This window comes from Camellia sinensis, chromosome 4 (assembly GCF_055761805.1).
Source record: "Camellia sinensis isolate YWXY chromosome 4, ASM5576180v1, whole genome shotgun sequence".
Lineage (NCBI taxonomy): Eukaryota > Viridiplantae > Streptophyta > Magnoliopsida > Ericales > Theaceae > Camellia > Camellia sinensis.
In genome coordinates, this window is record NC_138964.1 from 154448112 (window position 1) to 154520200 (window position 72089).

At 34.0% G+C, this 72089-nt stretch overlaps 2 protein-coding genes and 1 long non-coding RNA gene across 3 annotated transcripts; 2 read left to right on the plus strand and 1 right to left on the minus strand.

Annotated features, from left to right (window-relative positions):
- The first annotated feature begins 13501 nt into the window (after positions 1-13501).
- LOC114315075 (GDSL-like Lipase/Acylhydrolase superfamily protein) lies at positions 13502-18585 on the plus strand. The gene is made up of 5 exons (XM_028261645.2): positions 13502-14138; positions 14778-14908; positions 15747-15986; positions 17651-17900; positions 18208-18585. The coding sequence occupies exons 1-5, from the start codon at positions 13907-13909 to the stop codon at positions 18444-18446; spliced, it is 1092 nt and encodes a 363-aa protein (XP_028117446.2). The 5' UTR covers positions 13502-13906; the 3' UTR covers positions 18447-18585.
- A 17271-nt stretch (positions 18586-35856) lies between these two features.
- Positions 35857-37740, plus strand: LOC114315090 (uncharacterized). The gene is made up of 4 exons (XM_028261657.2): positions 35857-35972; positions 36366-36726; positions 36830-36985; positions 37177-37740. The coding sequence occupies exons 1-4, from the start codon at positions 35857-35859 to the stop codon at positions 37738-37740; spliced, it is 1197 nt and encodes a 398-aa protein (XP_028117458.2).
- A 2598-nt stretch (positions 37741-40338) lies between these two features.
- LOC145789605 (uncharacterized) lies at positions 40339-43098 on the minus strand. Its single transcript, XR_014327703.1, has 3 exons — positions 42734-43098; positions 42578-42636; positions 40339-40837 (listed from the first exon to the last, which is right to left on the minus strand). It is a non-coding gene; the product is annotated as an uncharacterized LOC145789605 (long non-coding RNA).
- Between the last annotated feature and the right edge of the window lie 28991 nt (positions 43099-72089).

Genomic DNA, 72089 nt, shown 5'->3' on the forward strand with positions numbered 1-72089 from the left:
CGATGTTTAACACATGCCTAAGAGTGTTTACAAGTGAAAGAGAACAGAAAACGAAACACAGAACGCATGAACGAAATTTCAGAAAACAGGGTCCTCGCTCGAGCGGACCATTAAGGCCTGCAAAAGTACTGGTTGCATGAAAAATACGCTCGAGCGTGGAATAGAGCGCTTGAGCGGAAGGCCTGTCTACAAAAACTCCCCGCTCGAGCGCGAGACATCCCGCTCGAGCGGACGTCCAACTCTGCAAAAAGTGCTGGGAGCACGATTTATCCGCTCGAGCGGCCATTCCCCCGCTCGAGCGGAAGTCAAAATTCTGGAAAACCCAGAATGGTGTTCTTGAGCTCGACTTCGACATTTTAACCACATTACTTGCATGCAATGGCTCAAATTACACATTTACACATGTTAACATGCTACCAATACGAAATCACAACCTTAGGAGGCCCAATTTCTTACATCATTTACATGCATGCCTCGAATTAATCCAAATTCATTACTAACATATCAAATTCAAACATTCAAGATTTATACTCCCATGTTTTGTACATGCATGCCCATTTTGACTTCATATTAATTCCAAATAATGCAATTAGTGCTCATTGCTATACGACTCAACAAAAACATGCTTGCATGTGGGATTACACTACCAATCTTTCACAATTTCACAAATTACATGCTAGATTTTGTGATTCCATAGGAGTTCTTTACATGCATGCACATATCAAGCCTCAATTTCAATAAAACCAGCTCAAATCATGCTCTTGATCACCACAACCCTTGAACACACAAGATTACACATTAACTCATGAATTCAAGAATCAATGCTTACCTAGAGGCTCAATTCTTCCAATTTATGGTCAAGTCTAGAGTTGTCTTCAAGACTTCCAAAATTCAAGAGCAAAACTTTGATTTCCTCCCCTCTCTCTCTCTAATTCGGGTCTCTCCTCCTCTAGAGAGTTTAATCAGCCCAGAATGAAATAAAAGGAGGGAGTTGAATACATAGGGGTCCCATATAACCCCACTAAGCCCCATTAATCTAATATCACATATTTGAGCACCAATTCATTAATTAATCAATTTAATCTGGCCTGAATCAATTTTTCAATTAAATTTCACCGTAGGCTCTAAACATTATGCCAATCACAATGGCGTAATCAATTTCGGGTTCTGTGGCCGATGAGGCCCTCAATTAAATTTCCAAAGCTGATTATTCAAACAGATATTCCTACGGTGAACAAATAAAGCTTCAAAATCACATACATTCACATAATGGCACATAAAATCATGGTAAACACATAATCATACTCAATTTAAGGACCAATTAGCATATTACGGAACAGGGGTATCACATGAACCATGCAAGAATCAACTTGAATTCATAAACTAAAGGATAAATATCCTACCTTAGGTCCTCAATTTCAAGTCTAGAAGCTCAATTATGCAATCTACTCTTCAATTCTTCTAATTCTCCAAGCAATTCTTGGTGAACTCAACTTTTCTCCTATCTCTCTCTTTCTTGCTCACGGTTTTGGTCTCAAATGAGATGAGGAAATGATATAAAGTACAACCATTAAGTCCAAACAAAATGTGTAGGGAATGGCCACTCAATGGCGATTTGGTAATAAAGCCAAACTAATGTACTTTAACATTATTTAATCTAATTTAATCATTCCCAAATCAAATTTAAATTAAACCTACCATAAAATTACATAAATTCTAATTAGCATAAAACACTAATTAATTTCTGATTCGCCCGCCGATAAGGCCTTCAATTTGCATTCAAAACTTAAAATATGAATAGATCAATCAATTGATAGATAGAAATGCAATCAAACAATATACTCATGCAATCAGTTTAGGATTTCATCCTAATCAGTCACTTATCATGTTCAGTCACAGTTTAGCAGTAATCAGAGATAAGGGTTGTCACAGTCTCCCTTCCTTACAAAGAGTTTGGTCCTCCAAACTTGAATTACCTTCATTTTGGAAGAACACTGGATCTAGAGGAAACAATTCAGGATACTGTTTTATCATATCGTCTTCCCTTTCCCAAGTGGTATATACGCCACCATGGTTTTGCCAATCAACTTTCACTAACGGAATCTCTTTATTTCTCAACTTCTTGATTCGTTGGTTTATAATCTGAATAGGCCGTTTTTCATAAGTATAGTCATCACTTAGCACTATATGGGTAGGCTCAATCACATGGAAGGGATCCCGAAGATAATCCCTCAACATTGAAATATGGAAGACATTGTGCATATGCTCAATTTCAGGAGGAAGCGCTACTTGATACGCCACCGGATTAATCTTTTCAATGGTTTCATACGTTCCGACATATCCCGGCGCTGGCTTACCCTTGACTCCAAAACGAGTCTGCCCTTTCATTGGTGTCATTTTAACAAAAACATGATCACCTACTTTATATTCCCTGACTTGCCTTCGGACATTCGCATAACTTTTCTGTCGGCTTTGTGCGGTTTTCAATCTCTGTTGAATCAGTTTCACTTTTTCGGTAGTCTCATATACAATTTCGGGCCCACGCAAAGGCCCATCACCAACTTCTGCCCAACAAATAGGAGATCGACATTTTCTGCCATACAAAGCCTCGAAAGGCGCCATATCAATACTCAAGTGAAAACTATTGTTGTAAGCAAACTCAGCCAAAGGTAAATGGCTTTCCCAATTTCCTTGGAAATCAAGAACACATATCCGCAGTAAATCTTCCAGAGTCTAGATGGTTCTTTCTGATTGGCCATCTATCTGAGGATGGTATGCACTACTCAGTCTCAGTTCAGTACCCAATGCAGTTTGCAGACTTTGGCAAAATCTCGATGTGAACTTTGAGTCCCTGTCAGAAACAATAGATACAGGCACTCCATGTAATCAAACAATCTCGTCAATATAAATTATAGCCATTTTGTCCGCATTATAGATTGTTTTGACAGGTAGGAAGTGAGCAGATTTGGTCAATCTATCAACAATAACCCAAATTGAGTCCATACCTTTACTGGAGCGAGGTAAACCAACAATGAAATCCATGGTGATATGTTCCCATTTCCACTCCGGTATTGGTAAGGGTTGCAGTAAGCCTACAGGTCGTTGATGTTCAGCTTTAACTTGTTGGCAATGAAGACATTTTGATACGAAGTCAGCAATCTCTTTCTTCATTCCCAACCACCAGAAATTCAATTTCAAGTCTTGGTACATTTTTGTATTTCCTGGATGGATAAACAGTTTCAAATTGTGGCCCTCTTGCAGAATTCGTCTTTTTAGTTCAGAATCATTCGGCATACACAACCTTCCCTGGAATTTCAACACATTGTTCTCAAATTTAAAGTCCGGCCCCGGTTTGGACTGCCGTTCATTAATGACCTTTTTCAAAAAGTCATCCTGTTGCTGTTTCTCTTTAATCTCCTCAATCAGTGCTGGTTGAGCAGAAATAGCGGCTAAGGTTCCACTTTGTTCACGCAAAACAACTTCAATCTCAAATTTTTCAAGGTCACATAGCAATTCTTTCTGCCCGGTGAGTAAACAGGCTAAATTTCCAACTGATTTCTGACTCAATGCATCGGCAATGGTGTTAGCTTTCCCCGGATGGTACAAAATTTGCAAGTCATAATCTTTTATCAGTTCTAACCATCTCCGCTGCCTCATGTTCAATTCTTTTTGTGTGAAGAAGTACTTCAAACTCTTGAGGTCTGTGTACACCTCACATGTTGCCCCATAAAGGTAGTGACGCCAGATCTTCAATGCAAACACTACTGTAGCAAGTTCTAAGTCATGGGTCGGATAATTTTTTTCATGCGGTCTCAGTTGTCGGGACACATATGTGATAACTTTAGCATTCTGCATTAAGACACATCCCAAACCCTTATAAGAAGCATCACTAAATATGGCAAATCCATCCATACCTGAGGGTAATGTGAGAATCGGTGCAGTCACAAGTCGAGTTTTCAACTCTTGAAAAACTGATTCTCTCTGATCGGTCCAATCAAATGATATCCCCTTTTGAGTCAACTGAGTAAACGGTAGGGCAATTTTGGAGAAGTCTTTCACAAATCTTCTGTAGTATCTGGCTAAGCCTAAGAAACTTCTGACTTCAGTAACATTAGACGGTCTGGGCCAATTCACCACTGCTTCAATTTTCTGCGGGTCGACTGTAATGCCATTCTTACTAATCACATGTCCCCAAAACATTACACTGTCTAGCCAAAATTCACACTTCGTTAGTTTTCTATACAGTTTTTGTTCTCTTAAGGTCTGTAAGGCAATGTTCAAATGATGTTCATGTTCTTCCGTGCTTTTGGAATAAATCAAAATGTCATCTATGAACACAACTACAAATTCATCGAGGAACGGTTTAAAAATTCTGTTCATAAGGCCCATAAATGCGGCAGGTGCATTAGTAACTCCGAAAGGCATAACAAGGAATTCGTAATGTCCATACCTCGTTCGAAAGACAGTCTTTTCAATGTCCTCTGGTTTGACTTTTAACTGGTGGTATCCGGATCTAAGGTCAATTTTAGAGAACACCTGGGCACCCTGTAACTGGTCAAACAAATAATCAATTCGAGGCAATGGATATTTGTTTTTCACTGTTACCTTGTTCAGCTCACGGTAGTCAATGCAGAGTCTCAAGGAGCCGTCTTTTTTTTTTCACAAAAAAAACTGGAGCGCCCCACGGTGAAGTACTGGGCCTAATGAACTTCTTATCTAACAGTTCCTGTAGCTGAACTTTCAGTTCTTTCAATTCAGTAGGTGCCATTCTGTAAGGAGCTTTGGAAGCTGGCTGTGTACCCGGAATCACATCAATGGTGAACTCAATGTCCCTATCAATCAAATCCCCTGGAAAATCATCTGGAAAAATATCTGGGAATTCTCTGACTATAGGAATACTGTCCACATTAGCTTTAGTATCAGTAGGTACAGTCAATATACAACATAGATACCCTTTACACCCCTTTTTAATCAGTTTAAATGCTTTCATTGATGAAATCAGATATGGGAGATGTACTACTCCAACTCCATTAAATACAAATTCAGGCAATCCAGGTGGACGGAAAACAACTTGTTTTGTTACACAGTCTATGGTTGGATGATATTTTGTTAACCAGTCCATTCCTAATATCACATCGAAATGATCGATATTCAAAGGCAGTAAATCAATATACAAATGCACATCCCCAATAATAATTTCACATTCAGGGTACATATAAGCACAATTCATGGATCCTCTAACAGGTGAAGATACAACTAACAAATAATTCATGGGTTCCAGTGATCTATTCAATTTTCGTGAAAAAGCATGCGAGACATATGAATATGTAGACCCCGAATCAATCAGAACATAAGCATTTTGAGCACAAATTGAGAGTATACCTGACACAACGGTCTCGGTATTCTGCACATCTCCCGGTACAAGTGCGAACACTAGGCCTTGCCTTAGAGGCTCTTTTCCGGTAGCTTTAGGGTTGGGTTTCGGTGGAGCAGTTGATACTGCTGCGCTTGGTGCAGCTTTACTATTGCCTTGAGAAGTGGAAGGGCAATCTTTGACCATGTGGCCTACCTTGCCACACCTGTAACAAGCACCTGAGATTTTATAACAAACCCCTTTATGTCTTTTCCCACATTCGGAGCAGGGTGGTATGGAACCACTTCCTTGGCTAGAAATGACCGTTGACCCTGTTTTTTGCTTCTTATTCGATGAATTATTTCAGCCTTTCTTGAACTTAAAGCCTCGTCTCTTACCGCGCCATTCAGTTCCCGGTGTTTCAGTCTGTTTCAGTGCCTCGATATTCGACTCGGCTATTATTGCTTGGTCAAGAACATCTACATATTTCAGTAGTTTCAGAACATTGATTCTGTCAAGTATTTCAACATTAAGGCCGCCTTCAAACTTTCTGGCCTTTTTGTAATCAGTGTCCACCATGTGTGGTGCATATCTGGCGAGTTCGGTAAACTTTGATTCATACTCTGCTACTGACATGGTACCTTGCTTTTACTGTTCAAATTCAGTTACTTTACGATCCTTAACACACTGAGGAAAATATTTCTCAAAGAAGGCTTCTTTAAACTGAGCCCAAGTCATAACATTATCGGTGTCCATTATCGGTGTCACGGACAAGCATCCACCACCGTCTGGCCTCTTCTTGTAAGGTAAAGGTAGCCAGCAATACCTCGTGTGCTTCGGAACAAGGAAACACTTTGAACAATTTCTCGGCTTCTAGAACCCATGCTTCGGCCTTTAACGGTTCAAGGCCTCCCTAAAAGGATGGGGGTTTCATTTTACTGAACTTCTGTGTCAGAGCAATTATATCATCATTAACATTTTGCTTGGGTTGAACTGGAGGAGGTGGGGGCTGTTGGTTCTGTTGTAGCCTCAAGGCCCCAGTCAACAGTTCAACTATTCTTTCCAATCTTGCCATTCTGGCGTCAGATGATTCTGTTTCATCGACATTCCTTGCATTGTCCATTTCACTATATGCAATACAGTAATAATAAACATAGGAATTGCTTACATAAACACATTAGCACATATATTCATGTCATGGCCACACACACTTTTTCAATGCTCATGCAATGCCCTATTCACTTTTCGAGGACATCCTATAGCTCACTTGGACACGTGTGTGCGGTATAACTCGTGGTTTGATATCGCTCTGATACCACTCTGTCACGACCCAAACCCGCCCCTATGGGTTTAGCACCGTAACCGGCCAGTAATCCGTGATTACCAAAGGCCTGCTTAACAGTAAAGACAGTAATATAGAGTACAGGGGCTGGCGGAAGCCAAAAAAATAAATAAAAGGTGTCCAATGAGCTGTGACATTCTGAATGCAAAAAGAATTTCCCGAACATACTCACATTCAAAACCAAAATAATATGTACGTACATCATATACAGACATTCAGGTTATGGACCGAATCCCTAACACAACAGTACAATGCAAGTCTTAACATTTATTACAGAACAAAGGCAAAAGGGGAAATCTAAAACACCCCAAACCAGCCTTGGCTTGAAACGATTTGGAACCTCGCAGTGAGGCACAACGGTTGGCTTGACAAAACGAGAACTAACCTGACGCTCCTAGCTCCGGTCCGGTGCCTGGACACCTACATATATATATAAATAGTGAGCTAGAGTCCAGTGAATAACAACTGTGTAAAGAGGTTAAGAATGAATGTTTTTTCAGTCATTAAACAGTCATATCAGTCATTTAGAAACCATAACAGTTATATGTGGTACATCCAATAGCAAACCAGTATAGTAGGTCTTAACAGACCGAACAGTCAGTTAATGGCCATCATAACAGTAAGCAGTAACGGTTCTAAACATGGGAACCGACAGAGATCTCTGTGACAGTAGCAGTAGCAGTAACAGTAAGTTGCTAAGGATGCCATGAATACAGTTTACAAGTAGGACAAACATTCGATCATTAAACATTAATGTTTTAGCAAACAGAACAATTGATCATTCAGAAAATATTCATAATTGAACATATCTTTACAACATTGTTACTCACAGAGCACTGGGCTATAAGCAGCTAATGAGCGTCCTCGGATGCCAACCCTACACAGTTACAGAACGAACACACACTAAGCTACACACTTGGGAATCAACAACTTAGTCCCTATCTTGACTCGGTGTGGTTCTACATTAATATCCTCATTAAGATGCCTTAAATATGGCCTAGGAATGCCTAGGATGGAAAGAGGATGCAAAGATGCACTTTAAAACACTTTTCAAAATTCGCTGAAACAGGGGTCTACGCTCAAGCGTGGCTTTCTACGCTCGAGCGGACATGTAGACAAAGGAGCTCCGCTCGAGCGTGACTTCCTTCGCTCGAGCGGACTGTAAACTCAAACAAAAGTACTGGATGCATGCAATTCATGCTCGATGGGCGCTCGATCTCCGCTCGAGCGTGAGACACAAGTCCTTGCTCGAGCGTTCACTTCCTCGCTCGAGCGGACTGCAAACATATGAAAAGTACTGGATACACGCATTTCTCGCTCGAGCGTTACTTTTCCCGCTCGAGCGGGATGCATGTACTCAGAGTGTACGCTCGAGCGTGAAGTCTTACGCGCGAGCGTGGGTCCAAAATCTGGAATTTTCAAATTAAACCTCCAAGCTCAAATTCAATATTTAAAGCATCAAATTCGATTCTTTTGGGTCAATTTTCTGGAAAACACTTTAAAACTCATAATATGACATGTTTCAAAGATCAATTTGCAAAATCAAAGCCCAAAGGTAGTTCAATTAAACACAAATCCAAACAGAATTTCATGAACATAATGTATATGTAACATGCAAGTGTTCAATTGAAATCAAAGCTTCAAATACTTGATCAAATGAGTCAATTCACTCAAAAACATGATGAATTCATGGACCATAGCTAGAATATAGACATGCATCTGAGGATTTCCATGAAATAAACTTCAAAACTCAATAATGTGTACATGCATGCATGATTTAGCTACTCAAATCAACTCTTTAAACCAATTCTTGACTTAGATCACTAATGACTCATGAACCATGCAAGAACCAACTTGAATTCATAAACTAAAGGATAAATATCCTACCTTAGGTCCTCAATTTCAAGTCTAGAAACTCAATTATGCAATCTACTCTTCAATTCTTCTAATTCTCCAAGCAATTCTTGGTGAACTCAACTTTTCTCCTATCTCTCTCTTTCTTGCTCACGGTTTTGGTCTCAAATGAGATGAGGAAATGATATAAAGTACAACCATTAAGTCCAAACAAAATGTGTAGGGAATGGCCACTCAATGGTGATTTGGTAATTAAGCCAAACTAATGTAATTTAACATTATTTAATCTAATTTAATCATTCCCAAATCAAATTTAAATTAAACCTACCATAAAATCACGTAAATTCTAATTAGCATAAAACACTAATCAATTTCTGATTCGGCCGCCGATAAGGCCTTCAATTTGCAGTTCAAAACTTAAAACATGAACAGATCAATCAATTGATAAACATATAGAAATGCAATCAAATAATATACTCATGCAATCAGTTTAGGATTTCATCCTAATCAGTCACTTATCATGTTCAGTCACAGTTTAACAGTAATCAGAGGTAAGGGTTGTTAAAGTCTCCCCTCTTTACAAAGAGTTTGGTCCTCCAAACTTGAATTACCTTCATTTTGGAAGAACACTGGATCCAGAGGAAACAGTTCATGATACTGTTTTATCATATCGTCTTCCTTTTCCCAAGTAGCATATACGCCACCATGGTTTTGCCAATCAACTTTCACTAACGGAATCTCTTTATTTCTCAACTTCTTGATTCGTCGGTTTACAATCTGAATAGGCCGTTTTTCATAAGTGTAGTCATCACTTAGTACTACATGAGTAGGCTCAATCACATGAAAGGGATCCCGAAGATAATCCCTCAACATTGAAATATGGAAGACATTGTGCATATGCTCCATTTCAGGAGGAAGCGCTACTTGATATGCCACCGGATTAATCTTCTCGATGATTTCATACGGTCCGACATATCTCGGCGCTAGCTTACCCTTGACTCCAAAACGAGTCTGTCATTTCATTGGTGTCACTTTAACAAAAACATGATCACCTACTTCATATTTCCTGTCTCTTCTTCGGACATCCGCATAACTTTTCTGTCGGCTTTGTGCGGTTTTCAATCTCTGTTGAATCAGTTTCACTTTTTCGGTAGTCTCATGTACAATTTCGGGCCCAAGCAAAGGCCCATCTCCAATTTCTGCCCAGCAAATAGGAGATCGACATTTTCTGCCATACAAAGCCTCGAAAGGCACCATACCAATGCTCGAGTGAAAACTGTTGTTGTAAGCAAACTCAGCCAAAGGTAAATGGCTTTCCCAATTTCCTTGGAAATCAAGAACACACATCCGCAGTAAATCTTCCAGAGTCTGAAGTCGTGGACAGTGTAGGCATAACCTACACTGTCACATTGACAAGTTGTGCCATCCCTTGGTAAATGACGATTTTGCCCCTTTACATCAATTTTGAAAAAATGTGATCTTAGGGACAAATTTGTCATTTTAACTTCAAACATCATTTCAACACATTTTTTAATATAATAACTCAAATAAAAATCCATCCAATCTTTGCAAATACAAAAACTAAAATAGCCTATTAAAATAGCTAAAAAGTCAAAAAATCTCTAAAATAACTACTTCCCAAACACCCACTATATAGTTAGTTCTTTATCTCCATTTCCTATTACTAAGGTCCATAACCTACCATTAGATTGTAGATTAGATTAGCAGGAATAAGTAATGAAATTATATATTAGAGGATTAAGTAATAGCACTATATGTTTGGTTAGGGCAGAATAAAAAATTAAATAATTGAATGAAGAGTATGAATAATTTAGAAGAAGGTTAACTAATCACACGTAGGGGTGGGATTATTTATCTCCTCTTTAATTCGGCGTCCAAACTAATGGCACCGTTTAGTAGAATTGTGGGAAAGTGATTATAAATTATAATTTATAGCTGTGAACATAAGCTGTTAATCTATTTGGTGCAGCTGTGAGATTATGAATTTAAGTAGCAGAGTAGTGTTTAGTTGATAAGCTGTAAAATAACTTTTTGCTGTGTAATTGCCTTTTTTGTCCTTATATGATATAAAAATGATTATTTTGTCATTTCTTTTCAGTTTTAATTTAAAAAAAAATTATTTTATTAATAAAAGTTAATATAATTAGTATAGATTATGTCATTTTCATTATTATTATTATTTCCATTTTTTCATTATAAATTAATTAGTATAAAATTATTTCATTTTTTCATTATAAATTAATCAGTGTCAATTAATGGCTTATTTTCATTTTTTCATTATAAATTATTATTTTCATTTTTCAATTAGTATAAAATTATTTCATTATAAATTAATTAGTGTCAATTAATGGCTTACTTTCATTTTTTCATTATAGATTATTATTTCCATTTTTTCTTCTCCTTATTTTCTTCTCTTCTTTCCTTTTTTTTTTTTTTTTTCTTCTCTTCTTTCTTTTTGTTAATTTTGTTTAATTTATTAATTCATTACAATTAATATCCATGTATTTATATTAATGTTGTGATGGCATTACATATTATTTTTCTTTATATTAATTTCAATTATTAATTTAATAGAAGTTATAATATTCATTTTTTATTTCATTTAATATAAATTATTTCATTTTTTTTCTTCAATTTTAATTTTTTAAAAAAATTATGATTATGTTTTTATTAAATTTTTTTCATTAAAATTAATAATTATTATTAATTTCAATTTCAATTTTTATTAATAAAAAAATTATTAATTTCAATTTTTCTTAATTTCAATTTTTTTTAATTTCATTTTTTAAATTTTTTAAAAAAAAATTCCATTACAAACCCTAGCTACCACCACCAGTGGCTAGGGTTTCACATCGCAGATCGCAATGGCGATGGCAGCAGTCAGATTGCGAAGAGAAAAAGAGGAGGCGACGACGATGGTGTCCTAGCCACTTCCTTTAGTTCGTGAGAGAGAGAGAGAGAGAGAGAGAGAGAGAGAGAGAGAGAGAGAGAGAGAGAGCTCTGCTTTGAGATCGTGACACGACGGTGAGCTCTGGTTACAGATTGCGACGGTGTGGATCGATCGTGACGGTGAGCTCTGGTTTGAGATCGCGACGATGAGCTCTGGTTTGAGATCGTCACGTCGTCGACGGCGATGGTTAGGGTTAGGGTTAGGGTTAGGGTTGTCGATGTCGGAAATTGCCTGCGCACACCTGAAATTGCCTTCGTCTCTCTTTGGTTCGTGAACAATAGTGTTGAGATGTGGTTTATATATAGTGGCATGTTCATAAATAATGGAGATTAGGAGGGGCATTTAAGTCATTTTACCACCCACTGTCCAGCTGCGCGCTTAAGCTAAAAATATAAGCATCTCTTGACTCACTTTTCAAATAAGTTGAAAATTAGCTTTTTTTAAGCTATAAGTTAGTGAAATAAGCTGAGCCAAACACAAATTTTTAGTTTAAATTAAGTTAAAAGCTGAAATAAGCTGCTTATAAGTTCTACCAAACACCCCAAATGTAGGATAAGAATTCTGGCAATATCATATTTTTCTTTTATTCATATTTTTTTGTTTGGAAATATCTAATTTTATTGAAAAATTAATCTTCATTTTATTGTTTTCCTAAATTAGCAAGATTAGGTTAGTTGGTTGTTTCTTAATTTTAAATTTAGAATGTTTGGTTTTTGAGGCTAAATTTATTTTATGTAAATACTTATTTAAGCATTATGGCAACGGTATCGTATTATCATGTAGATAATAGAAACATTTGGAGCCTACTTGTACTTTTTTTTTTTTTTAATCTTACTCACACATCATCTTCATATAATTTTCAACGTTTAGGGATGAAAATATTTTTAGAAATTTAAAGATAATATTTTAATAATTATTTTTGTCAAACTAATTTATATATTTTTAAGAAAAAAAAAAAGAAACAGAAAATGAATTGTTTTGTTGGATGAAAAGCTGAGATTGCAGGTAGGTTTGGTGAGAGTGGCAATGAATTTCAAGTCTCAAGAAACGAGCTTTATAATGAATAAAAACTTTGTTTATTTCATTTTGTTTACTCTAATTGACAGGTCAGGAAAATAAAAAATGTAGTAAAAAGGAGGTTGGATGTTGTTGTCAGACATATTTCTCACCTACATATATGTTAATTGATTTTCAGATCAACTAACACCAACTGTAGTGGCAAAAGAAGTTGGGACAAGTTATAGTCTTTTTTATACTCATATGAAAAAATTGTATCAATTTCTATGCTATTGTTAAAAAATTTACAATTTCAACTTATTTATTTAAAAAAGAAAAGAAAAGTAAAATCATTCAAAAAAGTAATTATTTCAAGATTTGAGATTTTTTTAAGCTAACAGGGGAGATTCTGAATACAACCATCAAATTTCCCTCTGTAACCACATTACAATACATGTAAAGGGTGTGAAGAGAAATTTCGCACTGTGATGCTTTTTGCACCCTCTTCTTTATTGATGTAACTTATCATACTCGTTATGTTTTCCATCAATAAAGCTTTTTTTTGCCGATAAAAAAAAAAGGGTGTGAAGAGAAATTAATATAAAGCTAGCAAAAGAGGGCCATATTATTTTACTTCAATTTTTTGTTTTTGAATTTTTAGTGTTGTACATGCATATATCCTTTTGTTAGAGAAGTTATTGCTCAAATTTGAATGTGATTAGTTTATATTGTAAATTTATTACTTTCATATTACTATTTTGCCCAACATGTAAGGAAGACTAGCAATTATCGGAATAATAGCAATTTATGAATAATATTATACAAATAAATTTTTTATACAAAATAATATAACAATTTGTTATCCTCTACTCTGGAGACAAAACACTAACCATTGTGACTCATAATTTAAAAAATACACTACCACATAATTTTTGTATAAAAGTTTTATTTATAAATTATGGTTCCCCCCCCCTCCAACATATTGGGAGTATCACAATGCACGTAATCAAATGTTAGGTCAACTCACCAAAAACTTTTTTTAAAAAACATTTAGGCCACTTTGGTCATATTGTAAAGCCTAAACAAACCTATGCATAGACTTCTTCTACCTTTGTAGCACAACAAAAGTAGTTGTAGTTGGTCTGAATCACCAACAAGAGTTGGTTCATCAAACTTCCTCTACCACCAATCACTCACTCTCTCTCTCTCTAAAAACATTCCATTTCGCAAACTTCACCAGTTTGACACTTCACATGACTTCACAGCCCCCTTATATTCTACCTTTAACACCAAATTTTAAAAACCAACCACATATATATGGTGTTCATATTTCTCTAAGATATAACTTAGATTTGTTGATTGAAGAAAAGCTTGTAAATCTTTTGTAAACATGAAGTTGATGGCGGCGTTGATGACCGTGGCGGTTTTAGGGTTTTCGATTGGTGGGTGCCATTGCAAGGTGGTGCAATTCATCTTTGGAGATTCTCTTTCCGATGTGGGCAACAACAAGTACTTGTCGAAGACCCTAGCCAACGCGAACTTGCCATGGTACGGTATTGATTTTGGTAATGGACTGCCTAATGGAAGGTTTACAAATGGTCGAACAGTTGCCGATATAATAGGTAACATAAATTTATGCATTGCTATATCAACTATATATAGGCATGGAATTTTCTCTACTCAAAATATTTACAATATTTCTACTCATACCATACCATCAAGTATAGGCACGGGTTCATTTGGGGCAGTTATGGGTCGACTTTGGATCTATTTTTGTTAATTCGGACTTTTCAATTTATAGGGCATGTGAAAGTTCACTCACGTAAAAATTAAATTGATTTGGTATTAATAACTAGATAATAGAATATTATTTTAATCTTGAAATTATAGTTTCCGTCCATTATTTAAGACATGATTGATATTAATATTCAATTAAATTATTTATTTATTTATTTTTACATGACTAATATATTAGTCCTATAAATTTAATGGTTCATATCACTAAAATAAGATGAGAGTGATGAGAGTGGATCCTCAACTAGACCTCGAGAACCTGCTGCCTCCTTATAACAATATTATGCACTTAGGATTTTTTTTTTAAAAAAAAAAAAACTAAAATTAGTTAGAAATTGAAATATGTGAATGAAATTCATTTTGAGCATGACTTGCTCCCCTAACAAATTTAAATTCTTTATTTATTGTTTCTGCTTCATTCAAAATAAAGAGAAAACAAAAATTAAGATGTGAATTATATATTTCAGGGGATAAAATGGGTCTTCCAAGGCCACCAGCTTTCATGGATCCATCTCTGACAGAAGATGTTATTCTTGCAAATGGAGTGAACTATGCCTCTGGAGGTGCAGGGATATTGAATGAAACGGGTGGTTTATTTGTAAGTATTTTAAATCAAGAATATATATATATATATATATATATATTTTTTAAATAAATTACACTATGCACACTTATATTTTATACGTAATTTTATTTTACTTGCGCCTTCCAATTATAATAGTCAAATTTTTACATTTTTAGTCAATTAATGACCCCTCTTTTTCTAGATCCATTATAAAAATAAAAAAATAAAAACTAACTTTTGAGCAACACGTGGTCTAATTTTGATGTCAACACGTGAAATTTTTTTGCCAATATATTTAATAGATTTGGAGGAAAGGGCGCATGGGGTAAATATTGTCTCCTTTGGCATAATAGCTCTTGTTGTGCCCAATGTGAGACTCACAATAGATTTTTTTTTTTGTATGATCGGAACTATTCATTTTATAGCGTTGATCGAATAGTTCATGTATGTAAAAAAATTAAATTGATTAGATAATAATAACTATATGATTGAATTAAATTTATTTAAAAAAAAAAATCTATTCTCAAAACCATATATTTTCTTTAAAACAAATGTGACACGGTTATAAGGTTACCGATATCTAATTAACCTAATTTTTTATATTTGGCAAATTTTAAAAATTAAATAGTTCAGATCGTGAAAAGATCCTCAGTGAGCTCATCATGGGGCTCAACATTGACTCTTATTAGGAAAGGAGACATTGACACTTGACTAAAAGTGTAAGATTGACTATCACAATTAAAAAGAGAGAAAGCAAAGTAAAATTTAGCGTAAAATGTAAATGTGCAAATTATAATTTCCACAACCAAACACCCTCCCCCCCCTCTCGGTGCTCAAGACTAATGTATGGTGATATATTATTTTGTTGTAGATTCAAAGGTTTTCTCTCTACAAACAAATAGAGTTGTTTCAAGGAACACAAGATCTAATAGTAGCCAAAATTGGGCAAGCAGCATCAGATAAGTTCTTTCAAGACGGAAGATATGTGGTTGCTTTGGGAAGCAATGATTTCATAAACAATTACTTGATGCCAGTTTACAGTGATTCATGGACCTACAATGACCAGACCTTCATGACCTACTTAATGGACACTCTCGGAGCTCAACTTAGAGTAATCTCAAAACCAAATTTGTTTTAGTTTGTTCCTTTTTATTATTCAATATCAATACCAACAATAATTTTTATTTTTATTTTTTAATTTAGAAATGTTCACAAACACAACATTCACTTTAGGACGGTTCGGTTTCCTGTCCATTTCAACATGTTTTTAAAAATTCCAGATTTACAGTATGAAAAATGAGTGGGAGCACTAATTAGTGCTACCACTAATGATGTGGCAGTAGGCTCCACCATGAATGATTTGATGTTTTGGCTTTGGTGTTGTATTTTTTTTTCTTTTTTTATTGAGTGCCATGTTATTAGTGGTCTTTTTAGAGCTCCAAAATTAGTGGTCTCTATCATTGTTGTCCAACCTGCTTATATTTTATATTATAGACATAATATATGAGTATTGTTATATAAATTAATAAATTTTACAAATTTATTTTATTTACAAATAGGGCACCTATTATATTATTGAAGTGGGTCTTGTTTGAATTTTTAAAATTTTATTACTGCATGAACATTTATTAATTTGTATAATATGTTAGTTTTTACATTTATTTATTTAGTTTTTTTTTTTTTTGTGTCAATAAAGTAAATTTTAAAAAGGAAAATACACTTACTGAACTTGAACTAAGGATGTAATTAGGGGTGTGCACGGTGCGGGTCGGTGCGGTTTGAGAGAAAAATAGAAACCGTATGGCGGGTGGCGGATTGATAAAAGTGTCACTAGAATTTGCCATTTTCCTTATCAAAAACCGGCGGTTCGGTTGGCAAATAATGGTGGATTTGCCTTGGCGGTTCGGGCGGATTGGCGGTTTATAAAAAATATAATTCAAATTACAAAACTTAAATCAAAGAGTAAAAAAAAGACGAGAGATACCGTGATGTTAAGTATCTTGCGAAACTTTCTTCTGATGCAGCAAGTGTAGCAACATGGTCAAAAAAAAAAAAAAAATTGAAAAGTGAATTGGAATCCAACTTTATTTTGGATTACTGACATCTTGAATTCCCCTCGAGCAGTAATGTAATACTATATTCTAAGGTATAGAACAACAAGCAAACTTAAGTAAGAAATTTTTTTTAGAATCTTATAAAACATGATTTAATAGCGGTGCGGGTCGGTGCGGTTTGGAAGAAAAATAGAAGCCGGCGGATTGATAAAAGTGTCACTAGAATTTACCATTTTTCTTACCAAAAACCGACGGTTCTATTGGCAAATAATAACGAATTTGCCTTGGCGGTGCGGTTCGGTGCGGTTTTGGCGGTTTCAGCGGTTTTGGCGGTATTATGCACACCCCTAGATGTAATAGATAAATACTAAATGTTTGTGTAAGCTAAGCTACAAATTTATTAATATTTATTTTTAATATAATCTATGGGTTTGTTGACCATGCTTGAAATTTTAACATCCTTTTAGAGTCGGGCTTGGAATTTGATTTGTAGGCCCAATGTCAGATTTGGCATGAGAGATTCTTATAATTTTAGCCCAGACCCAAGCTACCCTTAACTCACCTTACATGGGGCACCAATGCACTTTTCCGTATTTGCAGTATTATTGTTATTGAGACTGTTTGCTATTTTTATTTATTTATTTATTTTTCTTTCTCTATTAATTATATATATAGAAACTAAGAGATTATTTTTTTGTTTTTTGTTTTTTTGTTTTTTCAGCTATTGCATAGTTTAGGGGCAAGGCAGCTGATAGTGTTTGGGCTAGGACCAATGGGGTGCATTCCTCTTCAAAGGGTGCTAAGTACAACAGGGGCTTGCCAAGACAAGACTAACAAATTGGCTCTAAGCTTCAATCAAGCCACTAGCAATCTTGTGAATCAATTGTCAAGCAAACTTCCTAATGCAAGCTATAGATTTGGAGATGCCTATGATGTTGTCAATAATGTTATCACCAATCCACACAAATATGGTATGCTAAAAAATATAAAAATGCTTCCCCTCTTTATATTGTGTGAACTATTTTCTATGATGATTATCTACTGTTCGATTGGTTTGATAAATTTAGGAATTAAAACTATATCGAGAAAATATAAAGAGCGGTTCAAAACTGCTTGTTACAATGGAGATTACTAGAGGAATAAATGGAGCAAGAATTCATGAAGAAGATATTAGATTTTAACACCATTAAAAGGGGAAAAACTCAACTTTGGAAATATTACATAAAGTTTTCAATTGTTTATGATGGAGTAAAAATTTTCATTTTTTGGAATTTGCAGGATTCAACAACTCCGACTCGCCATGTTGCTCATTCGGAAAGATTAGGCCAGCTCTAACATGCGTTCCTGTATCAGTATTGTGCAAAGATAGAAGCAAGTATGTGTTTTGGGATGAATACCACCCATCAGATAGCGCTAACGAGTTAATCGCAAACGTGATGATCAGAAAACTCTTTTCAAATAATGGAAATAATGGTCCTTCCCCTGCACCTGCCATTGCTCCATCCCCAGCTGCATAATTTCATTTTTTGTTTTTTGGTTTTTTAAAAAATATGATTCTCCATATTTCTCTACAGAAGCTATTTAATTTTTCTTTGTAATCTTTGATGAGTTTAGTTATATGAAATAAGTGTCCATATGGTTTGATTACAAACTTAATTATGGTTTTCATATTGTTTAATTGTATTGAACAATTAAATTTGATTATATTTAACACTTGAATTTATAATTTTTTTCAGATTAAAAAATTCAACATTCAAATTATAATGCTGTTTATAGCTCACTACTTAATGGGTATGGGTTGTTAGTAGTCTACATAATGGGTTTTTGTTAGTTAATTTAACCATAAAGAAGTGATTTTGTTGTATTATAATGCCAAATTTGATGAAGTGTTCATTACGAAGAAATCTGGTTAAATTTCACTATATTTTTTCATCTTCTAATTGCAACAATTAAATTATTATATTTTAATTTATATTTCAACCGTCACTCAATGTCAAAGTTTTGAAAGGAAAGTGCTAATGTGATCTTGTTTTAGGGGGTATTTGAGATTTTTTTAATGGCAAATTAAATTCTAATTCAATCCCTCATCATGTTTAAATTTTTACTCAAACTTTAAAAGATGGGATGATGGGAGAATCAAATTGAAACACAAGTTAAAATTTAAGAATTTAATTGTTACAATTAAAAAGTAAAGAACCAAAATAAAATTCATGTGAAAGTTGAAGGATGTACAGGGTAATTTAATCTTAGAAATTTGTACTTCCCCACTATACCATGCTGGCAATTTAAGAGGAGTTTGGAACCCACGTAAAAGGATTCAATATTATTGAGCAGTTTATTTACGTCTATATAATTTAATCATAGAATTAGACACAATCTTCTCATATAAGATAAAACTTTCACGTTTAATATGTCCAATTTCATGCAAGAAGATCGAGTTTGATTATGTGATTGAATTTTATATTATTTAAAATTTTCATTATTGACCGACCCCATTGACTTGTGAACTCAAAAGAAGTCCACAAAACGACATCTGCCCCGTTCACCTGAAATTAGCTTTAACAGTTAGCTTTTAAACAAACATAGCTTTAAAAAAAAAAAAAAAGTTTGATTTTATAAATGATGTGTAAAGTGCAAATGTACTTTCAGTTAGTATAAATATGCACATTAAACTTTTATCAAACATAATATATATATATATATATACATATATTTTAACATTCTGAGTAGGTTGATTCCAAAAACAATAATGCTAGAATATATAAATAAACGGAGGGCCGGATACAGAAAATATATAAACATACAATATTTTATAACATTTTTTTGTGAGACCCAATTCTTAAAACTCTTATACATTTATTTAATTTTTATATGTTTAATTCCATATTTGATTTCTTAATTCCTATTTGTTAAAAAAAAAAATCTTAATTCCTAAACTTATTGCTTCAAAAGAGGAACCAAGGCAAATACAAACCTGAATTTTCTGACACATACACTCATCACCAGAAACAATTATTGCATTTGGAATTATGATAGAGCCCTGTTTGCCAGATTGATAACTGTATCTACAACACAATCATGCTTTATTTGGTTGAGCAATGAGGGAACAAAGTCGTACACAAGAATAAGAGGAGTTAATTACGCTTAACCCTTTAAATTTTCCCTAAAAATATTACTTTTAACTTCTTTGATTTAATTATAACAATCAATCCCTTATATTTTGAGTCAAATTATAATCTTATCATCCTTTCATTTATCTATCTGATGTTAATAAAGTTGACCAAACTTGTTATGTGAGTCATACAAGATAATTTTTGTTAGTCTCATTAACAATAGATGAATTAAAAGATGGCTTTAAAACTTGATTTAAAATATAAAAGTGTGAATATGGCTCGACTTGTTACCACTAACTAGAATTATTACCACTAATTGTGTAAATAAAGTTTCAATGTAAAAATATTGACTTATATTGACATGTAATCCACACCTATTTACGATTCTATATTATTGATCAGATTTTTTATGTACAAGGAATTTGATAAAAAAATTTGATACAATTCTCTCACATGAGGTATGATTCTTAAATTTAATAAATTCAATCTCATGTAATGAAATTTTATGTACTTAAATTTTTTCATTATTGACCCTATTGAATTATGAATTCAAAAGAAGTCCACAAAACGACACGAGCCCTGTTTGAAATCAGCTTTAAGAGTTGGCTTCTTTAAAAACAATAGCTTACTAAAGGTTTGCTTTATGAATGATGTATAAAGTGCAAATGTACTTTCAATAAGTATACATGCATACTCATACCTTTTTTTTTTTTTTTTTTTTCAAACATAAATATTTGTTTTTTGAGCATTCCAATAGGTTGCTCCCACTCCAAATATTTGGAGTATTACATTCTATTTAGCCTCCGTTTGGAAAGTGGGTTGGCTTTTTGGCTTTGTGACTTTTTTGGCTATTTTAGCCTGGGCTAAAAAGCTTGGTTTGGGAAGGGCTTTTTGGCTTTTTTGACTTTTTTTGTGAGAGAAGAATGTAATGATTATAGGTTGGATGTGATGTTTTGTTTGTTATGGCTAAAATAGCCTATTTTGTTTTTTGTGGCTAAAATAGCCAAAAAAGCCTGAAAAAGCCCTTGCCAAACACAGGCTTATTATTTCTCATGTTATCATTATGCTTATTATTAATACAGTATTAACATATCACATAATAAATAAAATGATTATCTCTTAACATTATTATACTTTCAAACTTCACAACTATGCAAAAGACTCCTTCAAAAGCAATAATGCTAAAATACAAAAACTAAACATAAAATTACATTATTTATTTCTGAGACCACTTCTACATTTGATTTCTTTGTTCTTAAACCTATTGCTTCAAAAGAGGAAGCAAAGCAATACAACCTGAATTTCTAACACCTGGACTCATCAATATAAACAATTATTGCATATGGAGTTATGATAGAGCCCTGTTTGTCAGATTGATAACTATATCTACAACAGAATCATGCTTTAGTTGGTTGATCAATGAGGGAACAAAGTGGTCACTAGAATAAGAGGGGTTAATTACACTTAATATTCTTATATTTTTATCAAAATTTTACTTTAGCCACTCCTGTTGGGTATACCTCCTTATTGGAGTGTGGGACCCAATTGGTTTGTTAAAGAGTTTCAATTTGACTTGATTTAGGTATAATATATTTTTATATATTATATTTGAGGAGACCCAATCCAATTTGATAACAATTAGGACTTGTTTTTAAAACCCAAGATTCAATATATAGAGATACATATATTGTTTGTTTTAAAAGGAGGCAGGACGGCTGCCATTCTTGATATTTTTGCCAAAAAGGTAGCATCCAGCAGCATGATCATGGTTCTAAGCATGGTTCTGTGGTTGTGATTCGGTGGTGACGTGGGTTCGGCAGTTTTTGGTGAAGTTGATTTGGATTGTTATTTTGGGTCTTCTTCAACTCTGGTTCAGAAGATTTTAGTTCATCTATTTGGTGAGGTCTTTCCTCTTTGTTTATTTGTGATTATTTGGAATTCACCTAAGGGTGTTTTGTGAGACCATTAGTGTCTCGTTTGTAATCGTTTGGAATTATTTGGTTGATAGTGGAATTGGATTTCGATCCCGTGGACGTACCTCACATTGAGGGAACCACGTAAAAATTCTTGTGTTGCCTTTGATTTAATTTTTCCGCATTAATTTTTATTCCCATTGATTGATTTACTTGTGGGGAATCACATCGATTTTCCCTAACAACTGGTATCAGAGCTTGCGGTTTATTTGAGTTTATTTATTTGTGCAAATCAATGGAGGGGAATGTGGGTCGTATGTCTAGCTTCAATGGAAGCAATTGGGTAACTTGGAAAACTAAAATGGAGGACCTATTATTTTGTAAAGATTTGTATGGACCCATTGAGGGTAATAGTGGCAAACCCGAGGGTATGAAAGATGATGAATGGAATAGGCTTAATCGAAAAGCCGTTGGTGTTATCCGTCAATGGATTGATGACAGTGTGTTTCATCATGTTGCTACTGAAACTTCAGCACATGATTTATGGAAAAAATTAGAGGGCCTTTATGATAGGAAATCAGCCACAAATAAAGCTTTTCTGTTTCGTAAGTTGGTTAATTTAAAATATAAAGAGGGCAGCCCTATTCCGGAACATCTGAATGAAATAAAGAGTATTGTTAACCAACTTGCTTCTATAAAAATTATTTTTGATGATGAGTTGCAGGCTTTGATGCTACTTAGTTCTTTGCCCGAAAGTTGGGAGACTTTGGTTGTGACCGTCAGTAATTCAGCGCCCGATGGAGTTGTCACAATGGGCCAAGTCACTAGTAGCCTGTTGAATGAAGAAACTAGAAGAAAATCAGCGGGTTCCTCTCATTCAGAAGCATTTGTTGTGAGAGGCCGAAGCAAAACAAGGGGGAGGAGTAAGGCTCCTCATGGTCGTGATCAAAGCCGTGACAAGTCAAGAGATGGCTCTTTTTCAAAGAAAGATGTTGAGTGTTATTATTGCCATGAGAAAGGGCACATGAAGCGAGAATGCCGAAAGCTCAAGAATAAGGAGAAAAGGCGTGATAAAAGTGTGGATAAGAAGAAAGAAGACACAATAGCAGTTACTACCAATGGTGATCTCATGGTCGTTTGTGAAGATGATTGTATCAATTTTGTGGGCCAAGAGAGCAATTGGGTGATTGATTCTGGTGCTTCTTTTCATGTGACTTCTCGAGTTGATTTCTTCACTACCTACACTGCAGGAGATTATGGTTCTGTTCGAATGGGTAATGAAGGTTTGTCCAAGATTATCGGCATGGGTGATGTTTGCTTGGAAACAAATCTGGGCTGCAAGTTGTTGCTTAAAGATGTGAGGCATGTTCCTGACATTCGCCTCAATTTGATCTCTACCGGGAAGCTAGATGATGAAGGCTACAACAACAAATTTGGTGATGGAATATGGAAGCTCACAAAGGGTTCCTTGGTGGTGGCTAAGTGTAAGAAGACTCATACACTTTATTCGATGCAAGGAAAAATTTGTAAAGGTATTGTCAATGTACTTGAAGATGATACTTCTACTGAATTGTGGCACAAGCGGCTTGGCCATATGAGTGAAAAGGGGCTGCAAGTATTGTTCAAGAAAGAGCTTCTACCCGGTTTGAAAGGTACACATCTTAAAACTTGTGTTCATTGTTTGGCGGGTAAACAACATAGAGTTTCTTTTCATAAAAATGTTGTTTCTAGAAAAGAAAATGTTTTGGAGTTGATTCATTCGGATGTTTGTGGTCCTTTAAAAGTTAGAACACATAGTGGTGCACTTTATTTTGTTACTTTCATTGATGATTATTCAAGGAAAGTTTGGGCTTTTCTACTAAAAACTAAAGATCAAGTTCTAGAAGTATTTAAGCATTTTCAGGCCATGGTTGAAAGAGAAACAGGGCAGAAATTGAAGTGCATCCGATCAGACAATGGTGGTGAATACATTGGGCCTTTTGATGAGTATTGTCGCAGCCAAGGTATTCGGCACCAAAAGACAGTTAAGAAGACTCCTCAACAAAATGGAGTTGCCGAGAGGATAAACCTCACCATTGTGGAAAGAACAAGGTGTTTGCTTTCACAAGCTAAATTGCCAAGATCCTTTTGGGGTGAGGCATTGAAGACAGCGGTTGACGTGATCAATTTGTCTCCTTCCTATCCTTTGAATGGTGATGTTCCAGAAAGAGTTTGGACTGGTAAAGATGTATCTTATGCGCACTTGAGAGTGTTTGGTTGCCGAGCTTTTGTTCACATTCCAAAAGATGAGAGGTCCAAGCTTGATAGCAAGTCAAGACAATGTATTTTTCTTGGCTATGGGCGTGATGAATTCGGGTATAGATTGTGGGATCCGGTCGACAAGAAATTCATTCAAAGCCGTGATGTTGTGTTTCTTGAAGACCAAACAATTGAAGACTTTGGCAAAGGTGATCAACCGGAGCAAAAAACTAGTGATCTCATTGACATGGATCCATCTCCTTCATCTTCAGTTGATGATGAAAACGGGGGAGATGTGCAGCCACCTATTGAAGATATAGAGGATGATGCTAATTCTAATGAAGTTGAGCCAGAAATTGAGGAAGAGCATCCAACTCAAGAACCACCACCACAACTTGAGTTGAGGAAATCTACAAGGGACCGACAACCTTCAAGAAAGTATCCTCCCAATGAATTTGTGTTGATTTCTGATCAAGGGGAGCCTGAGAGCTACGAAGAAGCAATTGAGCATGCAAAGAAAGGTGATTGGAAAAAGGCCATGGAAGAGGAGATGAATTCCTTAGTTGAAAATCACACTTATGATTTAGTGAAGTTGCCTAAAGGGAGGAAAATTCTAAAAAATAAGTGGGTCTTCAAATTGAAGAATGATGGCAAGAATCTGAGGTACAAGGCACGTCTTGTTGTGAAAGGCTTTGGGCAAAAGAAAGGTATTGATTTTGATGAAATTTTCTCACCGGTTGTAAAGATGTCTTCTATTCGGGTTGTACTTGGCATGGCTGCAAGTATGAACCTTGAAGTTGAGCAACTTGATGTGAAGACCGCATTTCTTCATGGTGACCTTGAAGAAGAAATTTACATGGAGCAACCGGAAGGCTTTGTGGAAAAAGGGAAAGAGAAATTTGTTTGCAAATTGAAGAAAAGTTTGTATGGCCTCAAGCAAGCCCCGCGGCAATGGTACAAAAAATTTGACTCTTTCATGATGAATAATGGTTTTTCTAAAACCACTTCGGACCATTGTGTGTTTGTGAAAAATTTTCCAGATGGTAAATTTATTATTCTTTTGCTTTATGTTGATGACATGTTAATTGTGGGTCAAGATTCTACCATGATAAACAGGTTGAAATTGGAGTTGAGCAAGTCTTTTGCTATGAAAGATTTGGGACCGGCAAAGCAAATTCTTGGTATGAAAATTGTTCGTGATCGCAAAGAGGGGCTGATTTGGTTGTCTCAAGAAAGCTACATCGAGAAAGTTCTTGAGAGGTTTAATATGGATAAAGCAAAGCCGGTTGGTTGTCCACTTGCGGGTCATTTCAAGCTTAGTTCGAATCAATGTCCTACAAGTGAGAAAGACAAGGAAGAGATGCAAAAAGTTCCTTATGCTTCAGCAGTTGGTTCTTTGATGTATGCCATGGTTTGTACAAGGCCGGATATTGCTCACGCCGTTGGTGTGGTGAGTCGTTTTCTCTCTAATCCTGGTAAAGAACATTGGGCAGCGGTAAAATGGATTCTAAGGTATCTTCGAGGGACTTCGAAGGTGTGTTTGTGTTTTGGGGATGGTAAACCGATGCTTGATGGGTTCACAGATTCTGACATGGCTGGTGATGTTGATTCTCGGAAATCTACTTCGGGGTATTTGATGACTTTTGCAGGGGGAGCTGTGGCATGGCAATCTAAATTACAAAAATGTGTTGCTCTCTCAACTACCGAAGCTGAATTTATTGCCATTACGGAAGCTTGCAAAGAAGAGTTATGGTTGAAGAAATTTTTGCAAGAATTGGGTTTGAAGCAAGAAAGGTATGTGCTTTATTGTGATAGTCAAAGTGCTATTCACTTGAGTAAAAATTCTACTTTTCATTCGAGATCGAAACACATTGATGTGAGATACCACTGGATTCGTGATGTGTTAGATTCGAAATTGTTACAACTCGAAAAGGTTCACACAGATGATAATATTTCAGACATGTTGACAAAGACTTTGTCAAGGGACAAACATTTAAAGTGTCGAACTTTGGCGGGTATGGTTGATATCTCCACCTAAGTCGGTAGGGGGAGAATTGTTGGGTATACCTCCTTATTGGAGTGTGGGACCCAATTGGTTTGTTAAAGAGTTTCAATTTGACTTGATTTAGGTATAATATATTTTTATATATTATATTTGAGGAGACCCAATCCAATTTGATAACAATTAGGGCTTGTTTTTAAAACCCAAGATTCAATATATAGAGATACATATATTGTTTGTTTTAAAAGGAGGCAGGACGGCTGCCATTCTTGATATTTTTGCCAAAAAGGTAGCATCCAGCAGCATGATCATGGTTCTAAGCATGGTTCTGTGGTTGTGACTCGGTGGTGACGTGGGTTCGGCAGTTTTTGGTGAAGTTGATTTGGATTGTTATTTTGGGTCTTCTTCAACTCTGGTTCAGAAGATTTTAGTTCATCTATTTGGTGAGGTCTTTCCTCTTTGTTTATTTGTGATTATTTGGAATTCACCTAAGGGTGTTTTGTGAGACCATTAGTGTCTCGTTTGTAATCGTTTGGAATTATTTGGTTGATAGTGGAATTGGATTTCGATCCCGTGGACGTACCTCACATTGAGGGAACCACGTAAAAATTCTTGTGTTGCCTTTGATTTAATTTTTCCGCATTAATTTTTATTCCCATTGATTGATTTACTTGTGGGGAATCACATCGATTTTCCCTAACAACTCCAATAATGACAATCAATTTCTTATACTTTGAATCAAATTGCAATGTCATCACCATTCCATCCATCTAATGTTGATAAAGTTAACGAAACTTGTCATGCGATTATTGTACATAATATTTTTCTTACCTCATTAATATCCCTACACTTTTACTAAAATCTCATTTTAATCTTTGTATTTTATCAAAAAATTCAATTTGGTCCATGTACTTTTAGTTTTCGTCAACCTCGTCAATGGAGATTGACATGCAATCCACATCTCTTTAAGATGAAACCATCCATTCTCTTTTTTTAAGATAAATGACAATATTACATATTTAAAAAAATTAAATTTAATAAATGTTATTCACATCTCGCTAACTTTAAATCTATATTATATATACAATTCTTTTTAAAAATAAAAATTAATAATACTAGCATTTTTATATTGCAAACGATATACATGACTGAAATATATGGAGGCATAATAGGTGAAGAGACAATGATGGAGATAATAAAGGTAACAAGACTTAATCTCTTCTTCAAATAGAAAGTTCTTATATCTAAGTTAAATAATCAATTGTTTCTAAAATTAAAATTATTAAGAAATAAATTCACCAAAAATGTAATTCAAACATAAGTTTAGAGAGTTTTCTTCTTCCAATGGCAATAGGGGTGTCCAAAACGACAAATGTCATTATGAGCAAAGTCCCTTAAAGCCAGAGGACAATTATTAGGTCTCATACATTGGGACCATGAGTTTGCTTATAAATGCCATAAGAAGCCTTTTGTAAAATAGTAGTGCTATATATATTAATTAATGTATTAGTTAGTATATTAATATTAATTATGATATTATTATTAATTTTACTTATTATGTAAATTATAAATATTAATTTTTTTTTAAATTATATCATATTATCAATTAATATTTTAATTAATATATTAATTGATGTATATAACATTATCCTTTTGCAAAATTCACAAAGGAGACATCCGAGAAATTAAGGCCCAATGGCATGGAAAGATAGTGGTAAGAAAGTGGTTGCCTACCACACAATCCACTTTCCTCCACTTCGACATATAAAAAAGTAGCCATAATAAGTTGCTGCAGATATTTTATAAGGAACTTGATGTGGTTTACCTAACAATATGTTTACTTTTTATGTAATTTATACTATTATATAAAAGAGGAATGGTATGGATTTATAATTTAAAATCCATAATCTACGCACAATAATATAGTAAGGAAATTAGAGATTTTACATTATTGAGTTTGTGACAAATAAAAAAAATTAACACTTTACTGTAATGTCAGATAAAATTAGGAGAGATTTTTTTAAGAGTTTCAATCTTTTTCTTATATAAAAAAAGTACACATTTCAGAAGGTTTTGAAACTTTGTAATTTCTTTTAAAAAAAATTATTCATATTGTTATTTGCCTTACAAAATAACTACTAGCAGCTAACAAATTCAACTCATCTTTTATTTATTAGAGTATCAAAAAAATTTAAATATAAAATTACAAAGGCACCACTGCTAGTGATATACAAATAGAATGTTTTGTCCTTACCTTTCTTATTGATAGATATAAATTTGTTATACTACTTTCATCAATAAATTTATTCTTTTTCCGATAAAATATATATAGAGAACTTTTTTTATAGAATAATATATCCTCTTGTAGACTTGTCATTTCCAATCAAGACACCAACCACAATATTCATAATTTTAAAAATATTATTTACATATCATTTTAAAAATATTTATTGTATAACCTTTTTGTATACAAATCATGTTCGTTGCTTCAACACCAACCTGTGGAAACTGGAAGGCAATTAATTAATAAATATATTTTTTTGTTTGAAGTTTCTTGGGAATTACTTATCAGTGATTCAGAAAAAATAAATTACAAATTAGTGTTAAACTTTATATATTTTAATAATTAAAATGCTATACTTTTTTATGATTTTGTAAATTTTTTTATTGTATCACGGTACAGTTATTTCTCGAAGTTTCTTTTCACTTGCGTACTTGTGTGGGTGATTTTCTGACCACACTGCCAAGCAGGTACCCAGCTGGAGAGCACTGGCAGAATAGATGGCACTTGACTGATCTGCAACAGAAAGAGAAGATTCTGGCGGTGGTTCGTCCACCTGGGGGCACTTCGACGATCAACTCAGTACTTAATATCTCTCAAAGATAACCAATAGTGCTTAACTCACTAGACAGAATATTAAAAGCATACCTTAAACCCATGGGGGTGCCTCTCTTTTATAGCTAACACTTACCTAATCCCAGTAGAAGCCTAGCTTCAATGCACTTAGGATTACTGTTAATCTTGGATTCCCAGTAGGTTTAGGATAAACTCTCTAAGAGTCTTATCTTAATCCAAACTGAAGTCTTCTTCCATTCTAAGACTCTTGTCCCTTATCCGCTTATCTCAGATTCCGGTATTCTCGCAAATAACCTCGGCCTAATCGAGATCATCTCGGCATCATGACCAGGACACGTGACACCTCAGCTGACACTTCAGTGTCACCTCAGCCACGTGTTGTCATTCAAAAATTATGTCCCCACAACTGCCCCCTAGGTTCTATTACCTCGGCATCTTGAGGTGATGGAACCTATATCATTCCTTCTTTTAATCATGATCCCGGTTTAACTTCAACTTGTAAACTTTTCTCAAGTTTCAACAAGTGTTAAACATGATCTCGGTTTAACTTCAACTTGTAAACTTTTCTCAAGTTTCAACAAGTGTTAAACATGATCTCGGTTTAACTTCAACTTGTAAACTTTTCTTAAGTTTCAACAAGTGTTAAACATTATCTCGGTTTAACTTCAACTTGTAAGCTTTTCTCAAGTTTCAACAAGTGTTAAACATCATCTCGGTAAACTCTTCTCTTCTCGGACTTAATCATCTTAGGCCGAGATCTTGTCTTCTGGGATCTGGGATCCGAGATCTGGAATCCGGGATCGGCTTACTTGGGCTGAGCTCTTGTCTTCTCATATCCAGTGATATCTCGGCTTGACAAGTGAGGTCACCTCGGCATCTTGTCGCTTTCTCTGGAGGTAATCCCTTAGAACCTCCTTGGTTCGTCCAGGAGCTCGGCTATCTCCGGATTTCAGCCTCTTTGGTGCACTATTTCCTATGTCATTGTGAGTCCTTTTGGACCTCTCTCCATTGGTCGCATCAAAATAGAGGTCCTTCCCCTAAACATGCCGATGTTCTTTAGAGTCAGCTTCCTTGGTGCGATGTGTCCTCTGTGAATCTCCCCTTCTTGATTCTCCTCATCCGACATCCCTTGAAGGCCGGTGAGAATGTTCCTTGGTCCTATCGTGCTGAGGAGTCGTAGGAGTTGTCTTCTGCCCCCCTGCCTAGGCATCTTTCTTGGCTGCTGGAATCGGGGTATCTTGTGATGGGAACGGTGGCTGCATGACGTTGTTTTGTATCATGAAATTGACAATCGTTTGCAGGTCCGCCAATTTGTTCGCCATTCCTTTCATCTCGTCGTCCCTTCGTAAGCATTTTTCTTTCCATATCTGGTGGTCGTCCTCATTGTAATATCCATTTCGATCCGATTTCTTCGGCGCGTCGCCCTTCTGGCCGACGTCCTCTTCTCCGTGATTCTTATCACGAGTTTCTTCGTTGTAGTTGTCTTCTTCGACGCCAAGGTCAATATGTTCCCCACTCTCAGTAGGGGTGTCGTCCCCAACCTTCTCTTTCGGTCTGTCGTTGGCCATCTATTCTCCTTTCGTTCCCACAGACGGCGCCAAATTATGTGGGTGATTTTTTTACCACACTGCCAAACAGGTACCCAGCTGGAGAGTACTGGCAGAATAGATGGCACTTGACTGATCTGCAACAGAAAGAGAAGATTCCGGCAGTGGTTCGTCCACCCGGGGGCACTTCGACGATCAAGTCAGTACTCAATATCTCTCAAAGATAACCAATAGTGCTTAACTCACTAGACAGAATATCAAAAGCATACCTTAGACCCATGGGGGTGCCTCTCTTTTATAGCTAATACTTACCTAATCCCAATAGAAGCCTACTGTTAATGGATTTAGGATTACTGCTAATCTTGGACTCCTAGTAGGTTTAGGATTAACTCTCTAAGAGTCTTATATATCTTAATCCAAACTGAAGTCTTCTCCCATTCTAGGACTCTTGTCCCTTATCCGCTTATCCCGGATTCCGGTATTCTTGCAAATAACCTCGGCCTAACCGAGATCATCTCGGCATCATGACCAGGACACGTGACACCTCGGCTGACACTTCAGTGTCACCTCAATCACGTGTTGTCATTCAAAAATTATGTTCCCACAGTACCAAAACAAGGATTTAGCACACATATAAGCTAAGCAATTTTATGGTTAATGGTGACAAGAATTGGTAACTAGGTAATTATTTAGCAGTTCTAGTTTACTATTTAGAGTTATTTATATATAGTGTTTCAAATTAAAAACTTTACAGGTGGAACATGTTGACTCACTTTTATTATGTATTAAAAGACAAAAAATAATTTATTTATTGTAGGTTGCTATTTTTCATTTGCTAAGATTATTAACTATGTGATACTCCCAAATATCTAATAATTTTTATAATTTAGTTATCTAATGCCCTATTGTGTGGTTCTTTGCACAAGCAATGGTTACATCATTGTAGCAGTTTTCCTTCAATTTGTTTAGGCCATATTTCCAAAACTCAATATTTTCCATGGAAATAAATTATTTTGACAAATTATGTAATGAGAAAAGGGTTTGTGACAGAGAAAATCGAAACAAAAATCCCACTTCAAATATAAGGTATTATTTCTAACGTAGTTGGGATTTTTTTAAATATTTTATTTTATTACAATGATGCATTTTTCCTGGTAGTTCATTGATGTATTATGTATATATAATGTACTTTCTTTGTACTAAATTGTTTTACATCAATATATTTTCATTTTTTTTAGTTGATTCATCTAAGATATTATAAGAAAACTCAATGAATTACAATTATAATAAAAATCAAATACAACTTTACAAAGAAACTTCTTAAATGGGAGAGAAATTCCAAGTTAATACATGGGAATAAGTTCTACACGGAAGTAGAGAAGTTCAAATTACTGACCTCCTAATAATGAGATGCAAGAGTTTTGGCTAATTAGACTAATATTTTCAATTTTGTTGATGAAAGAAAAAGCTCTCTTTTTTTTTTTTTTCTTTTTTTTTTTTTTTTTTTTCTCAAGCATAGGTTAATCAGGAAACTAAAAAACTTTCATCATATTTTTAGTTGCAAGTTCTAATGCATGCAAAATCAGTACCCAAGATTTCTCAAGGCTATACCTAGATTGACAAGATTGTTTGGTGAAGTTTTCAAAATCTATTTTTGAATTTTTTTTTAAAACTAGTTTGGTGAAAAAAAAAAAAAATCACTATTTTCATACAATTCTCCTTTTTTTTTTGGGGGGGGGGGGGGGGGAATGATTTCAGAAAATTCAAAAATAATGTTTTTGATATTTATTTTTGTCAAACTAGATTGTAATTTTTTGAATTAAAAAAAGGGACACTTTTTCAAAAATCATTTTTCACCTACTTATGTTTCATTTAGTTCACATTATTTTATTGTATTCCAATAAATACTATGGGTGACATAGTTACCAAAATACCCCTAATAATATTCATATTTACAATACGAATGTTCCATAATGTGAATATTTACACCGTCAATGTGAATGTTCACACCATCAATGTGACTGTTGATATGTCAATTTGAATATTTATATTGTCAATGTGAATGTTCATACTATCAATGTGAATATTCACATTATAAAATATGAATGTTCACATTATCAAATTACTAACTGTTCAAAAAATATTTGTAAAGGTAGAAATATCGATAAAATATCTTAAATATGAGAATTATGATTTAGTAGATCAAATGTTCAAATAATATGATTTATTGGAATATAAGAATATCTTATAGACTAATTGAGATACAAACACTTGAAAAATGATTTTCTAATAAATCTCCCTTAAAAAAAAAAAAAAAGATTCTGAGAATTTAAAAGATGCATGAATTTTGGCCAATTGAACCAAAATGAAATATAATCACTGAGGAAGTACATAGAAAATAAATAAAAGCTATGAAATGTTGGAAAACACCCATATTGTGAATACAAAAAAATTGTTCGTTTCAAGACATCTTTCTCCCCAAATTAAAACTGGAAGAAATATTATGTGAAACTCTTTATTAAGTACTTAATGTTTTTTGTTTTTTTGTTTTGTTTTGTTTTGTTTTGTTTTCCTCCTTCTTTTCAATGCGGGATAAGTTCTTGAAGTTTATTTCAAGTTTTCTTAATGCAAACGAGGAAAGTTTTTGAAAAATCCAAAAATTAACCCATTTAAATTTTAGAAAATTCCCAAACATGAACTAGATTCAATTTTAAGCCTCGTTTGGCAATCTTTAGTTTTAGTCAAAAAGTTAAAAAATCACTATAAATTATCACATCACTCTGTCTACTTTTTTGTACACCTTTTCGTAAAAAGTTAAAAAGTTACTAAAATAGTCTGTTCTCAAATGAGGCCTTAGTGTGGTTCTCATCATATCAATTTTATATCTAAACTATATATCCCATTTTTGGGTGCATAGCATTTCTATATTTCATGTGTAGAGTTTCCAAAGTAGCATAAGTACCAAACTAAGCAAACCATCATTCTATGTCAATAACTATATATACTTAGTCAAATTAAACAAATTTATATATTTTTTTACTTTGCATCTCATATCAATTTAAGTTATTTCATCTCTTTATTATTTCTATTTATGATAATCATGTGCATATTTTTTTACCATTACTTCTATATGTAGGTATGTGTTGATTTCATCAATAAAGTTCTTTTTATTGATTCAAAAAAAAAAAAAAAAACCGAAATAGATTAAAAATTCCATCATGATAAAGAGTGTCCAGTGAGAATTATACGGAGGAGAGCAATGTAGTGAAAATTAAATTTGTGTAGTGTGAAATTCATATGTACAATAAATCTGAACCACAAACACAACATGCTATTAGAAAAAATGGTAGAGGAGCAAGGAGGGTGGATTCCTGTGGTGAAGCAGAGGCAAGGTAGAGGAGCATAGAGCAAAAGTTCAACAAAGGGCTGGTTTATTGTGTTCGTGGACAATTTTTTATTTTTTGATCAGCAAAAGAAAATTTGTTGATGAAAATCAAATATGCATAATACAAAGATAAACATCAATAAAGAGAGGCGAGTGCCAAAGCTTACTGTGTTCGTGTTCGTCGACAATATACCACACTCATTGGAACCTAAAGGTTTGTTAAAACTTTTCACTAAGTTTGGAATAGCCAAGGATGTCTTTATTCCACAAAAGAGAGAAAAGTAACAAACACAAGGTTCGGATTTGTGAGATTTGATTGCTCGGTTGCAACAAGCATAGTAGTTCAGAAAGAAAATGGGTTATGGGTGGAGGATAAGGCAATCAAAGTCAAATATGCTGAGTATGATAGAGAACAAAACAGAAGCAAACCTCAATCCAACCCTACCAGAAGAGATCCTTTAGATAAAGGAAGAGATGGAGCAACCCAGGTCCAACGTAATGGAGGAGATTACATCCGTAAATCCTTTACTGATGCACTACAAACAAGTGTAGGTATAACACAAGGTAAAACTTGCATTACCATTAAAATGAATGAAGATGGCTATGGGTGGCTGTATGAAAGTGTACTAGTAAGACTAAAAAATGAGTACACTTTGTCCAGCATTAAGAAAGTACTAAAAGATAAAAGGGTTGGGCCATACTCTTGTCAGAAATGGAGGAGGGAGGGATGTAGTCCTAACATTCAAGTCCAAAGAGGAGATAAAATCAAATTTCAGATTAGTAAATGAATGGCTGAAAAAGTGGTGTAAATTTGTTACAGAGTGGAATCCAGACATGCACTTAGAACATGAGAGATACGTTCACCAAATTAGGAGGAATTTGGGGAAATGTCCTTAATATTGATGAAAATATTTGCCAACCAGTATCATTCTGCTATGGTAGAGTTAGAATTGCAACTAAATGCATAGAATGGATTAATAAAGAAATCAATCTGGAGTGCAAGGGCATAATTGTTTTAGTTTTGGTCTGTGAAGAACAAATTAATGCCGTGAGTGATCACAACTTATCCTCTGATATTGAGGAAGATTGCAGATCCATGAGATAGCCATAGAAGAGCATGAAGAACCTATAAGGCTTGGGGAAGATGAAGGTGAACTGGCAAAGAGAGTAGAAATGGATGAAGTTGAGCTGGCATCTTCTGATGATGTGGACAAGGCAGCTGAAGAATCAAAAGAAAAGCATCACTGTGATAGAGATGAAGTGGATACGGTAATTGAAGAGATAAGAGATGGCATTGGGAGCAGCTTTGAGGATGATGCATGCATGGCAAACCCAATAAAAGAAAAGGTGGCTGAACTCAGAAAAGTTGCTAATAATGACAATCAGAGGTTAGAAAGCCATCTGTACACGCCTGGATTTATTAAGAGCCTCAGCACATCTATTGGGCTTAAGTTTGGCATAAATTTGGAGATTGAGTTGGGCCATATTCTCCATGAGCATGGCCCACCAGATATAATCCTTAACAGAATTGTTGTTACTGGCTCTGCCAGTTATGGATCATTTGGGCCCATAAGAAACAAGTCAAACTCAGACGCATCCCATAGCAAAGGGGCTCAACTTGGGAAGTTTAGGCCCAAATCTAAAGTCAAATTAAAAGGGAACAAGAAAGGAAAGGCTAGAGACCTATCACAGTCTGAAATTATATCCAGCTATGTCAGACTCCATGAGCATAAATGAGCCTCTTATAATAAGCTTTCTCCAAAAAGAGCCATTTTCAGAGCAGCTGTTGCAACTATATCACTTTCAGCTTCATCTGAGAATGGTGATAGAAGGGGTAGATATGTCCTAAACGAAGCTCAAGCTACAATGTAGATGGGGAAAGTTCTAGGGCTCAACGTCAAAGGAAAGAAATCTGATACACTTGACAAAATTGTTGAATTAGAGCTCAAAGACAAAGAAAGAAATGGGGGAGAGGAGAATGGAAGACAGTAAACAGATTCAAACCAAGTGAATTTTGGTGTTCAACCTTTGCTATTAATGAATCTATTGTCATGGAATATTAGAGGCTTGGGAAAAGCTGGAAAAAAAGAAAAAGAAAAAAAAAAAGAAAGAGTGAGGAAACTAATTAGGGAGAGGCAAATGGAAATAGCATTTTTTCAAGAAACCAAAAAAATTCAATTTCGAAGAATGAAGTTAGATTCCTATGGTCAAGGAGAAGTATGGATTATATGTCAATTGATTCAGAAAGATCTACTGGAGGCCTACTGTGCATTTGGAACCCAGAGATCTTTAAGTTATATGGTTGCTACAGCAATAGGAGATTCATTCTCCTCTCAAGTACATGTCTTAATTCTTTTGAATGCGTATTATTGAATGTATAGTAGAAACATATTGTGGGAAAGTCTTGTTAGGCTAAAGAGTATCTTCTCTAATCCATGGTGTAAGGGAGGAGATTTCAATGAGATAAGAAATATTGGAGAAATGATTGGCTGCTCTAGAAAGGACAAAAGGATGAGAGAGCTTAATGAATTCATAGACAAATATGAGTCAACTGACTTACCATTGCTTGGAAGGAAATACACCTGGTGTAAGGCAGAAGAAAATGAGAAGTGGAGTAGGATTAATAGAATTATGCTTAGTCCTAAATGGCTAATCAAATTCAAATTGAAGTTATGGGGCTTACCTAGATTACTCTCTGATCATTGCCCTCTTTTGATAAGGGATGATGAGAAAGACATTCAGGTTTATCAATACCTGGACTTTACACCCCAATTTTCCCTCTTTTTTGGAAAGCACTTAGAAGGAAGCTACGATCAGTAGCGGACATAAGCATAATCTTTTGCAGAAGCTAAAGTTGCTAAAACTAGCTCTCAAGAAGTGGAATTGTGATGTTTTTGGTAACATCTCAACTAAACTGAAAGCAGCTGAGGTAGAATTACATGATCTTGACATATCTGCTGAAGAAAGACCATTGATTGAATCAGAAAGAGATAGAAGGAGGGTATTAAGGGTGAAGTATGGAAGCTAAGCAAAATGATGGAATGGTTGTGGCAACAGAAATCTAGAGTTAATTGGACTCTTAATGGGGGAAAAAACACTACGTTCTTCTATGTAATGGCCAACTATAGGCAATACAAAAATGTCATCAATTCTATCTTTGTAAATTGAGTGATTCATAAAGAACTTGATAAGATTAAGCATGAGGCTCTTTTATACTTTGAGGAACAATTCACAGAAGACTGGGCAAATAGGCCATCTTTGGGTGGTATGTTCAAATCAGTGCAAGTGAACCATTTTTTCCATGACCTAGAAACAAAGTTCTCTGAAGCTAAAATTAAGGCAGCCATTAAGGAGTGCAACGGTAATAAAACACCAGGCCTAGATGGTTTTAACCTGCCATGCTTCCAGAAATATTGGAAGGTTATAAAAAAGGAGATTCTCATGTTCATAAGAGACTTTCACACACATTGTAAGCTTACATATGGGATCAATAGTTCCTTCATCACTCTTATCCCCAAAAATGAAAATCCTGTGGAACTGGGAAACTATAGACCTATTAGTTTGGTGGGCTCCATTTACAAAATCCTTTCAAAAGTCCTAGCTCATAGGCAGAAAAAAGTTATTCTTGAAGTAATAGGGGATACTCAATCTGCTTTTCTTGGAAAAATGAACATTTTAGATGGTGTACTCATTGCCAATGATGTTATGGATAGTTGGAAAAAATCTAAGAAAAAAATATATCATCATCAAACTTGACTTTGAAAAAGCATTTGATTCAATTAATTGAAACTTCTTATTTTCTATGTTCTCTAACTTTGGTTTTGGTCCAAAATGGATTGCTTGGATGAAAGAATGTAACTCCTCAACAAGGCTTCTTGTACTAGTCAATGGATCACCAACTGCAGAATTTTCTTCACAAAGAGGTTTGAGGCAGGGTGATCCCCTTTCACCATTTCTGTTCAACTTAGTAGTAGAAGGACTCAACATAGTTATGACTAGAACTTATGAGATGACTCTTATTAAGGGTGTGAAAATTGGGAGGAATGAAGTAATTATTTCCCACCTTCAATTTGTTGATGACTCAGTTATTTTCTGTGAAGCTGATAGGGAGCAATTAGTGAACATTAAAAGGGTGTTAAGATGCTTTGAGCTACTCTCTGGACTGAGAATAAACTACTACAAAAGTGTATTATGTGGAATTGGTGTTGATGATGGGATCTTATCATCCTTTGCTGATCTTCTTAATTGTAAAGTAGAAGACCTGCCAATAAAATTCCTAGGTCTACCTCTTGGTGCCAATCCTGGAAGGAAGTCCACCTGGAAACCTGTCTTAGACAAAGTCAAATCAAGATTAGCAGGTTGAAAGAGAGGACTCATAGCCTTTGCAAGTAGACTTATCTTAATCAAATTAGTGGTATCTAATCTCCCTCTCTATTACTTGTCCCTATTCAAAATGCCTATGGGGGTGGCCAAAGAGTTTGAGAAAATTGAAACAAATTTCCTATGGAGAAATACTGATCTAAAGAAGAAAATCCATATGGTGAAATGGGCAGAAGTTATAAAAAACACAAGTCTTGGAGGCTTAGGAATAAAAAGAATCACTGATGTCAATGCTAGCCTTTTACTAAAATGGTGGTGGAAGTTTGGAAGTGAGTTCACTGCTTTTTCAAGAAAGGTCCTCTGTAGCAAATACTTGATTAATGAAGATAGGTAACAACCAATCTTGAGGACTTCTTGCAATTATTTTAGGGTGTGGATTGATATCGTCTCTCTTGCCATTCGCAGGCAGCCCTTTCGCAACTTCTTTTTGGACAACTTTCTCATTAAGGTTGGTGATGGAAAAGAGTCATATTTTGGTTTGGTAAATGGTGTGAAAACATCTATCTAAAAGATGAACTCCCAAGTCTTTTCAGATTATCAACTAATAAGGAAGGCACGCTACTTTTGTTTTATGAAAGAAGATCAAGTTCAGGGGATTGGAATTTACTTTTCAAGAGCTCCATATGAGTGGAAAGATGTAGAGATTATTAGGCTGTCAAGTGCATTATCTTCAACCCCCTTACTTAGGATTGGGGTGACTAACAGCCTTGTCTGACTTGATTCAAATTCAGGTATTTACAAAGCTGTTGATGTGTATAATTTTTTTACTGTTTCTCTTGGCCCCTGTCTCATTATCTGCAAATTCATTTGGAATAAAGATATCCCTCCCAAAATTCAATTCTCCAGCTGGTTGGTATGGAAAGATAGAATTAAATCAGGTGTTTTCCTTTAGAAAATTGGGATCCTTGGTATTAATGCTTCCACTCAGTGTGCTTTCTGCAGAACAGAAACTGAATCAACTACTCATTTACTACTATGCTGCCCATTTTCTTGGAATGTCTGGGCAAAAATGATACAGTTGTGGGGGTTTCAATGGGTGATACCAAGTTCGGTTGATAGTTTATTTCATTGGTGGATGGGTGGCAAGTTTAAAAGAATGGAAACAAGGATGTGAAAAGCTCTACCATTAATTGTTCTTTGCTCACTCTAGAAACAGAGGAGTGAGTGCATTTTCAATGGAGTGCAGCCTAATTGCTTTGAGTTGAGTGAGCTAATAAAGCTTAGGTTTGCATTATGGATCAAAGCCTCAATAAAAGACTTCCATTACTTAGTGAATGACTTATTATTCAATCTCAGACATGTACGACTTTGCCTTTGAGAGTGGCATTATTACTTGCTTGCTGGTACTTGGTTACTATCCTTTTTCCATTTTTGTATTTTGTTTTGCTTTGGCATAGTTGGTTCCTCACCATCCTGGGTTGGAGCTAGCATATGATTGAGTTTTTTTCTCGGTACCAACCTAATTGGAATCGTCTAGCTTAACTATGATGCTTTTTGCTCTTCCTGCTCTATTGCTTGTGGTGTATTTCGTACTTTCCCTTTTAAATAAAGATTCCTATTTTGTTGATCAAAATAAATAAATAAATAAATAAATAAAAATATAAATAATAAAACGGAAAAGAGCAAATTTGTTTAAAACCATTCACATTTATACTCTTAAAATCCATTCCAATATTTATAGTATACTTGATAATTAAAATCTCTATACAATATTCAAATAATTTGAAAGAGAATTAGAGGAGAAAATCTAATCTCTCATATATGAAATGACTAGATTACAAAATTATATATAAAGCTCCGAAAATAATTATTGACATTCTAACATTAAAGATTTGTCATCACAATATTATGACATTATTCCACTATTTTGTAAAAACCAAAATGATAACATCTGATCCAAAACAAAAAACGTATATCCCACCAATGCCATTACACGAATGAACTAATATTGTAGGAAAAATATAAACTCCCAGATAATAAAAACACAGGTTTATTATTGTCAACACTCTTGGTACCACTGAAGCTTGCACAAATTCATAGCAACAATGCATACAATGCACACAGACATTGGACTTTCTCAAACTTTGACCTAGTTTGTTCGCACATCTGAAAAACATTGGTCACACTATCTTAATATTCTTAAATAACTGATTACTAGTTAAGAAAGCAGAAAAAAAAAAAAAATGCTCACAACCATTTTTTTTTTATCAGCATATGCTCACAACCATTCTTAACACGACACCCCACACACTGATGAGTAGAGAGACAACAACAATTAACTACCTACAAATTAGACAATCAACAATCAACAATAAACTGATTCAACAGCCACTCTCTCTCTCTCTCTCTCTCTTCATGGTGATTTCGGTGGAGGATTGTGGCGGGGATTAGCTCCAGGCGGTGCATAATCATTTAGCTGCAGTTCCATCCTCCGAATATTCCCTCCTGCCTCCAAGCTTTCTTCTGCATTTTCCTTAGTATCCAAAAAAACAAAAAAAAAAAAAAAGTGTTAGTAGTACAAACATATTAGTATATATCCATACATAAAATGACAATTGTGGTGTTTGAAAACATGATTTTTTTTTTCTTCTTCTTTTTACAATCAGATGTCCGGATTAGTTTGCACGTACCTTGACTATGATAAGCAAAGAATAACTTTTTTTGATAAATCCAAGAGTACAAGAGGATTACTTTGAGATTACATCAATAAAAGGAGAGAAAAGACAAGAAAATGTAAAATAAATGAATCATAGTTAAACATGAAGATCCAATTATGGAGTTTGAAAACATGAGTTTATTTTTTTTATTATTTCTATATGCAAAGAAGAACTTATTTCATGAATTGAAAAGAGTACAAGAGGATTACACTGAGATCACATCAATAAAATGTGAGCAAAGATAAGGAAATCTATATATACTATTTTCAAGCCAAATGATCAAAGAGAGCTCATACGCCATGGAAAATATGAAACAAAAAGAAATATATGGAGAATTAGTATGGATCTACCAACTACAACATGAAATACATGGATTAAATCAAATTAAAACCCTAGCATGACATTTACATACAAATAAAGTAGAAATCCATACTTGTTTTGAAGATCCAAGAAAGAAAATGGAGAGAAGAGATGGAGAGACGAATATCTAAGTTAACCAAGCTCCAAGTATGTCATCCAAGGCTTCAAGAATACCCAAGAACACACAAAAATCTTACTCTCAAAGCCTAGCATGATATCTACATAAGTAAAAATCCCTACTCGTTTTGAAGATCTAAGAAAGAAAATGGAGAGAACAAATGGAGAGTTGAAGATCTAAGCCGACCAAGCTTCAAGCATGTCATCCAAGGCTTCAAGAACACCCAAGAATGCACTAAATCTTAGTCTCAAGCCCTAGAATGACATCTACATAAAAATAAAACAGAAATCTTTATTGTTTTGAAGATCTAAGAAAGAACACCCAAGAACACACAAAAATCTCACTCTCAAGCCCTAGCATGACATCCACATACAAATAAAGTAAAAATCCCTACTTGTTTCAAAAATCAAAGAAGGAAAATGGAGAGATGAATATCTAATCCAACCAAGCTCCAAGCAAGTCAATCGAGGCTTCAAGAACACCCAAGAATGCACTAAAATCTAACTCTCACGCCCTAGCATGACATCTACATACAAATAAATTAGAAAACTCTACTTGTTTTGAAGATCCAAGAAAGAAAATAGAGGGAGGACATAGAGACATGAAGATCTAAGCCAACCAAGCTCTAACCAAGCCATCCAAGGCTTCAAGAACACCCAAAAACACACACACACGCACACAAAAAAAAACTGACTGTCAAGCTCACAAAGCTCACTAGATATACTCAATAGAGCACTTCAATCAACAACCAAACCCTAGATCTTATAATGGAAGATCAAGGTTAGGTCACAGTGCTCAACAAAGAAGAGGGAGGAAGAAAATCAAAGAAAGGGAGAAGAATATGGAGTCACAAGATGAAGTACCGATTATGGTGTTTGAAAACATGAATTATTATTATTAATTTTTTGACTAGCAAAAATAAGAGGATTACACTGAGATTACACCAACAAAAGGAGAGCAAAATAAGAAAATATAAATAAATGAAACTTAGTTAAACCTGAAACATGGTTTAAAAGAATGAATTAAACATGAATTAATTCATGGTTAGCTTTGGAGGAACATCAAGATTGTGAAGTACCATGTGGGAATTCTCTGAAACTCGATAAGTGTCAGATTCAAGCATTATATTTATTGTTCCTGCACACAAAAATGAATTAATACATATTCATCATCATCATCAAGAAGAAGAAGGAGAGAGAGAGAGAGAAAGAGAGAGAGATTGATGAACGTTTACTTGTAGTTGGGACAGCATTCAAGCAGATTAGGTATGAAAAACCTAATAGAACCACTAGCAGACGAAGAAGAGAAGAGTTTTCCATTGCTATAACACACACTTTGGGACTCTGTCTTTGTGACTCTTTTGTTTTGTATGAGCTTTTGTTGCACAATAAACCTTGATAGCTAGTAGTCCATTTATATACACATTCTTAATACAGACACAGTGCATGGGTGTGAGTGATGTTTGGGGGTAGCTATCATATCAAATAATAAGTCAAAAAGGAGTGCATGTTATCAAACGAAAACATTTTGTGGTTGGGTATGAAGCATAGATATGAAAACACATTACTGTAATCTAGGGTTTTGCCGATTGGATTTCTTAGTGGAGGGTATGATGATGAGAAATATAGTTAAGTCAAAATTGGTACAACAGATGGGGGCACACTGTGCAAGTGGAGGGTGACAAAAGAAATGATGTGTGGCAATCTGGCAATAGCTGACCTCCCTACCCCAAATTAAAGTTTTTTATTTTTTTAATATTTTTTTTAGCAATATTACAAATTTAGGGAAAAAAATATTTAGAACGAAAAAAATTTATGAATCACAATCATTTAGATTGATTCATATTACACCAACTTTAAATTTACACCATACAACTCATTTCGAAATAAATTTCGAACTATGTTTTTCATGGTCCATGCAATTTTTATTTATTTATTTATTTTTTGAAGGATAGAAAAGCTAAGTAACCAAAATTTTTACCCAAAAACTCACCTAAAAAATTAATGTATGCCCTAGATTTAACTCTTGGATAGTGGGATTATTAGATTGTTGACCATTAACTAATTTAAAAGCTTAAAATTGTTAGAGATGTGGACAATTTCATTATTTATATTATATTCTTAACAAGGATTTGCGTCTAAAATAAATTTGAAACATTTTTGAGTAAGTTTTTGTGTAAAAATTCTAAATATGTAGTATTGTTGATTTTTTTTATATTGATGTTATAATGAGTGACTTTTCTTAGAATAATTTTTAGATACATGTAGTTTCTATTCTATATATGCTGAGTAATTACTGGGCATAAGTCTTAGGATGGTCTTAAGAGAGAGTGGAGAATGTATAGAACAAAACTCGGCCAATCGAGGAAGTTTTTTTTTTTTTTTTTTTTTTGGATAAGGATTCTCTTTAATTCAAAATTGGACAGTGTTGTTTTCGTGTTAGTGGAGAATGTAAGGAACAAAACTCGGCCAATTGAGGAATTTTTTTTTTTTTTTTTTAGATAAGGATTCTCTCTAATTCAAATTTGGAGTAAGCAGTGTTGTTCGAGTTCATGGGGTCTACAATGGATCTCATTTTGATGATTTGATCCATTCATTTGGTAAGTTCTTCTAAGTAGATTATTTATAAAGAAAATCATATTAATTTGATAATTGTAATCAAATGATTTAATCATGTGTCTTCAAAAAAAAAAAAAAATAGGCGACTATTATAATTTTGAAACTAGATTTTTCATTTTTGTAAAAACAAACATGATGAAAATCTTATAATTATGATTATCAGATCAATTTATTTTATTTTATAGATGATCTATACACATAAACCAACAAAATGAACGCATCAAGTTATCAAAAGTAAGGGCCATAGTATTGCTAATCTGTGTGTTTTTCAGATGTTTTTGGATTGTTAATTTGTTGTTTGTGATTTGGTTGGTTACCCACCAATTCGATGTGGTGGTAGCACATGATTTGGCTTGTATTTCGGTGTCAATATAGTTGGGATAGTTTTGCTTGCTATGATGCATTTGCACTCATTATTCTTTATTGATGTTCCATCATGTATTCAATTTGATTTTCATCAATAAAATCTTCTTTTTTTTTTTACTGATAAAAAAAAAAGAAAGAAAGTAAGGTCCATAGTAGACTACATAGATTTAAATCGCAATGTCTAGTTTCTTTTTTGCCTTTTTTCTGTGTCTATTTTAAACCTACTCTTGTAAAATAAATTCTATATACACGTAATCATCTACTAATAACGAGTATCAAGTTAATCCAAACACATCACCACAAGTAAGTGAGCTACAGTTGGTTGCACCAAGTCAAGGTCTAGTGAAATATGATGAGATTTTCATGGAAGTTCAGTGGGTTGAATTTGGTACATTCATGAAATTAAGGCTCAAAACCATTGACAGAGAAGTGTGAAATTCATCAACGCTGACTAGATTTCAATCCCCCATTTACTGGAAAGTGGGATTGAATTTAGAACAAAAAACAATGGTCGCAAATGTAGCAGTAAATATATATGTCAAAAAAGTGACACAATAATACAATATTATTACCAAATGAGATAGCCTTGGCGGCCCACAAGGCCCACAAACTGGTTGTCTACCAACTGTACATGTCTCTCTTTATTACATCTTCATTATAATTTATTTAAAGGATATTTTTTTTTTAAAAAAATAATCAGTGTGTTTGGTTTGAATTTTTTGGATTAAGTTTTTTGAAAACTGAATTTTTTGATTTTCGTGTTCTTTTGTTTTTAGTGAATATTTTTTAAATTTTAAACATTTTTTTTTACTTTTTTAGATGCACCTTAGTTAGATGTATCTAAAAAGTAAAAAAATTGTGAAAAAATATTTTAAAAAATTAATAAATACATAAAAATACAAAAAATGTACTGAATTCTTTATATTTTTTTGTATTTTTTGTATTTAGTGAATTTTTAAAATATTTTTTTTACAATTTTTTTACTTTTTAAGTGTATTTATGTTAGGTGTGTCTAAAAAGTAAAAAAATTGCTTAAAATATTAAAAAAATTTAGTAAAAACAAAAAAAATATGGAAAATAAGAAAGTAAAATTTTCTGAAAAGTCTTTTCTGAAAAATGAAAACAAGCAAGCTGAATAATAATTTTAGAGGTGTCTTACAACTTACAAGAGAAAGACACTATTAGGGGAGGATACACGTTACAAATCAATAATAATATTACGATAATCATATTTTTTTAATCATGTTTTGTTTATCAGGAGTGATGAAATTTATTAAACCAGTTCAGTTGATACATTAGATGATAAATAAATTGTGATAATAAAAAATAGGACAAATTACAACTGTAATCTTTGCATTTTGACCCTTATGCAATTTGGGTTATTGTCTTTTTCAATTAGCTTGATTTTGATTTTTAATTTTGGATTTTGTATCAATTTAGTCTAATTTATAACACCAATTATGGTTTTTGAAGAAAAATGGTCACTAAATTAGTTGAGACACATGTTGCTTATGTGCAAATTTTCTATAAAAGATTACTAAAAATTGTAACCAATTTGATTAAATTGAAATAAAATCATAAATTTATGATTAAAATTGAGCCAATTAAAATTATAATGAATTAAAACGACACAAAAGGCAAAGTATAGAGGCTATTTTGCCCTAAAAAACAAACCTTCTAACATTATTAAAACATTATCAAGAATGTCGGTAGGAGGCTTGTGGATCTCACATGAAAGAAAATTGATTCATTAAGAATGAACTCATGACTTCACACTTTAAATTTTTCTTTACACATATTACAAGTATTTAAGTTTTGTATTTAAAAAGGATTGTTGTACTAATAAATATTCATTAAGTATATTATGAAGTTCCCTCTAATGAACACAGTCTCCCATTGTGAAACCCACCAACCTCTCATAACTATAGTTTACTGGCCAGATCTATCATTAATGAGTTAGGGAATACATAATGCCTATTTAGTACTGTAGTTTATTGAAGGTGCCTTTATTTAATTTAATTTAATTTTTTTTTTTTTGAAAAGTCATATAATAGTATTTGCTGTAGTTTCTGTTATAGTTTATTAACAAAATTAGCTTAAGTAAACTAGAAAAAAATTGATTATATGAAAGTTGAGAAAATGGTGCATTTAATATTTACTTTATGATTATCAACTTTTAATTTAAAAAAAAATTACACCAAATTCATTGATGTAATGCTAATTTGTGAACACATGACAAAAGTTATTTTGTTCACATATTTACCATGGGAATGAAATATCATTTTTTTTATTAATCAAATAATTTTGATGGACTCCACGCGATGAACCCATTCAAAATGAAAGGTTCCAAAATTTCTCATCAATAAAATGGTGTTCATATTTTATTCACACAATTTGTTAAGTGTGAATAAAATTAAACTCCTAATGTAGCGAAAAAACATCAGACCCTTAGGAGATTAGCCAACTCGTGAGCTGGGTCAATCTCTTAACCCAAAATAATAATAATAATAATAATAATAATGATAATAAGAGTAAATTAAGAAAATGGTACACGATGTGTCAATTTGATCCATATTGTTTCAATTTGCTTTATTTTGTCCCTTAATTTAACGGATTGTGTCATTTTAGTCCAATAAATAACGGTTGTTAAGTTTGGTGGACGAAAAGTCTACACAATGTGTCAATTTGGTTCCTGTATGTAAACTACAGGGATTAAATTGGCACATAGTTTGACTTTCTGTCTACCAGACTAAACAACTGTTATTTATTTGACTAAAATGACACAATCCGTTAAATTAAGGGGCAAATCGAACAAATTAAAACAACAGAGACCAAATTGACACATCATATAAACTATAGAGATTATTTGTATAATTTATCCTAATAATAATGCTTAACTGTGATATATTTTAACATGATTGAAGAGTTTATCATTTTATTGATTATTAATTTGTTGTCTGCATTAATTTGATGGTAGGTTTGTATTTAGATTGTAGACGTGTACCAGAAAATGAACCCAGGTATACATGTCACTTGGATCCATTGTCTCTTTGTCCTAATCATATGAAGAGCTTCATCCCCAGTTAATTTAACTCATTTTTATTTTCTTCCCATTTTTAAAAATATATTTTTTTAATTCCGTACCTGATATGATAAAAGCATGGCACAAATTTTAATTGAGCACATCTGTACATTATATACTTAAAAGTATGCCACAAATGTTAATTGAGGACTTGAGGTCATGCTTGGGCCTAGGGCTACAATTTGGGTAATCTAAACTTAAGTAACTCGAGTTTAGTTCAAAAAATTTTAAGGTATTTTTTTTTTTTAATTTTCAATTTGAATAACATATTTTTGACCTTAGTGTCAGTTTGAATATAAAATTATAATTTCAAATTAAATTTGGATCAAATTTAAGCAGAGACACAAGTAAATTAAATTGAATAACATATTTCTCTCCAATGCATTGGACTTCTCACAAGGGATGGTAGTAGGTATGAGTCTGGTGTGAATTCCGTCCTTATGAAAGTCCAATACAATGGAAAGAAGCTGAATCCTTTGAAATTAATGGATTTATTTTTATTTTTTTTTAAAATAACAGAATCACGAGTCACGTCACTTCATTTAAAATGTTGTTTGATTAGTCTTACTCAAATGATAAATATCATATTAAATGCATTTTGAGGATAATGAGGCTAATTGTCTAACCGTTTTTTTCTTTTTCTTGGATACAAAATTAATATCTGACCTTCAAATATTACCAACATAATTAGAAGTCCTCTACAATTAAGCTGTTAGTTACATTACCCATGTAGATATCAACAAAATATTCTTTTTACAAGTAAAAAAAAATCACATTGTATTTGTTATAATAGAAGAGAGAGGGGGAAAATAATATATATTTTATTCAATGAATTGATCCTATACAATAGAAGGTTTGTATATATAGATTGAGAAAGAGTACCATCCTAGAAACTTAACTATGAGAAAGAGTATCTTATAAGAAATCTAACTATAACAATACAAATATATCTAGGAAATCAATACATAATATATCTAGAAATATATACGATATATACATTAACATCCCCTCAAATTCAAGGAGGATAAATATCTTGAGTTTGGAGAAAGAAACTAACATATAAACTAAAACTAAAAATAAATAAATAAAAGAAAAATAGATTGCAAAATCCGAACGAAAGCGCAAAGGTGCTTGAGATAGATCAGAGATTGGAGCTAATGCTGGAAGATAGTTTATGGTAGTGTCCGACCGTTGTAAGAGCTGGCCGGAACTAATGCCAGGATAGTTTAAGGTTGTGCCGGACCATTGTAGAAATTGGCAAAAACTAATGCTGGGACAGTTTAAGATCATGCTGGACCGTTGTAGGAGCTAACCGAAATCAATGTCGGGACAGTTTACAGGGTTATGTCAAACCATTGTAGAGACTGGATATTGAACCAGTAAGCGTGACATACACATAACTTATGACATTGTGCTGAATGATGATGGCAACAGATGACTGAGTGCTCTAGGAGGCAGCTTGGATGGTGCGCTAGGGGGTAACTTTGGTGGTGCGTCAATGGGAGGCTTGGGTTGTGCGCTAGAGAGGGCGGCTTGAGTTGTGCACCGCAGGGGGCGACTTAGGTGTTTTGCGTGGTGTATAACCATGTTCACCATGATATAGGCATAATACTCCTCTCAAAGTCAAATAGGTTTGAAAATAGAAACCTATTTGAGGTTGAAGCAGGGGGAAAGACAGAGTGGAGTAGAGGCGCAAAAAAAAAAAAAAAAAAAAAAAAAAGGATTGCGATTAAAAAACAAAAAAAAATATGATAGAGATATTTTGGGTAGGAATAAACCAATGAATAAATGAACAGATCACCACGAAACGATACTGACAGGAAAATATGATAGCAAAATAGGTTGAGATCCGATGGGTGGCCAAAGCAAGGCTACCGCCCGCTGGTGAAGCGAAATTACTAGGTACTTAACCTAGTTCTGATATCATGTTAGAATAGTAGAGAGAAAAAAAATAATATGTATTGTATTCAATGAATTGATCCTATACAATATAATGCCTACATATATAGGCTAAGAAAGAATATCCTACTAAAAACCTAACTATGAGAAAGAATATTTTATAAGAAATTTAACTATGATAATACAAATATATTTAGGAAATCAATACCTAATATATTTAGGAATATATACCATATATACATTAATAGTATTACAAAAATTATGATTTAAAGTTATATTTATATTTTTGGCTTTAAAGTGGTTGAAAAGGTTTTTAAAAAAAATGTGTGGATGAGAATAATACTGCTCAAACCTCATTTTAGGAATGAAATGGAACTCCACTAGTATAATTCTCTTGCCTCATCATGGGCATTTTGAAGAACCTTTAGTCAACACATAAAATGCATATGTTGGTTTCAATGAACGTGTGGTGCATATGTGTTCAATTACTTCATGTTCATTCTTCTTTTAGAGTCACAAATTGACAAATTGAATTGTGATTCATCTTTTTCACTCTATGACAAAGACGAAATGTCAACTTTGGATGTCCATCATTCCATGAAGGAAAATCCCAACACCTCATAAACTTCATTGCCATTTATAAGTTCGATATTTTATCAATGAGGTTTATCAATGAATATGGATGGAATGATCCTAATTATACAAGTTTCTGATTAGGCACGAAATTAAAATTTCATCATCGGAGAGACGCCATAAATAAGATACAAGTTGGGCGGATCCAACTGCGCTCAAGACCTACTAAAATTTAGCCTGGATAGCCCTCGAAATTGCCTAGGCTGAGTTTGAATGCTTGAGGGCGTTAAGTCAAAATCCAATCCAAAGTCAATAAATTTAGCCCAAGTTAGGCGCAAGTTGCTCACAAAAGATTTAGTTGTGCTATTGACCTTTATTTTTTAGATTTTTTTGGGGCCAAAAAGCTAGAACTTAATTTTTGGGTTGATAAAAAAAAATACTTGTGCATAATTAATTAATAAGAATCAAATAACAATTCATCACAGTTTAAACAACTTACAAAATAGGTCCACTTGTTAGAGTAAGTTATATTTGTTGTATATATGATGCTCCATGTATAGTTGAAAATCTATTCCCTAACATATAGTATATTCGATTTGTTGGGTTTGTCGATTTGATAAGTACTATTCACTCAACCTTAAGTCCAACATGAGATTTGGGAGACCTCTCCCTGTTGTTTCCATATTGCCCTCATTCTATACTTATAAATTGTTGAAGGGCCATCTCTTTTAGGTTAAGAGAGTTATATATATATTTTTATTATTATTATAGTGAAAACCACAACAATCATATACATAGTCCTATTCTGGGACGAACTATGTAAATTCTTGTATTCTTGTGTGTTTGATTTCTTTGATTTGATTATCTTTTTTATTTGCTTTTTTATGTCTCACCAATTCTGATTTGGAAGACACGTTTTCCTAACACAATTGTCATATTGAGTTGAACATTCACTTTTGAAGACATGGGCTGGGGAGCATAAAAATAAAAATAAAAATAAATAAATTAGTGTTCTTCTAAACAATTGTATGTAAAAGACGTATTCTCAAAAGACAGGGGCCACCGCCCTGTTTAATCTATTCTAGGTTCCATTCCTATTTTTGACCCCTTGCTTTTTTTTTTTCCTTCCTTTTTTTTTTATTAATTTTTTTTTTTTACTTTTGGTAGGAGGGAAATAAGATCATGACTGGTCTTGAGTAAAAGAAAACAAAGCCGCCTCTTTGGACTCCAAAAATTTGATTAAAAATAAGGTTTCAAATTAAGTCTAACCTTTATATAAAGCTCAAAAATAAAATATTTTTTTAGGCCTTAATCAAGTGGGGAGCCCAATCTAAGCCTAAAATCTAGATTTGTTTAGTGTACCCACATAATATTTTCTTATTGCTTTAGATTATATTTGTTATTATAAATTAACAAATTTTGCTATACTATAAAGTCACAAACAGTTTTTTTTTTTCATATCTTAATCTTAATCAACCTAAGTAAATTTTAATATATAGTTTTATTAATTATATATGCAAGAAAATTTTGTGCAAGTTTTAGCAAATAAAAAAAGCATAAAGTATATTGAAGCCAGAAGAGAAAGCAGAGTGTTTGGTTTGGATTTAAGTAAAGGGAATAAGGGATTTATTCGAATTAGGTTTATTTGGGTGCATTAGTAAGGTTGTTGTTGTTGTTGTTGTTGTTTTTTTTTTTTTTTTTTTTCACTGTAATATGGCTTTGTTTGTTCTTCCTTTTAAGATCAGCCAGTTCATCATCTTGGGCCGAGTTCTAGAATAGAATCCCTTACTCACAATGGGCTAAGTCTGATCATGCTTTAGGTGATTCTATTTGTATTCAAATAGTAATTCAGTATAGCCAATCAAAATTTTAAAATTTTACTTCTTATTATATCTTAATATAAATTTCTTAATAAGGACAACATACATTTAATTCTAAAATAAACTATTATTCTTTTTCTTATCGTACACCTTACTCACTTATACATATTCTTCATATTCAAATTTCTTCATCTTCTTCTGTATTCCAAAACTCTAATACATCCCACTAAAACTCACCAGTATCATCAACATCATTATTTCTTATTGTGTTGTTATTTGCAAATAAAAAAAAAATTGAACTAAACTAAATAATAGATCAGAATAAAACCGCTAGTAAATAATTGAAAGTTATTATCCCAATTCAAAGAACAATATAAAGATGAAGAAATAAAAACAAAAACACAAGAGAAAGAAAGAGTGATACAACAAAAAGCATTTTTGGTGACACTTTTTATTAACCAAACAAAAATTTAGTTGCCAAAGATACATCATTGGCGACAAAATATTTATGGTCACTAAAAACTGAACATTCGGCGATGAATTTAAAATTTTGGTTGCTATTGTGTCACGCCACGCTCCCTGTATCCAAGGGTTAAGTATCGTGATGGCTAGTAACTGAAGTTATCTTCAGCCAATTTTTGAACAAATTAATAAACGTGAGCGGAAATAATATTTAAGTGAGGGTACCAAAATAATCATCGGAGCTTCTATTTTTTATTACAAAATTTATTGACCAAAAAGGCCAATATTTACATATAAAAATATCGTAAAAATGTTGGTGTGTCTATTCCGCAGCCACGCATCTAAGACTTTTCAAAAGCTATTTCTGAATTGCATTGTTTCCTGAAAATTGGTAAACAACTATAAACACATGGCAGAGTGAGAAATATTATGCCAAGAGTATAATAGACACAAAATAACCATGGATAGTTATGTAACTAAAATATTTAAGATCACTTAGTCTGAACAAATAATCATTTAAATAGCAAAACTGAATTATGTAAACAAACAACCATAACCACGGTACAGAACGGAACAGAACAAATGTATGGACTCAAGAGGTGGCTCGTACGAACTCTAGAGGTGGCTCCCACAACATTGTAGCACTTAGCTCCGTACAACACTTTGCTCTACACTAGAAATCAGAGGGTCAATGGATCCATGACAAACAGAGGGTCACAAAGTGACTAATCAGAGGGCCAATGGTTATTTAAGTCCCCTAGGCATGAGACCTCCATGGTGGTACTTATAAAATAATTACTCAAAATACATTTTAATAAACAGTTATATCTATGAGTTTTCCTTATTATATAAAATAAGGTTCATAAAAAAAATAACATAATTAAAACAATATTTATGTAAAATAAATTATAGTAACTCAAAATATACGTAAAATATATTATGATGACTCAAAATATAATATAACTCACCTTAATATTAATCCTTACTATTTTTTTCTTATTTTTGCTACCTTTTCACGGCTATTCCATCGCTCCCCTTTTCCGTTCTATTTCCTTTTCCTTTCTTCATATACACTTACAACCTCACTCAACCCTTTATATATATATATATATATACACAGCTTAGGTGCACTAATGATCTAAATTGGCTGGCTCAGCCTCCTTGATCCTAGACTGCCCAGATGGCTAAGGTTTAATGGTCCAGCAAATGCACACCTAGATTCTTGCTTACATTTGTTATTATAATCATAGATTTGTTATTATTATATTTATTTATTTGTTATTATTATTATTATTATCACCACGATTATATTTATTTATTTTTTAAATAATATATTATCATATATAATCATAATATTAATATAAAATTTAAGGGACAATTTATATTTTTGGGTTATTACATATTGAGTTTGGTGCCAAGTGAATTTTTTACACGGGAGCGTTAAAAAAATTTTGGCGACCAAATTAATTTTTAGCAACAGAAATTTTAGTCGCCAATTATATTTATTTGGCGACAAGCATTACTTGGTCGCCAAAAATCTAAATTTTAGTCACCAATTATATTTATTTGGCGACAAGCATTACTTGGTCGCCGAAAATCTGAATAATATTTATGGCAACCAAATTAATTTGGTTGCCAATAAATTATTTGTCTTACCTTAATTTTTTTATTGCCAAAAATAGTTGACTGAGTGAATAAACAAACAATTGACCATCACTTCTCCTTCTCACTTTCTCACTCCATCTGAAATAGCACACACAGGTCCAGGTAATGTCTTCTTCTCTTCTTCTTCTTCGCTCTCCCTCCCCCTCTCCCTCTTGCTCTGTTGTGCCGTTGAATGTGAAAGTCACAGAAACGCTGGGCGACAACAGTGCTGCGCGGCAGCAAATTGCGACCTTCTTTTTGGGTCAATGCCCTCTTCTCTTCTTTGTCTCTGATATGCTGAATGTAGTCCCTCTCCCTCTTTCCCTCCCTCTTGCTTTCTCGCACCGCCGGATGCCAACGACACAACAGCGCTGGGCAACAATAAATCGTGACCTTCTCTTTAGGTCGATGACCTCTTCTCTAGGCCAAGTGATATTCCGAATGTATTTTCTTTAAAACTAATTTTTAAAGTTACAGAGGTGAAATAAACTAATTTTTATTTTATTTTATTTTTGATATTTATCATATCTGTTGCGTGACCTAGATGAACTATATGTCTAGTAGTGACTCAAAATCAATAGAGCTTTAGCTATAATTGCATGTGTGATTACTTTCATTCTGTTTTATGTTGTAAATAGTTGATCTATTAATGTAGATTACTGTCACGACCCAAACCCGCCCCTATGGGTTTAGCACCGTAACCGGCCAGTAATTCGAGATTACCGAAGGCCTGCTTAACAGTAATACAGTAATACAGAGTACAGGGGCTGGCGGAAGCCAATACAGTAAATAAACAATGTCCAATGAGCTGTGACAGTCTGTATACAAAAAGACTTTTCATTCAAATATATACAGTCGAACAAAACAGTATGTACATATATACAATCATTCAGTTCAGGGACCTAATCCCTATTAAACAGTACAGTACAGTAAACAAAACAGTTACAGAGACAGAAGGGGGAACTAAAACACCCCTAAGCCATAACTTGACAGGCTCGGAACCTCGTAGTGAGGCACAGTGGTTGGCTTGACAAAACTGGAGCTTACCCCGACGCTTCTAACCACGGTCTAGTGCTTGTACACCTACATATATATATATATATGAGCAGTGAGCTAAAGCTCAGTAAATAACACAATGCGTAAAGGGGTTAAGAATGAATGTCCTTACAGTAATGAAAACAGTTCGTTAATTCAGTATATCAGTCATTCAGTCATATGTGGTACATCCATTAGCATAACAGTACAGTAAACAGTAGGTCTTAAAAGACCGAACAGTAAATGATGGCCATCAATCAGTAACAGTAGTGGTTCCAACAAGGGAACCGACAGAGATCTCTGTAACAGTAACAGTAAACAGTAGTTGCTAAGGATGCCACAATACAGTTCAAAATATAGGACATACATTCATTCAATTAACAGTAACAGTTCAGAAAGCAGTACAGTTCAATTGTTCAGAAGATAATCATTTTGAACATATCTTTACACAGTTGTTACTCACAGAGTTCTGGGCTACAGTGAAACTAGAGTGCGTCCCCAGTCGCCAACCCTACACAGTTACAGATTGAACACACACTAAGCCATACAGTTGGGAAAGATAATAACTTAATCCCTAATTTGCCTCGGTGTGTTCTACATCTATGTCCTCGTTAAGATGCCTTAAACTAGGCCTAAGAATGCCTGGGATGGGATGAGGATGCAAAGATGCACTTTAAAAGTATTTTCAGAATTTTCAGAAAACAGGGGTCACGCTCGAGCGTAGGTTACCCCACTCGAGCGGACATGCAGACAGAGGTTTCCGCTCGAGCATAAAATTACCCGCTCGAGCGTTCAGCAAAACAGTCAAAAGTGCTGAATGGGTGAAAATCACGCTCGATTGGGCGCTCGACACCCGCTCGAGCATATGACACAATGTCCCGCTCGAGCGTCAATTCTTTCGCTCGAGCGGACTTCAAAATAGAACAAAAATGCTGGGAGCACGATTTCCACGCTCGAGCGCCAGTCACCCCACTCGAGCGTGAGTCCAAATTCTGGAAATTCCAGATTTGAACCTCAAGCTCAAAACCAAGTTTTAAACCATAAATTTCGATCCTCTTCGGCCAATTTTCCAGAAAACATATCAAAACTCATACTTCAACATGATTCCAAAGCTCAATTGTAAAATCAAAGCCCAAGGGTGTTTCAAACAACTCAATTCAAACCAATTTTCATGAACATAATCCAAGCATGACATGCATGAGTTTAGCTAGCCTCCAAGCTTCCAAAACATGCTCCAAGGAGCCAATTCTTTCCAAAACAAAATGAAATCATGGACTTCACATAATTATGAGCATGCATGTGACAATTTTCCATGGAATCAACTCAAAATTCAATAGTATAGGCATGCATGCATGAATTAAGCTATAATTCAGCAATTAAGAGCCATAACTTGGCTCTAGACTTCAACTTGCTCAAAACCATGCAAGAATCAATTCAAAACATACACAAGAGGCAATGAATCTACCTTAGGTCTTGTAGTTCAAGATGTACAAGCTCAATTTTGCAAAGATCTCTTCAATTTACTTCAATTACCAAGCAAAACTCAAGATGGAACCCAATTTCTCTCTCTCTCCCTCTCTGCTCTCTTGGTCGGCTAAGGGTCTCAAATGAGTGTAGACACCCCATTTTTGACCGACCTTAAGACTCAGACATCACCGATTGAGCGCTTGGTGATGTTACATATTGTGCTTGTTCGGAAGTCGCGGAGTCTTGGCTGCGAGCCTTGCCTTCGAACTTTCGGACTCTTTCACTCCTTACCTCGGTTTGCGAACTAGGCTCGGTTTTCTCTGTTTCTTTTCCCGAAGGGAGGGAGAGGTCTCGTAGATCATCTCTCAGTGGCCGTAGGCTACATTTCGTGGTCGTAGGCCGTTTTGCCCGTTTAGAGTCCGGTTTCCGATTTTTCAGAATCGTTGGCCGTGTGCCTCGGTTCGGGACCACTTAACCATCTCCGTTTGCTCCGATTTTTGGCATACTTCTTATTTACTCCCTTTTGAGGGACACTGTGGTCCGAGAGACCAACTTCATGGTCGGACACCACTTCCGGTGCCTAACAGCCCACTTTCGGGGCCCCAAACTGCGCGTTTCGGCCCCCGAACCCTCATTTGGCATCGGTTTTGGTTCGTTTTTGGCAGGGACCTCTGTTTCATTGGTGAGAAGGCCGTAGAAGGGTGGGAGGCCAGCAATTGTTCAAACAACCAGTTTTATTCCTCCATCGCCCTCCGTCGCCCGTTTTTCCTCACTTCAAGCCAATGTTGACCACCCTTGGGCCATTTTCTTGAACCCTAAACCCCATATTTGTGATGTACACAACTGGGAGGCCACCAATATTTGGTGGCCGGCCAGTAATTGTTGTTGAACCTTTTGAACCCCTTTGAAAAGTGGGTTGTTCTCTCTCCTGGTTCATTATTTCCAGTGTTTAACCACAGGGTTGTGTTGTGCACACCTGAGAAGCTACCTTTTTGGTATGGCCGGCCACTAATTCTCATTGAACCTTTTGACCCTTGGCCGGCCGGCCATGGGAGGTAGCCGATCGGCCACCTGCAACCTCAATAGCTGGCCGGTCATGATCCTTGCACCCTGTTCCTTACAGCTGTATATTCATTTTCCCCTCAGACTCTATATCCGGGGGGCTGCATTTTGGAGGGAAACTTGACTCATTTTCCCTCTATTTTTCCCCCATTTTTCCCCTCTTTGGCCTATATATCAGCAGCTCCAGCTGCTGGTTTAGGGTTACAAAAACTCTTGCCTCAAGCCTCTTGCATTAGCTCTCTCTCCCTCTCACTTCTAACCATCAAAACCCCAAAGTTCCACACTCATTTCTACACCATCTCTAAGCCAACCAATCCACACTCCATTCCAGCAGCTTCAAGGCCTTTTCCAGAGGTCAAAGGCTCCCAAACTCAAGCCAAGAGTTGGTAAAGACTTGGTCTTCAAGGGTAAGTTCTTTTATCCCTCTTTTGTGCTTTATTTTGTTCAATACATTAGCCATACTTGCTTGCTGTTTTGGGCTCCAACCCTAACTGGAACTAGGATTATTTTGAGCTCCTTTTAACTTTTGTTTAAGGGCCTCTCACTGTTTGAGGCCTCCTTGTTGCACTTGCTTCATTATCCCTCTTGTATGCCATTATCTTGTGTAGTATTTTTGGCCTATGTATAAATTGTTTTGAGGCATGTCATAAACTTTAAAGTGACTTATTTTGAGCCCTTCTTCAACATTGTTGAAGGGCTCATCACTGTTTGAGGCTTCTATCTTCCACTTTCCTTTATATCTCTCTTTTGGCCTCATTTTTGCATGATTTGTTAGCCTATTGTGCTTCTGTTTTTGGGCTGAGGTCCGAACTGTAAGTGACCTTATTTTGACCCCCTCTTCATATTTCATTAAGGGTCTTTCACTTTTTGATGCATCCTTTTTGTACTTTGTGTTATATCTCTCTTTTTTGCCATATTTTGCATAGTATTTTTGGCTTGCATATATACTGTTTTGGGTCTAGCCACCAACTGTAAAATGAAATATTTTGGGCCCCTCTTAAACTTTGTTGAAGGGCCCTCTTGTGTTTGAGGTCTGCAGCTATGACTTGCTTCTTTATCTCACATTTAGGGCCATCTTTGCATGCTAGTTTAGCCTCATTTGTGTTCTTTGTTTGGCCCTACTGAAAATTGTAAACATGCTTGTTTCAGGACTGCCTTGAATCTGTCTTTACATTCCATATTCAAATAGTGCATGTTTTGTATAGCTATAGGCTAATGCATAGGCCTAGTTTTGTATTTCGGTTTCATTTCATGCATTGGGAGCCATGTTTCCATGATTCAGGACTGTTTTGGGGCATATTTTAGTGCTGAAATTTTCATGCTTGTATGCCATGTTCCATGCCTTGCCATGCTCTGGTAGAGTGGCATTCGTGCCTTAGGTTCGGTCCTCGGTGCACGCATCTCAAGTTGTCTCATTTTCATTTCATGGCCTCTTATGTGAGTGTGGCTGAGGTCCACTCATGTTAGTGTAAGTCCATTTATGCATTGTGTATGCCATTTTATTTCATAGCATTGCGCATGCTAGGTTGTATGTTAGCGCATTGTGTATGCCATGTTACCTCATGCATCGTGTATGCCATTTCATAGCATTGTGTATGTTAGGTTGTATCTTAGTTGCATTTCATGCATATTGCATTGTGCTTGGGATAGGAATTAGCCCAGGCACGGGAAACGAGGTACGTTTCGTACTCCGAGTGACGGAACGTGTCTTAATTCCCAGTCACCGACACTCTGGATTATCCATGATGGAGTTTAGGTTTTGTTGTGTTTACATGTGCATTCATTTCATAGTGAGTTGTGCAATTCGACTCCCCGGCCATCACGCATCGAGACGCGTGATTGGTGACACGAGGATCGAGACATGCATACATATGTGAAAATACATTGCTATGCCCTTTTTCTGCTCTCTATTGCAGCAAATCAAGAATTAGCAACCTTCCGGAGCTTGGCGCATTTTCCAAGAATAATTGCAAAACAGAGGCTAATTGGGGCATCACAGTGGATTTCCGCGCAAGGCAGCCCGGACATGCATCATCCATCATCTGAAGAAGAGTCAAGGCAGTCCCTAGCTTGCACGCCAGTTTATTATTTTCCTTAGTTAATTTGTAAATTAATTAGGAATTTGTATATATTTGGACTGTATTATTTGGATTGTATTATTCGGGACTGTATATTATTTATTCGGACCTTCTGCGCGAGGGCAATGCTGTAATAAGTGTGCGTGCGTGTGATATATGTCTTCCAACCCCACGTCTTTCTTCCATTTTATTTACCTACTTATGATGGTTAGATTAGGGCATGTTTAAATTAGCATACAGTATGACAACATGTTTGCATCATTAATCTGTTTTGCATGCACCGGGCCCGGCGCATCATACTAACTGCATTGTATTTTCAATTCCAAGTTAAATACATGCTAGCTGTTGCATCTCATATGCCATGTTTAGAAAAGCCGAGCCTGCTATAATTGCATTTTGCATGTGTTGCATTAGGCATTTCTGTATAATTAGGATCATGCATGGATTTCTAATTAGCTTCTTTTTTGGCTTGGAGTACTCGGTGAGTTTTTATGCTTTAGCATCCTTGCATGCGTGTGAGTGACTGCCATGATAGCATGCTTACCATGAGGCTAATTGCTTATGTGATATATCTGCTTGAATGCCTGTGGGTGAAGGTTGGGTTATTTGGATTGGGACAAATCATCAACTGTGAGTTTTAAGCCCACTAGATAGTGGCAAAATCATCTTTTCTAAGCCCACCCGAGGGTGGAAAAATCTGCATTTTAAGCCTACTTGCGAGTAGCAAACCATCTTTCGAAAACAAACACGAAATGTTTTGTTCCAATTCAGGCGACCCGGTCTATACTTGTATGCTGTGCGCATCACATAGTAATCTAGGCTAATAACCGGAATAAGAACACATAATGTTTTCAAAAATAGATATCATGGTTAGTAGAGGCCGATCTTTGATCGGGCGAGCGGGGGTGCTCACGAAGTGACCTTCCCCAATCGTACCCAAGTTCCCGAGCCGAGGCAACTTTGGTGATGACGGACGCGTGGCCTTAGGCAACGAGTCAGGGTTTCCTAAATTTCCCAAAAATAAAATATTTAGGTGGCGACTCTGTATCTGGCAAAGCAGTCCATGCTTGGCACTTCTTTCAAAAACTCAGTTTTCTCAAAACGATTTGCCGGATTTGGACTATTTGGTTCAGACTTAGAACCGTGACAATTTGAGAGTCCTGAGCTGTAGTGACCCCAAATGAACAGAACGGGACTCACCCTCCCGGGGCGTTCGGGAACGTCTACAATGAGATGGACAAAATGATGCTAAGATAAAATAAACCAAGCTTCAAAATGTTTAGTTAGTGGTCTACTAATAGGGCAAAGTTGTAAATATTGTAACTTGTGAAATTAAGCTTATTTTAATCTATTTTAATCATACCAAATCGATTTTCAGATAAATATGTCGTAAAATCCCATAATTCTAACTAACACAAATCATCAATCAATTTCAGATTCGGCCGCCAATAAGGCCTTCAATTCGCAATTTAAACATAAAACACAAACAGATAATCAAACAGTCAAACAGATAAATGTACAAGTAAACAGATATACTCAGTCAATTCAGTTCCAGATTTCAATCAATCAGTTCAGTACTTCAATCAATTCAGTTACCAATCATAATCAGTCTCAATTTAGCAGTAATCAGTGGTTAATCGGTAAATAGTGACGAGGGTTGTTACAGTTACCTCCTCCCTCTTAAGAAATCCAAATATGCGAGAGATCGTTAATGTACCATGATTAGATTTTGTCGAAATATGCATCAAACTTAACTATATCCATTTGTTGATGTATGTCAACAACTTGAGGTTCATGTTTCACATGGTTAGTCATCTTAGGTATCTTAGAGAATGGAACACTTTGTGAAGAGATTTGAAAGATTTTTTTTATGCTAAGATCAACATTTTGTCCTCCTCAGACAGTGGTACTTAAAAAAAAAAATGCTAAGATCTTGTGGCATATGTAACACTTGTATAAGCATTTTTTTTTTTTTTTGGAGTTATTAAAGAAAAATTTGCAGTGGATCTTTATTGACACTAGCAGTAGATCTTTGTAGTTATATTTTCTTTTTCTTTTTGAATTTTCCCCCTTGACGTATATTGGCAGTAAAATGGTAGTTTATTGGTGCGTCATGGTTGGCTATTCATTGACTTGACAATCTGTAAATCTACACAGTTTGTCATTGTAGTCGCTTTGTTGTTGTAGTTCGTATGCTTTAATTTTTTCCAATACAAATTTAGATTCATAATAAAAATAAAAATAAAATTTCTAGTTGCTTGAAGACCTACCTATGTATTGATTTGGTTGATCAACTGATTTTAGCTTGAGTTATTGATTATCATTGGTAATGGTGCAAATGTGGATTTGTCTGCATTAGGGGCTTTGATTTTAATTAGGTTCTTATTATTTTGCTTTTTTTATCCTTAGGTTCTGTGTCTATGGTTTGCAGAAAGTCAAAGCCATTGAAATGTGTTTGTTTTGTGATTGAGAATGCAATTACTGAAGTTAAATTGGTTTTTATTTTTTACTCGAGCTGCTTTTTTGATTTTGTGCTCTAGATTTTATCTTATTTATTTTTGTCTTTTCATGGTTATATATGTATATGTGTAGTCATAGATGTGGGGTTTTTTTTTTTTCTTTTTCTTTAAGATCTCTTTCAATATCATCCTCTTGAGTTTCCATTGGACCTCTCGGGCTTAAATCTTTCTCAGTAACTTCTTCTCCACTAATTTTATGGAAGGTGATTTGATAGTAGAGAGGTTGACATAATATGCTTGTTTTTGTTTCAAGGGGTAATTCAACTCAAAAGACTTATCAACTTTAGATACAATAAGTATTTGAATTGGATATGTACTGTATGTCAGTCTTGTTTTTTGTTTGCTGTTTGGTTTCTCTATGAGCTTGTGGTTTTTTTTTTTTTTTTTTTTTTTGTTCTCTATCTCAATTTCTCAAACGTTGCTTTCGCTCTCTACCTCTTATGTGTTTTCATTTCACCCATGAATTGAAGATCAACCCAAAGCTTTTCCAATCCAAGAACAGCCAGTCATGGTTCAACTCCAGTATGTATACATTTGATTAATAAAGAAACGGATCTTGATTCAACTCCAACATTGTGCTTTGTTCCTCTTTTCTTCTTTCTTCTTTCTTCGTTCTTCTTTCATGTCTATTGATGTAATCTCATATGAAATGTATGTTTTTTTCATCAATAAAGATTTTTTTGCTGATCAAAAAAAGATTCCATTTTTTATGGAAGGGATTGAAAATATCATCCATTAACAATTTTCTTGATTGATAAAAATCAGTATAATATATATATATATATATTAAGAAAAGTATTCATATATATGTGTGTGTGTGTGCGCGTGTGTAGTGATGGTGGTGGCTTGAACTTGGGTCTTGTATAGAGTGAAGGAGTTGTAGGAAGATGGTGTGCTTACATATGATGGTGCATGACACTAAATTGATATTACTTTAATTGATATTTATGTTCCCATGCCATTGCTTTAATTGATATTTATTTTTGCTTCAATCCAAGTTTCCAATCTATGTGCATGACACTAAACTGACGAAATTAGAAACATGCTTTTGGCGTTTAGGTTTAGAATACTTGATTCAATTGTTGTCTAGATTAGAAGTATAGTCATTTATTTAGATGTGTAGTCGAATTGCTTATTTTGCACATATCCATAGTAAGGAAGTAGGACAAATAAGGTAGAAAATTAAAAAAATTGAAGACAGGACATGAGTATCCTTATATGTTATTTGACATTCATTTCAGCCCATAACTCTCCATTAATTCCGTGTACAGTGCGATTTTAATTTAAATTTTGATTTACAATCGCCAAGGTTATGGGTTATCGATTAATACAGAGAGATAAAAAAGTTGCACTTGTTCGTTGGGGGCAATTACTATATCAGGTAATATTTGACTATTTGTTAAGGCATTTTTAATTTATTTAGATAATTTGACACTTTTTTTTATTAAATTTGTGGCTATTAGAGAATTCACTTATTATATTCTTGGTTTCTTTTTACTACTATAAACGTATCATAACACATACGTACATAAAAAGATGGAATCCTAATGTTTTGAGCATTCATGATATGACAAACAATTAGATGATCCAACGAACTATTTGATGTATAAATAAGATAAGACCAAATATGCTAATTAGGGGGTGGTTGCTGTGTTTTGCTTAAAAATCGCAATTCCATGTCTAAGTCAACAAATAAATAAGTCAAATTGCTAAAATAAATGAATATGCTTTTACAAAAATAACTAAACTAATATGTGACAATTTGAAGACCATAATTTGTATAGTAATTCTAATTTACATATCTATGTCATCACTTACTATATGATTCTTTTCACCTTTTACTCTACGTTGCATGCTCTACTTGAATAGTAATTCTTGTTTATCAGTTATTATTGTTAATATAACTTGTCAATAAATTACATATGTGGATTGGATAGCCCAAATATGTGGTGAATTACATGTAAGTATGCCAATTAATATAGTTACATATTTATGTAATTGGTTCTATTTGTTAAAGTTGTTTACAAATTGATAGGAAGCTTTGAAAAAGCAACGTGAAGAGTCTTTAGAGCCTGGGGCAGTACCTTTAACTCAGTAGCAACTGTCAATTGAGGTTCTTGGAATGAGTAAATCGGGATACATAAAGGGCTTCGGAGTTGGTCGAAAACCATCCTCATCCAAATCTTCTGTTAGTATACAAGCACATGTTGAGGTGGTTTCTAGCCTAGAAAAACAAATAGAGTCATTGAAGAATTTGGCTGAGGTCCAACAAGAACAAATTGTAGCCCAAAACCTGGTAACACAAGGGCAAGCTAGAAAGATTGAAATGCAAAACAAAAGGTTTGAAGAGATTGAAAAGTTTATGAGGATGTACAAGGATCAGGCAAACATGCAGGTTGATGAAGAGGATTGTTCATCAGAAGAATTTTATTGATAGCTTGCTCTGTAAGTATACTTTTCAGAATTTAATTTTCAGATCACTAAAAACACTTCACTTAATATGTTTGTTGACACAAGCTGCTGCTATGATGCTCTTCAGTTTGATGGTTTGCTTTGTTTGTTGATGTATTGTTCTTCTTGATTGTCTTTAGGATATCAATACATCATACTAGATTGTGTATAAAATAGTATTTTTATGCATGTGGGTTGACACTAAATTTTAAATGCTACTAATAACTTTATTGCATAAAGTAGTTTATCACTTAGAACCTTGTAAATTAACTTACAACAAGCATGTATAATTTTTCTTTTTCAGTGAATAAGTTATAAAATAAAATAGGGAAAAATACAAGAATCCAAGGAGGCATACCCCAAGCCCTACCAAAATTACACAATAAAACCAAACAAACAAGGAAACTACAATCAAGCTAAACTAAAGGCCTAGAAGACAGAAAAAACAATAGGACCAAACAATCTACCTGACCCACTGACAATCTCCAACAATCCAAGAGTGAACAACCGATCAAACAACCTATGATTATCAATAATAAAGACAGAATACAAGTACAAGTGGCTGTGCTCAGATCTGTTACAAAACTCACTATATGAACCTCACACTCTAAAACACTTAAGCTCAACAAAATAAGGCAACTGAAGAAAAAAAAAAAAAAACACTTCAAGAATGTAGATCTCTCTGTCACTCAACCCACAAAAAACAACTCCTTACAACTGGTACCAGCTAAAGTACCTGCAAACACAACAGTTGAAGGATAACAGACCACAACTAGTATAATTTCAAACCTCAAACCTATCAACAAAACTCACATTATAGGGCCTCACAAGCTCAACCCTTGGTCACTCCCTGCTCAAAATGAAAAGATAGGAAATGAGGAAAAAAACTGAGAAGAAACAACAAACCAAAATGTAACAATCATAAAAACAAAAATTTTGAGCTACCATCACTCAACCCTTAACAAAATCTTGTACAAAGTACCAAAATATATCAACAAAGTGCTCCTTTCAAGCATTAGGCTCACACCAAAAATTTCCTTAACAAAGTTACCAACCAGAACCTGCACAGTAAACCAAAATGCAACAATCATATAGGAACTCACCTCACTCAACCCTCAAACTCACATACCTCCACTTCCTAATATAGGTCTCACAAACACTCAACCTTCTTCCCTAAAATCAGGCCAGCTTGACAACCTGCATAGAATATAAATAAAGAAAAGAAAGAAAAGAAAAGAAAAGAGAAAAAAAGAATGAGTAGAAATTAGGTTTTTTTATTTTTTGTCTCCCGAAAGCTCACATACACTCAGCCCTGAATATAGAGAGCTCACCACACTCAACCCTCAACCTCCCCATCACTATACATACAATGTCTTAGGTAAGCAGTAGCCATGAATATCCCACTTGCAAAGACAACACAAATTAAACAGTCTAAAATGAAGGGGCTTGTTTAAGAATAGAATCTGGTAGTCTCCATGTAGATAGGAAGCAATCATCATGTGGGTTTTTCTTCACATTCTTAAGGGATAAGACCCTAAACCTGATCATATTAAAGATGTTTAAAGCAACTACTTCATCAGGAATTTTCTCTTTGGTGAAGACTCAATCATTTCTTTCTAGCCAAACAAGCATGTATAATTTGGTGGGTATGATATAGCGGAAGAAGCAGTTCCTTGAAGTACAAATACAGATCAAGGATATGTATACCATAGAAGAACTTCTAAAACATTAGGATGTAGATATGCCAAGAACACCGCAGGATATATATATATATATATATATAGTATATGCATGTGTGTGTATATAACTAAAGAATAACCTACTATAGACTTATGCAACAAAATCTTTCTTTATGAATCTTTCAAACATTTAAAATTTTTAGCTTTTAATACGAAATTCAACAAAAGCAAATTGAGAGTAATGTTTCGTGGACACGATCTACGGATCAAAGATATGTTTTAATCTCATTATCCCAATGTTTCTTCACTAAGAAGTTGTCAAAGTTCAGAAACTCTTGTTATGTTTCCCAAGAACACTATAATGCTATACTAGAAATGTCACACATCTCATAATTTGCTTTTGCAATATCAGACAACTAATTATCACAACATATCATCAGTAGTAAAGTATAATTTGTGGGCACAATGCTAGCAAACTATTCATATTCATTCTAGTTTTTATTTGAGCAACTTTTTGACCTTAATGTAAGTGAAAGTAACCTCAAGTTCATTTTAGTCATGAAAGTAAATGTGGCACTTTGGATGAAAGCTCATTCCGGTGGTAGCTCCTACTCAGTTGATATTTGCTCTTGTTTTGAAACCTTGAAATTGGATTTCATCAGTATTTCGTTATGACATAATTTGAGCTAGATTTTGGTTGGACAATATGCAATTGATTCATAAACTTGTAGAGATATTGCTTGTAATTAGTTCATATATGCCTAGTTTAACTGGTGAATCATGTGTTACTTTTTGATTTTGGTATATTGAAATCTTGTAATTCACCGTAGAAAAATTTGCTCCTAATTTGTTCATCTATAATGTAAAACCAATGTTTTCAGACCAAGAACTTTATTGTTAACATTTTAACATTGTAATTTTTTTCATATGTTTGTCGGATTGGCAACGGATGGAATATAGTTCGGGAAGCATCAAAGGATTACATTTTGAATTTTTGGATATTTTTTGTCATAGGTTTTTGTTATGAATTTGCAAGCTTAGAAGGTTTTTTGGAATCACATGTTTGAAGTTTGGGATTGTAAGGGATTTGTACTTAAATTGGATGTTTTGGTTTTGATATTTTGTTTATATTTAATATCCTATTACTTTTGAATTAAGTTTATATTTTAGATGCTTTGCACAAGTGTGTTAATTTGAATTATATTTTGCTTATGTTTATAGGTTTATGAATTATGTACTGAATAGAGAAATTGTTAAAAAAAAAATTATAAGTAATAAATTTTTGGTGACAGGGTTTTCAGTTGTAAATTTACTTTTGGTGACATTTTATGTGTGTTGCTGAAAGTCTGTGTGAATAAATTTTTTAGCGACCCAAAACTTGATAAGGCAACCAATTCTTTTAGTCACTAAAAGATATTTTTAGCGACACATTTGTATGTCGCTAAAACTTAATATGCCATCTGCTGAAGGCTACTTTTAGCGACTAAATGTTTATTTATGGCGACAAAATTTTAGTCTTTTGGCGATGGAAATATTTGGTCGCCAATTTATTTATAAGGCAACCAAAAATTATTTGGTCTGCTAAGCATTTAGTGATAGGGCTTCAACGACCAATTTTGTTGATGTCGCAGATACTTTCAGCAATCAAAATTACACTTTTAGTGTCTAAAAAAAAGATCACTAAAAGTGTCTTTTTTTATAGTGTTCTAACCTCAATGGTGTTCTTCGCCACTTTCCCTACGATTTCAAATACTCAAAGATAACATATTTTAAAGATTCACTTAGTGCACAACATTTCGGGCATCTGGTATCAATCCTGATGCCCTTTTTTTGGGGGTTGCGAAGGATTGGAAGAATATTGTGAAGGCATTTCCAAATAAAAGTCCCCCACTTAGGTGTTGTTATCCCATGTTCGTTCCAGCCTACCATTGCCAATTTTAAAGTAATGTAATTTAAGGTTTTTGATTTATTTATTATTTGATTGAATTTTAAAAGGTAATTCGTTAAAAAATAAAAGTGTATTGAGAATAAATTATAATTTTAAATAATTTAATAAAAAACATTAAGAATTAAATGTACTAAATAATTTTTTGGATGAAAATAGAATCCCCCTCACGTTAGCATTTCCCAGCCCATATAAAATCTAAAACAAGTTGGGCCTAGCTTTTATATTAGCCTTTTTTTTGTTTTTTTTTCAAGGGTGAACTTGGCATGTTGAAGTCCTCACAATCAAACTAGGCTACTTGATCCACTATGTACTTTTTAAAAAGCTTTCACACATAAACCGACTTCTTACTCTATCTATATACACTAGCGATTGGCACAGTTATCGTGTGTAATTTAAATAAATAAAAATAAAATAAAATAAAATAATAATTATATAATGTTTTACTCAAGTAATAAGAGTTATTACGGTTTTATATTCAGATCCCACTCTCCTCGCAATCTAATTAATTTTTTGTTTTGAATAAAGAAATTGATACTTGGCATAAAGAGAAAAAAAAGTTTCACGACATTAACAAACATGTTCATTTTATATGATAGTATAGTATAGCATAAATATATGTTTTTTTAATCAGTAAATTACCGATACATCCTCTAAGTTTTATTTAAAATATAATTTGTCTTTTGTAGTTTTGAAAATGACATCACGTCTCCCTGAAGTTTCTATTTCATAACAAATGACCCATTTAATTAATAAATTATCAAATTAATTAACAATTTTTAATGATATCAGAAATTTATTTTGATCGATGATTCAAGTAATTTTATCATTCTATATGAGAACAATTAGAAATTTTATTTTTTCAGTTAATTTTGTTAAATAAAAAATCCTAACAATGGGGTATTTGTAATTTTTCAAATTATAATAGATAATCTATATTTTAAGCAAACCTAGATGTATTTTTAATTTATCTATTTTTTTTATCACTAGCACTACAACAAAAATATACTTTAGTGGCACTACACTAGTGGCATATTTTTAGAAAATGCCACAAAAAATGATATTTAGTGGCACGTTTTTGAAAAATGCCACAAAACGAGAAACATAAAAGGCTCTAGTGACATTTCAATGAACAAGTGTCACAAAAGTACAACAAAAACATACTTTAGTGGCACTACACTAATGGCATATTTTTAGAAAATGCCACAAAAATGATATCTAGGGGCACGTTTTTGAAAAATGCCACAAAACGACAAACATAAAAGGCTCTAGTGACATTTCAATGAACAAGTGTCACAACACTACAACAAAAACATATTTTAGTGACACCATACTAGTGGCATGTTCTTAAAAAATGTCACAAAAAGAATATTTAGTGGCATTTTTTAGAAAAATGTCATAGAGCCACAAACATACAAGGCTCTAATGGCATTTCAATTAAAAAAAGTGTCACTTCACTACAACAAAAATGTCACTACAACAAATTTACACTTTAGTGACACTACACTAGTAGCATGTTTTTAGAAAATGCCACAAAAATAAAAATTGGCATTAAATGTTTTAGAAAAATGCCACAGAATCACAAAACATATAAGGCTCGAGTGGCATTTCAATAAAGAAATGTTTCATCAATTTTATGACATTTTATAAAATAATGACACAAAAAATTATGTTCGTGACATTTACCAATAGATGCCACTAAACTTTAGTTGCAATGGCATTTTTTTAAAAATGTTAGGACACTAGGTAGGTGCAAATTACTTTTTATGGCACTTAGGTGGAAAGTGTCATAAACAAATATTTTATAGCATTTTGAGAAATGCCATTAAGCCAAAAACTTTCCAAGCTTATAATGACATTTTTGAAAAAACAAAAAATGCCAATATATTTTCTAAATTTTTAAAATGTAGTAAATGATTAAAAATAAATGAATTAAACTCAATATACACTACAGGAAAAAGCATATTCGGCGACTAAATTTCCTGACCAAAAAAATTTGGTCGCTGAAAGTATAATTTTCAGCGACCAAAACAGCATTAGTTGCCAAAAGTAAAGCTTTTTGGCGACTAAACAAGTTTACAATTGGCGACTAAAACTAAGTTTGGTCGCTAATTATATGGTTTTTAGTGACTAAAAAATTTTTAGTAGCACAAAGTAAAGCTTTTTGGCAACTAAAAAAATTTAGTAGCCAAAAGTCTACAATTAGCGACTAAAAATAAGTTTGGTCGCTGATTATATGGGTTTTACAGACTAAAAAAATTTTAGTAGCCAAAAGTCTATAATTGGCGACTAAAAAATAAGTTTAGTCGCCAAAAGTGATCATTTTTAGCGTGGGAGAACTAAAATCCTGAGGTGGGAATAAAATTTTTTGGTGACCAAAATTTTGGTAGCTGAAAGTGCATCTTCGGCGACCAAATCCGATTTTGGTCGACAAAAGTTAAGTTTTTTAGCAACTAAAAAATAATTAGTAGCCAAAAGTATAGAATTGGCGACTAAAAAATATTTTTAGCCGCCAAAAGTGGTCTTTTTTTTATTTTGGTAGTAAATAGTTTAATTTACATAAATTATGTTCAATAAAATAATTATGTTTATACATATACTTTTATATTAATATGGATTAATGTACTATATAAATAATATACGTTGCATATATAATCATGTGGTGCTTTAGAGGTGTAGTGGGAAGAGTGTGGTGTATAAGGTTTATGATGCGGAAGGTTCGCGGTTCGAGTCTCCGCAAGAGCGGATCAAATTGTTCTACAACGAATTATCGTCATGAATGGCACTTGATAGCGTCACGAATAGTGCCTACCATGACATTAAAGTGTCACTGAAAGGTTTTAGTCTTGATGGTGTAATGACACTTACAAGTGTTACTAACTATTTTTTTAATGGCGCTTGATAGTGCTATAAATAATATCTACTGTGACATTAAAATATCATTGAAAGTTTTCAGCCATAATGGTGCAATGGCACTTGCAAGTATCTACCGTGGCACCGATAGAAGTGGCACTTGTTCAAAATGCCACAAGACCAAAAAATGTCATTAGAAGAATAGTTTTGTGGCACTTTCAAATGTCACTAAACTAAGAAAATGTTGTAGTGTAGACACAAAGTAATGACCCCACATGTATCTAATAATATTAAGGGTGAGAATTTGCGACGCGATTTGACACGATAACATGATTTAAAACGTATACAAAATTAGCGAGTTAGGGTTGATTATTTCCTAACACGAATATGACACGATTCGATAACACGAATATTAAACAGGTCGAGTTAATGTCAAATCTGTATAACGTGAAATTGACACGAATAACTTGTATAATAAAGAATAAAGAGTATCATGACATTTTTTAATCTTTTACGTAATTACATTCAATTTATTAAAAGTACGTAAAAATATGATTTTAAGTTTAATATAGGTTTTGTTTTTGGCTTTAATTGAAATTAATATATTTTTTTATCTATTATTTGAGCTAATCTAATAAAAAAATATAATTTTTATAAATTAAGAAAATAAAATTAAGTTGAAATCAAGTAATTTTATAAATAATTTCATTTAATAGAGATTAGTTTCATTAAATTTAACTTGTGAATAAATTTTTAATTTTTTTTTCATACATTTGATATTTTTAGTTAATAATGAATTTTTTTGATATAACTTGTTAACACAACACAAATTGAACATGGACCGAAAATGACATGACACAATAACATGAAATAATAAATGGGTTGGATTAGTGTTGAGATAATTCTGACACGAATCCGAGATAACGCGACACGAACATGAACAAGACTCAACGCAACATGACAACCACCCTAAATAATATAGGCCTCATTACCTTTGTGTCTAGTGGTAAAAAAATTTAGTCATAAAATCGTTTATA

What these genes read in the sequence shown, in the direction of transcription:
- LOC114315075 (XM_028261645.2), top strand. Translation starts at nt 13,907, where the DNA reads ATGAAGTTGATGGCGGCGTTGATGACCGTGGCGGTTTTAGGGTTTTCG. An exon ending in ATGAAACGGGTGGTTTATTT is followed by an intron (nt 14,909 to 15,746) that starts GTAAGTATTTTA and finishes ATTTTGTTGTAG; the next exon opens with ATTCAAAGGTTTTCTCTCTA. An exon ending in CACCAATCCACACAAATATG is followed by an intron (nt 17,901 to 18,207) that starts GTATGCTAAAAA and finishes TGGAATTTGCAG; the next exon opens with GATTCAACAACTCCGACTCG.
- LOC114315090 (XM_028261657.2), top strand. Translation starts at nt 35,857, where the DNA reads ATGGGGAAAGTTCTAGGGCTCAACGTCAAAGGAAAGAAATCTGATACA. An exon ending in GGAGAGGAGAATGGAAGACA is followed by an intron (nt 35,973 to 36,365) that starts GTAAACAGATTC and finishes TTGAATGTATAG; the next exon opens with TAGAAACATATTGTGGGAAA. An exon ending in CAGAAAGAGATAGAAGGAGG is followed by an intron (nt 36,986 to 37,176) that starts GTATTAAGGGTG and finishes GAACTTGATAAG; the next exon opens with ATTAAGCATGAGGCTCTTTT.